Below are 72,089 nucleotides of genomic sequence, written 5' to 3'. Positions count from 1 at the left end.
GTGACAGGTCCTGGGGATGTTGGCACATGGGCCTGTAGACATTTAGTGGAAGTGGGACGTATTGCTTCCAGGGGGAGCTGGGGTCCAGCATCTCCCCATAGACACAAACAGACAAGCTCAGAGAGACTGAGAAAGAGGAAGAGACAGAGTCCTGCTCATCATGAGTCACAGCTGGTGCTGCATGTTGCTGCATGGTGCTGGGTCCCCCATCTTGCTCAACGCTGTCCTCTGGAACGGTTACGCAAGCACAGTGACAGATGGAAAGTGGAAACACTCAGTCTGCTGCCTCCTTCATCTGACTGGAGCTTGAGATAGGATAGAGAGATGGACAGAGACGTCTTATTTGTTTTGACAAACAAATCTATAAAAATAGATAAATTGCGGGCAGCTGTTGAATTTTTCTGTACATGTACAGAACATCAGACACACATGGCTGTGAGGACATGTGGTGTGGCTATGTGGGAGTGTGTGTGGTGCATGGTGTTCTCTCTAGTCCACAAACTCACCTTCTGTCTCTTAGAAGATGAATATGGTAAAATATTGATAAGTCAAGTGTGATGAAGGGAATTGTTTGAAAATAAAGTGTTGGATATGCTATTTTGGGACATACAGGCCTATGTAATGTTGTGTCCTGCTGTGTAACCTATTAAACTATGGTATACTGTCCAATGACAATACACTGTACTAAGGTTTTATATTATATTGTGCTGCCATATAATCTAGTGTAGTGGAGAGCTGCTATCTCTCGCTTCAGATTGACTTAACTGTTCAATAGATAACATTGATTGGCCTGAGAGCTAACAATTGCATTCACTCTCATCTGCGCTTCCCATCAATAGTTGTTTATAAGGCAAGGGTGGAAACCTGCAGGCCCTTAACAACTGGCCTTAAATACTCCTGTAACTCTGTGTATTATTTTGGATTTTATTTGGCTGGTATAGGGCATAGCCGCATTAACGAATGTTGAGCTGAGGTGGAGTGGACATTAATGTATTTGTATGGTAAAGAGGCATTTACTCACTGTGTTGTGTGTCCTATTCAAACTGCAAACTTCATTAGTCCTCCTTTACATCATCTGGTGCTTTTCATTCATTATTCATATAGCTACAGATAAAAAAGAATCTAATATTCATATAAACAAGCTTCCAAGAAAGAGACAGATAATATCATGAAGAATTGACTTATACCAAAACTACACATATTTTGATTGAATTTAACTATCTTATTAAAACATTAACCCTAGTGAATAACAACAAGAATAACATTTTCCTGAATCATTATAATAAGATTTTTTCAGAGTGATTGCAATTGCACTGGAATTGTTTATTTTTTTATTATTTCATTGATATTCTTTGCATGTTTTAGTGTTTTCTTGTTAATACTTGAGTTCTGTTTTGTATGATGTAACAACGTGAATTGTCGATCTGTATTATGAAAGAAGAAAGAAAAAATGGTGTGCAAAACTCTCAAAGGGTGGCTATTTTGAAGAATCTCAAATATAAAATATATTTTCATTTTTACTACGAGTCCATGTGGTATTTCATAGTTTTGATGTCTTCACTAAAATAAAAAAAATAAAGAAAAACCCTTGAATGAGTAGGTGTGTCCAAACTTTTGACTGGTTTGTTTGTTTGTCCAACCTTTATTTAACTAGGCAAATCAGTTAAGAACAAATTCTTATTTACAATGACGGCCTACACCGGCCAAACCCGGACGACGCTGGGCCAATTGTGCGCCGCCCTATGAGACTCCCAATCACGGCCAGTTGTGATACAGCCTGGTACTGTATATTAATCCATAAATCTAACCTATAATTAATCATGCTTACATTTAATTTTTTTAAAGTAGATTGGTAGGTCTATAACCGACAGTTCTATCTGAATTTGGTCAGGTCGCCAAAAAAGTTTTTTACCCTTATTTATTTACTACAAAAATGCTAATAACTGACACACAATCCAATGAAGGTATCTATAGAAAACCTACTCAAATCCTCTTCAGTGAATGAATTTAAAGGAAAAGCTGCCCAAATCCTCTTAACCAGGACCAAAGGAAACTATTGTGCTTGCCCTGGGAAGAAGACGGAGGAAAGGTAGCTACTGTGGAAGTGTAAGAGAGTTCATCAAAGTGAAAAGACATAAAGGCCCATCAAAGTAACAATTTGCACAGTAGCCAGATTAGGCTATAGCTCAGTGACAATGTCAATGATATATGAGTCCTCTATAATTCTACTGAGAGAAAATGGCTGCTGTTTAAATAGGGATGGCCTTCTCTTGGCCAAATAATCTCATTTAACAAAAGCTCTGGAGGTTTCACGGAGCGTGGATGGGTTGTGGCTGAGGAGCTCCCTAATTCAACCGAACTGAGAGAATTGGGCATTTGAGAATATGTGGAGAATGTGTGGCATTTCGATTTCCTATTAATCCCTGCAAAGGGAACTGAATATGAAAATTATACTTTCTTATTGACTTTTAAGTTGAGCTGTAAAGACTTTTCCCCAAATGGTATGAAATATGTAGAAAGTGAAGAATCTTAAGGTTAAAAAACCTGTGTTCTCTATGTTTACTGTGCTTTTCAGATATAGATGCAGCCAAGGATGCAATGTACTCTGTCCTTAAACTCATTGAGGTGAAACTTAACCTTGAGAACTTTAGCACATTATCACATTCAGCAGAAAGAGACAACCTACCACTCAAGTCCCTGTGCTTGGTCATATTGGACTAAAGGTTTCTGAAGGTCAACATTTAATGGATAGATGTACATAACTGTGAATGGAATCTGAGTCCTGTGTGCTTGTTGTTACCATCGGGATCATTGAACCTTCAGAAACCTTTTGACGAGCAAATAAATAAACACAGACAAACAAACGAAGAAGAATACTGCAGCACCTGGGATTATTTCCCAATATCTCATGTAAAAGAGGAGGGCATTAGAAGGAAATGTGCTGCCATTACGGGGTGATCTTGGTTTCATTCAATAAAGATAAGGAAGCGGAGGAAAATCATAAATACAGCAATGATATCGCAATGTAAAAATAAGGTTAGGGCCTTGTCAATGCACCCGTTTTCATCCCTCACCAAGCAAGGCTACAGTAATGAGATTCCATTCAGGAAAAATTAATAGATGAGGATGTACAGGGCCCGCTACCAAAACCTGCGGGCTCTCCTTCACTGCAGCCGAGGTGAGTAAAACATTTAAACGTGTTAACCCTCGCAAGGCTGCAGGCCCAGACGGCATTCCCAGCCGCGTCCTCAGAGCATGCGCAGACCAGCTGGCTGGTGTGTTTACGGACATATTCAATCAATCCTTATCCCAGTCTGCTGTTCCCACATGCTTCAAGAGGGCAACCATTGTTCCTGTTCCCAAGAAAGCTAAGGTAACTGAGCTAAACGACTACCGCCCCGTAGCACTCACTTCCGTCATCATGAAGTGCTTTGAGAGACTAGTCAAGGACCATATCACCTCCACCCTACCGGACACCCTAGACCCACTCCAATTTGCTTACCGACCCAATAGGTCCACAGACGACGCAATCGCAACCACACTGCACACTGCCCTAACCCATCTGGACAAGAGGAATACCTATGTGAGAATGCTGTTCATCGACTACAGCTCAGCATTTAACACCATAGTACCCTCCAAACTCGTCATCAAGCTCGAGACCCTGGGTCTCGACCCCGCCCTGTGCAACTGGGTCCTGGACTTCCTGACGGGCCGCCCCCAGGTGGTGAGGGTAGGTAACAACATCTCCACCCCGCTGATCCTCAACACTGGGGCCCCACAAGGGTGCGTTCTGAGCCCTCTCCTGTACTCCCTGTTCACCCACGACTGCGTGGCCATGCACGCCTCCAACTCAATCATCAAGTTTGCGGATGACACTACAGTGGTAGGCTTGATTACCAACAACGACGAGACGGCCTACAGGGAGGAGGTGAGGGCCCTCGGAGTGTGGTGTCAGGAAAATAACCTCACACTCAACGTCAACAAAACAAAGGAGATGATTGTGGACTTCAGGAAACAGCAGAGGGAGCACCCCCCTATCCACATCGACGGGTCAGTAGTGGAGAAGGTGGAAAGTTTTAAGTTCCTCGGTGTACACATCACGGACAAACTGAATTGGTCCACCCACACAGACAGCGTTGTGAAGAAGGCGCAGCAGCGCCTCTTCAACCTCAGGAGGCTGAAGAAATTCGGCTTGTCACTTAAAGCACTCACAAACTTCTACAGATGCACAATCGAGAGCATCCTGTCGGGCTGTATCACCACCTGGTACGGCAACTGCTCCGCCCACAACCGTAAGGCTCTCCAGAGGGTAGTGAGGTCTGCACAACGCATCACCGGGGGCAAACTACCTGCCCTCCAGGACACCTACACCACCCGATGTCACAGGAAGGCCATAAAGATCATCAAGGACAACAACCACCCAAGCCACTGCCTGTTCACCCCGCTATCATCCAGAAGGCGAGGTCAGTACAGGTGCATCAAAGCAGGGACCGAGAGACTGAAAAACAGCTTCTATCTCAAGGCCATCAGACTGTTAAACAGCCACCACTAACATTTAGCGGCCGCTGCCAACATACTGACTCAACTCCAGCCACTTTAATAATGGGAATTGATGGAAATTATGTAAAAATGTACCACTAGCCACTTTAAACAATGCCACTTAATATAATGTTTACATACCCTACATTACTCATCTCATATGTATATGTATATACTGTACTCTATATCATCTACTGCATCTTGCCATCTTTATGTAATACATGTATCACTAGCCACTTTAAACTATGCCACTTTATGTTTACATACCCTACATTACTCATCTCATATGTATATACTGTACTCTATACCATCTACTGCATCTTGCCTATGCCGTTCTGTACCATCACTCATTCATATATCTTTATGTACATATTCTTTATCCCTTTGCACTTGTTTGTATAAGGTAGTAGTTGTGGAATTGTTAGGTTAGATTACTTGTTGGTTATTACTGCATTGTCGGAACTAGAAGCACAAGCATTTCGCTACACTCGCATTAACATCTGCTAAACATGTGTATGTGACAAATAAAATTTGATTTGATTTGATTTGATTTACAGAAATATAATTAATGAGCATTAAACCTGGGACACAGGAAATCACATCACAAAGACACTGAGACACATAACAATAATGTGTTTTGATATCTAATCATAACCTTACACATCAACCACCTTTACATAAGCAAGACCAATACAAACACTATTTTCTTAATCCTTGTGGTGTCTAAATATACACTGATACATTCCATTTATTACAATAGCTTCCAATAGCTATTTATCCCACTTTCTAAACCTCACTCTGTACTGTTAATCTTCTGAACAGTAATCTGTGGTCTAAAATAAGAAGCCAGGCTTGATCCATGAGGTAATCAATTCAGACAGAGTGCTGCAGGACACAAGCTATATTTAGACTTCCTAAAATGGAGGAATTTTAAATACAAAAGACCCCTGCTTACCTGGTGCAGAGATGGCCAGAGACAAGGCGGGAACAATAGTGATTCTGTTAATGAGACAAAAAAAAGACAAAAACATTTATTATGACACTTGCAATCATATGCGAACCACAAGAAAAAACAACAGGCCTTACTATACACAACCTATGTTTTCTTTTTGTTCTTTCAATTTTTTTCTCACTTGATAGTGACATTCTAACGCTGAGTGAAGTAAAGCAATAGGAGAGCTTGACGGTTGTTCTTAAAAACAGATCATTTCACACCAAGAATCTCTGACCTACAGAATACTCCCACTACTCACGTTCTAAAGCTTCAGAAGATTGATCTCTGTAGCTCAGTTTGCAGAGCATGGTGCAGAGCACACCAGGACAGTGGGTTCAATTCTGAAGACCACCTATACATACAATATATGCATGAATGTCTGGGCTCTGCCACAGCCACACGAGGCTGAAGAAGTGGGACAGGCTCTACCTTTGGGGGTAGTCACGGAGTCAGCCTTTGAAGTGCGTATGTGGTTTCATTTCTATGTGCATGCGTTAACTTAAGGATCCAACACTTTTTTTCAATTTTCGCCTAAAATGACACCCAAATTTAGACATCCGCATACATAGGTTCGGTTTGCTCGTAGTAGAACAAGGCTAGGCGAAGTGAACGTCTGTGCTTGCATAATCCCTTTTTCTGTCTGTCCCTCTTGAGACGCCGTATCAACAACATTACACTTCCTCAACTGAAGAAATCTGCAATTCATTTTGACATTTTTGCTGAGGAGTTCTTAGTCACGCAATTTTACATGTAACTAAGATGTTTGGTGCAGTATTTCTCAAGTGAAAAAATGTACATGAAAACTAGTTGTCTGTCGTTGAATGACAAGAAACACTTCATTGATTGTTGACCAATCACTGACGAAGGGGCGTAGACTTCGGCTACCAAACTTCGACAAGCCACAAGAAATAAAATGGTGTCCTCGAACAGCCGGAAAAAAACAGGCCGAACGCTGCAACACACCAAAACGAACATCATAATATATGTTTAGGGATCTATTCAATCTGTAAAGCTGAAGTGTTACAGATTCCGCAATATAAATTTAAAGGTACTTTCCAATTGAGCTGACATATGCAGCGTTTATCATGAATGCAGTCTCCGCTAAAGCGGGGAGATTGCCTTTCAATTTCAATCACGCAGTAAAGAGGAACTTCCGCGATGCGGATTGAAAAGAGCCCTTAGCATGAAGAACGGAAGTAGAACGAGAGAGAAGGCGAGAAATCTGTCTACATATCCACACAGCCAAAACCCACCTGTGAACAAAAACACCTTCATAGAGAGATCCTGCTGTGATGTGATTCAGTTAGAAGTGATCCTCTTCCCAGGAACATCAAGGTAACAGGATGCCTCACACATACAGCAGGGAGAAAAACAAAGGCATCATAAAGGAAGAGCCTCGCCAGACCTCATGAGTTGGTGTGTGCACTCCAAAATTATGTCCTTCGGGTTCTTAAAAATGCTGCTGTTGTGGCGTGGATCCAAGGACTCAGGGGGAGAGGTAACCTGCTAGTTCCTATTAACATTTTCTCTTCATGTTAACTTAAAGCCGGAACCATGGGTGGGTCACCACTGGTGGAGTATGTGTGTGTGTGTGCGTGCGTGCGTGCATCCATGCGTGTGTGCGTGCGTGCGCGGGTTAGAGTGTGACGGCTCTATCTACTGGCAATTTCACATATTTCTATTTATAAACTCCGTTCAGAGAGCAAGAAGCCCCATTTCCTGCTGTTTCATTGTGGAGGAGAGAATAATGACTCTCCAGAGTGTCATCATCTCATAGACTTTCTCCAGAGAATTGCTCTCTTCCTCCTGTTTGAAGACAGGGAGATAGAGAGAAAGAAAATCAACAGTCCTTTTCACAAGAGAGTAGAATTGTTTATAGAGTGCACATATATCAACGAGCAGAATAAAGCCACTTGACGTAGGGCTCTATTCAATCAGATCCGCTATAGCCAACATCCACTTAGCGGTTGTTTTGGAGGTGTCGATGTCGAGTTAGATCTGTCAAATACACAAGCGGCTCCTGGCATAGCTAAAGCGGACATTGGCCATTGGCTGCACGGAGTCGCATTAAGAGAAATCCCATGCAACCTTGTTTACAAGTTTAAAACGCTGGAATGTGAGATGTAATCTACACCTTAATTAGGCTGATAGAAATCCTCATTTAATTTAATTTTTTTAAATATGAGGGTCATTATTTTTATTTCTATACTTTCTTGTTCTGAACTTCCAACATGAGTGGGATGGGTGTGGTTGCGTGACAATAACCAAGAACAGCTGCTCACTGATTTCACAGTTCCAACGCAGTTACACCTCGGACACCGCCAAAACATCAGCTATGCGGGTGTCGGCTATCCCCTGTTAACGCATGATCTGATTGAATCTAGGCCTTTATTGTACTAGCCATCACTCACCAGAGATGGAAAAAGTACCCAATTGTCATACTTGAGTAAAAGTAAAGATACCTTAATAGAAAATGACTCAAGTAAAAGTGAAAGTCACCCAGTAAATTACTACTTGAGTAAAAGTCTGAAAGTATTTGGTTTTAAATATACTTAAATATCAAAAGTAAATGTAATTGATAAAATATACTTAAGTATCAAAAGTAAAAGTATACACTACCGGTCAAAGGTTTGGGGTCACTTAGAAATGTCCTTGTTTTTTGAAAGAAAAGCTATTTTTTGTCCATTAAAATAACATCAAATTGATCAGAAATACAGTGTAGACATTGTTAATGTTGTAAATGACTATTGTAGCTGGAAATGGCAGATTCTACATTGGCGTCCAGAGGCCCATTATCAGCAACTATCCCTCCTGTGTTCCAATGGAACGTTGTGTTAGCTAATCCAAATTTATAATTTTAAAAAGCTAATTGATCATTAGAAAACCCTTTTGCAATTATGTTAGCACAACTGAAAACTGTTGCCCTGATTAAAGAAGAAATAAAACGGGCCTTATTTAGACTAGTTGAGTATCTGGAGCATCAGCATTTGTGGGTTCGATTACAGGCTCAAAATGGGCAGAAACAACTTTCTTCCGAAAATTGTCAGTCTATTCTTGTTCTGAGAAATGAAGGCTATTCCATGTGAGAAATTGCCAAGAAACTGAAGATCTTGTACAACGCTGTGTCCTACTCCCTTCACAGAACAGCGCAAACTGGCTCTAACCAGAATAAAAAGAGGAGTGGGGGGCCCCGGTGCACAACTGAGCAAGAGGACATGTACATTAGAGTGTCTAGTTTGAGAAACAGACGACTCACAAGTCCTCAACTGGCAGCTTCATTAAATAGTACCCGCAAAACACAAGTCTCAACGTCAACAGTGAAGAGACGACTCCAGGATGCTGGCCTTCTAGGCAGAGTTCCTCTGTCTGTGTTCTTTTGCCCATCTTAATCTTTTCTTTTTATTGGTCAGTCTGAGATATGGCTTTTTCTTTGCAACTCTGCACTCACTCTGTCAGTGAGTGAGTGCGTGCATGAGTGTAAGAGAGCAAGAGAGAGAGAGCACACCTCAAAGCAGAATAGCCAACACATAGAGACACTAGCCAGGGGGGAGAGAGCTAACGAAGGACGCCGATTCAATGTCATGCAAATGTATTGAGGGGGAACTCCTGTGGCTGACAGGACAGAAAAGGTCAGAGAACTAAACGTTGGGAGGCGAACAGGTCCAGTCAGGTCCGATGACCTTGGTCCATATCCAACTGAGAGATGGTCAACCTAATGAGGTTGGTGGAGTGACTGATTTGGAGGAGGAGGCAGTTTCCCCTTACACACTGACTGATATGAGGTCAGATTTGCGTTTCTGAGTAGGATGAAGTTGCACGCGATCAATGCCTTCATTACCACTGATTGATGAAAGGACTGGATAGGTTGACACCATGTTGCTTTCACCTATCATGTTTAGCTATATCAGTGAATGTGGAAGAAAGGACACAACGAAAGGAAAAAAGTTACAACTCTTTAGACAGAGATTCTACTTTAAAGAGAGGAGAGGAAGACACTGCATGTTTAAAAATAGGCTCTTGACTTAATCTCCCTGTAACTGTTTGAAATAACTGTGCCCAAACAACAACAGATGAATGTGGATGATTCTTTTCTTTAGATTACCTGCCTAGAAAAACATAATACAAGGCTGAAAGCTCCTAGTCTGGACTCTCCAGGCAGTATCTAATATGTGATATTGAGTGCAGCTACTGCATGTGGCAGTGAGATTAAAGGTCCTGAACTGTGAATTGGCTTGGTCAGCATCTGCGGCCAATAGAAAACAATAAAAACAACACATCATAGACCATCTCTTGGGACAAAATAATCAGCAGTTTGGCTACCAGTCTGTTGGTTTTTCAGAGCTCTAGGTCCTACTGTATTCAATCAAAAGCTGTCACTGGGTTTATGAGGTAAGACTAAAACTTATTTTTCATACACTAAGACTGTTACATTATAACACACCTTATCTCCTTACTCCCACCCACGCACCCATCCATCTCCCCACCCACCCAATCATTCCTGACAGACAGGATCAGATTGATGCCCTTTATCACACACAAATAAGAGAACAGAAGGAAACACTATGCCGCTGTTCCCACTGGACGCCATCACTCATCCCCAGCAGAGATTTATACACTCTTGTCATATAGCATTGGAGAGGGGGAGACATACACACAGAGGGACAGAGAATGGAGGAGTGAGAGATTGAAATGGAAAGGGAGTGTATATGTGGTGGGGGTGAAAAACAGATGTGTGAGAGGTGAAGAGGATGAGAAAAAAGAACTAGAACAAAGAACACCCTCTCTCTCTCCCAGCCACTAAGCTGCAGTTAGTACACCATGTATGTACAGTGAATGAGGTTGACTTTGACTGACGGGTATGAGTAGCCCACATGAAGGCTTCTCTGGGAACCCTGGCATACCCAGGCCCTCTGGAAAACCAAATGCCATCCCACATGGAGCTTAGTCTGCTGACTAGGGCACAACTCCATGATCCTCACAGAGCGCAGTGTGCCAAGGAACAGAACACAAGGCTGGTGACCATGCACGATTAGGATTACCCATGACACCAGGAGACAGGGAAATATTGTAGCCCCTCAGAGACAACCCAGCTGTTATGATGTAGCCAGCAGGAGTTTATCCTATTGGGAGATATCACTTCAAAAGACAGATGTGACACTGCTTCTCCACACCCTCAGATAAGGACAAGACAATGTTCCAAGGTGTCTGGGTTTATTTAGTTTAGTTGAATGCACCGGTAGACCAGCAGGGATAATGCACTCCACTGTCTACTTAATGGTGCTGTTCTTTGCTGAGTCGTTGGTTCAGACAGTTGAATAGAAGTGTCTGGGAGATATTTGTCTGCATTAAATGTGTTCACAGTCTGGGGTCGGGCCTGTTCCTTGTCAGCCTGCTACCAACTGATAAGAGTCAGTCTGGTAAGCTTTTTAGGCGTGACGAATAAGTCAATACATTGCATTTAATGTGAAAAGATATGCGTCATGGTATAGCTAGAGCATATAGCTAGGATTAGGGTTGATCCAAGATGTGGAGATGAAGCGAGGGTTAGAGTTGAGCTGGGAGCATGAAGCTACGGTTAGGGTTGAGGCTTAGGGGATGAGCCAGGATGTGGGCATGAAGCTAGAGTTAGGGCCTTAACCCCAGACAACCCCAATGTGTCCATCTTCCCACTACATGGCAGAAAGGCAGGCCTCAGTAGAAGCCTGACCTAGAGTTAATTTGCTTTGAGTGACATTGGCTGAATTTTGTGCTGGCGTTGGACGTGGGAACCCTTTTTGTCATTCGGGTCAATATCTCTGCGTCATCTAATTTTGATTGGACTGTGGCATCCAATCACAGTGCCAGCAGGCATTTGGTTTTTAATGAGGACCGTGATCTTAAGTCTGGAGTTATCGTTGTCCATAATTACTACCTTACCTGGCCGATGTGACTTCTTTTTGGGGAGGTTGGCCAAATTTGTATGCCTTCATTGTCATGATTATTTTATACTTCAAGGCTATCCATATCAGATGCGTCTTCTAGTACCTCCGGAGGTGCTCAGGAAAATCTAACCACAATCTGTTCACAATGTGTCTTTTGATTGTCTACACCTGTCGACAAATGGGCACAATCAAAATGTGGACAAGATCAGGACAACAGCCGCATGTTAGAACCATGTATAAACGGGCTAGAGGGAAGGAGGGCAGGAGAGGGGCGATTAGAGGAGAGAGGCGATTAGAGGAGAGAGAGACATGTCTCTGTCAGGGGTCTTTCACCAATTTATCCAGTGCAGCTTTTTTTTCCTTTTACTGCAAAGGCTTCAAAGCAGTGCCTTCGATGATGGGCGTTAGGGATTGTGTGTGCGTGCCAGCATCATTCTTTACAGGTATAAATTCAATGCGTCTGCCAGGGGTCTTTGTATGATTAAAGTCAGCTTTTGATATTTTTAACACTGACAAGCCAACCTATGATCAAGGCTAGAGGGGAACATTGCTAACTGAACCAAGGCTGTATGTAGAATAGGTAATTCAATGTTCAAACATGCAACTTTCCCTGAACAGAAAACACATGCGCATCATCAGGTATACTATAGGTATTTTACATGATACCCAAAGCATTTGTTCACCTTCATGTTGGTTGTGTTCAATCACCTTCACATAGAAATAAGACAATTCATGCATTTTACATCAATAGCTTTTTATGCTGGCAGCCACTGTCACATGTATGAAGCCATGAGAGACACACCCCTACCTTTAAAATATGGGAACATCTCCATAATTCATGTGTTGTTCTTGCCTTCCGTCTACCCATATTCTTATCCCAAGCTTGAACAGGTTTATGAAGGACAAATATAGAGTGTCCTTATATCAGGACCAGGCAGTCCAATCTTCAACTGCTAGCTCTGGAAAAATATCATGGTGTGTGTGTTTTTTGAAGCAGTAAGTAAACAATAACAGACCCTACATCGTTTTCATCTTCCTTCTCAACATTTAAAGAAACGTCCAGCAACAGAGTGGCTGCGGATCCGACTTTTCTGGGCCCATCTTCCTGACAGCTAAAGGTCCCGAAGCTTCTGCGCCCTACTTCTAGAAAACAGGCTACTCTGGCAAATGGTGCTTGTTTAATAAAGTTGCATCAAAGCTGAATAACAGAACCAAATACAATAGCATAGTATAATGACACTGCAAGACAAAAAAAACAACCTCATGAGATTTTAGGATGATTGTGAGAATGATCGCATTTCTCTCGTGGCCAAAACTCAACAGAGCATAACACTAGGCCAAATATGTGCTTTGATAGAAACAAAGCAAAAGGTACGGTACCGTTTTAACACCATCTGCTCTAAAATGTATTTACTGAACGTCATTCAAAAAACTGTGGACTGCTTCTAAACAACACTGTACAACTCAAGATCTAAATGCATAACTCCATGAAACCACGATCAAATGGTTGGTGTTCAGATGCTGAATGGACGTTTCACTGGTAAAACAAATACTTATCATTCACGATCGACAGGGAGAAATGTGAAGGGAGGGTCACCACAAAAATGTGTGAGTAAAGTAGAGGTAAAGAATTTCTAAGCAAACAGCTGGAGGCAGGGCTTTCTCCTATAGATCTCCATTTTTATGGAATGGTCTGCCTACCCATGTGAGAGACGCAGACTCGGTCTCAACCTTTAAGTCTTTACTGAAGACTTATCTCTTCAGTGGGTCATATGATTGAATGTAGTCTGGCCCAGGAGTGTGAAGGTGAAAGGAAAGGCTCTGGAGCAACGAACCGCCCTTGCTGTCTGCCTGGCCGGTTCCCCTCTCTCTACTGGGATTCTCTGCCTCTAACCCTATTACAGGGGCTGAGTCACTGGCTTACTGGTGCTCTTTCATGCCGTCCCTAGGAGGGGTGCGTCACTTGAGTGGGTTGAGTCACTGACGTGATCTTCCTGTCTGGGTTGGCACCCCCCCTTGGGTTGTGCCGTGGCAGAGATCTTTGTGGGCTATACTCAGCCTTCTCAGGATGGTAAGTTGGTGGTTGAAGATATCCCTCTAGTGGTATGGGGGCTGTGCTTTGGCAAAGTGGGTGGGGTTATATCCTTCCTGTTTGGCCCTGTCCGGGGGTATCATCGGATGGGGCCACAGTGTCTCCTGACCCCTCCTGTCTCAGCCTCCAGTATTTATGCTGCAGTAGTTTATGTGTCGGGGGGCTAGGGTCAGTTTGTTATATCTGGAGTACTTCTGTCTTATCCGGTGTCCTGTGTGAATTTAAGTATGCTCTCTCTAATTCTCTCTTTCTCTCTCTCGGAGGACCTGAGCCCTAGGACCATGCCTCAGGACTACCTGGCATGATGACTCCTTGCTGTCCCCAGTCCACCTGGCCGTGCTGCTGCCCCAGTTTCAACTGTTCTGCCTGCGGCTATGGAACCCTGACCTGTTCACCGGATGTGCTACCTGTCCCAGACCTGCTGTTTTCAACTCTCTAGAGACCATAGGAGCGGTAGAGATACTCTTAATGATCAGCTATGAAAAGCCAACTGACATTTACTCCTGAGGTGCTGACTTGCTGCACCCTCGACAACTACTGTGATTATTATTATTTGACCATGCTGGTCATTTATGAACATTTGAACATCTTGGCCATGTTCTGTTATAATCTCCACCCGGCACAGCCAGAAGAGGACTGGACACCCCTCATAGCCTGGTTCCTCTCTAGGTTTCTTCCTAGGTTTTGGCCTTTCTAGGGAGCTTTTCCTAGCCACCGTGCTTCTACACCTGCATTGCTTGCTGTTTGGGGTTTTAGGCTGGGATTTTGTACAGCACTTTGAGATATCAGCTGATGTACGAAGGGCTATATAAATACATTTGATTTGATTTGTAAAGAAACACTTGCGCAGAATGTGATTCAAATCTTCAGCTCTGGGGAAAAGGATCCGGGGGGGCGGTTACGTACTTAAAGCAATGCAAAATATCCTCTCCAGCAATCTAACTTCCATTACCTTGCGACCCACAAGACCTTATTACAGTACAGTGTATACCTACTCAGTCCACCCACACAGCGATAACCCACTGGGTCACAGCCTTTAGCTCCTGATATGCTGTGGCCCCTGGCTTCAAGGATGCTCAAGGCGAATGTATCCTTGAAGCGTGTCAAAACCAATGCCACAGTCCACATGCGCAATACAGAGACAGACGGTGCTGGCAACAGGAGGTAACCCTGCTCTGACACAATCCTGTTTCTAAACTTTTAACATAGTACGTATCCACACAGTGGACTAGGAGATGAGGAATTCCTCTGTTTTTGTTGTCATTTGTTGCCAAACAGCCATACAAGATGCAGACAACTTTCACATTGTAAGTACCGTACAAGTGCAACAAAACTAAAACAAACATTTCTTTTTTCTTCTTTTTACTCCCCAAGAGAAGCATAAATATTTTACAGAAGATAACAGCGGTCTCGTTATTTACAAGATATAATAAATGTCTTGACAACTCACAATAACTGTTTCTGTGTTCTGAGGGCTAGGGAGTAACAGAGATAGATAGGAATGGAGAGAGAGAGAGAGAGATATGGAGAGGACTTAATTACAATCTTTTAACAGTTTAGTTGAGAGGACACTGCACACACCCATTTGTGTTGTCATATGAAGTGAAAAAGGTTTTTCCCATGACAGTGGCAGACTACACATACACTGTAGCAGGCTCTTATAGGGGAGAGTGAGGAGAAGGAAGAGACAAATACACAAACATGCTGACAACCAGATAGGCAGTAGTTTCGATAACACACACAAAGAATAGAACTCTTACTACTTCAAAACGAGAGTACTAGAAAGCTTTTATCCAGCTATGCATTCAAAATTGCATGGAAATTAAATTAGTGACATAAGAGGTCCTCCTAACAGCAATGTACAAGCCCAAGTGTTATCCCCTAGCTTCTGATGAGCTAAATTCTGCATAGTGGCCAACTTCCCCATCTCATCTCCCATTCTCAGAAGCACTCAGTAAAAGCCTCTCCTGTAGGGGCAGATGGAAGAGATTTAAAGGGTGAGAGGACTATGACTGACAGCGACATAACTCTCTCTCTAGCCCAGTGATCCAGGAGAATGAAGCCTAAGGGGAATTAGCTGTACCTTTACAGACAGCACAAATTCTCCCAAAATGTACCGGTAAATAGATAGGTCTATCACCCTCTCAAAGAAAAGAGCAAGGTTGGGGGGGTTGTGCATTATGACTAGAGCTAGGCATTCTGGGAGCTGAAGGAGAGTGGTGGGGGAAGGAGGTAACTAGTAATCATTGTCTCTCCTTACGGAAAGAAAGTGAAAACAGAGCGAGTAATAATGGAATAATCTGAAGGAACGCCCCCGTGTATGATCTGAAAAGCATGTTAATGTGTTGCATTTGAACAGACAATACACACTAGCCATGGCATACATAACAAAACAGAGGGAGGAAAGTCAAGATTAGGAGAGCAAAAATTCCCACATTAGTGGTGTGTATGCACATGTGTATATTGGAGCCTTGCCACAGAGAGAGAATCAGAGCTAACAGAGAAGTTGGTGGGCCATGTTGTATTGGAGTATTCGCTCAGTAGTGAGAGGCTCTTCTTGCTGTTCGAGAGGCTGGGGGTGGGGTGTCGAGGTTCAGGGGGAGTGGCTTAGAGTGGCAGCTGGAAGGAGATGTCCACATGAGCCTCCTGAGCCAACGACACAATCTCAGAAAGCTTTACAACCTGAGAGTGAGACAGAGGATAGTTTAACACAAGCACAGAGCTAAACAGTAGCAGGGAACAATACGAGTTGACTCATTTCAAAACAAACAAAAAAACTAACAAAGCTAAAAAGGTTTTGATTGCGAGGGGCTGTAATTTCCATGAGGTGGTCATGCCAAGCTGCCACTGTGCTGGCTAACTGATGCTCATCTCTGGAGTAGATCACTCCAAAAACAAGGGAGAGAGATGGTGGGAGTCAGTGAGAGCCCTAAGCCAGACTAGAGGTTGAGGGAGAGTGAGGGGAGAGATAAGAGGAAGGGGGCCTCTGCTCTGATTCAATGTCACTGCTGTTAGCTCCGCCAGAAATCAAAGCTATAAAACTCAGGCTGTGTCACTTCAGCCAGGCAGGATGGCGATGAGCTGCATTTAAACTGTCACTATACCCTGACAGTTCCAATGGACACACACACTACCCTGTTGATGCCCCTTGTCTCAAACACACCCCATTACTCTGGACCCTCACAAACAAAGCTTGACATTCCTTAGTTTCCACATTCACACAGACCAACTGTACCAAACACACAACACCCAAGGTGCTTAGAGGGGCCGAAGGGGGTAGAGAAAGGGAGAGAGGTGTGTGTCTCACCATTCTAGCGGCCTCGTCCAGATCGTCACAGGCCAGGAGCTTCAGTGGGCTAGCAGCGATCAAAGCTTTGGCATCGTCCACTCTAGATCCTGAAACACAGCAGAGCAGCAGTCTCTCTTCAGCCTCTATCTTTTCCAAAGCTCTTTGGTTCTCTTTTATATAGCTTTTAATCTGCAATTTCATCATTTCAGTCCTATTATATTGTGGCAGGTATCCTAGCAGTTGAAAGCATTGGTCGCTGGTTTGAATCCCTGAGCCGACTAGGTAAAGAAAATCTGTCAATGTGGTCTTGAGCAAGGCACTTAACTCTAATTGCTCATGTAAGTCGCTGATAGCGTTTGTTATAAATGTGGTCTAGATTACATTTCATATTAGAGTAGGTGATCATCATTGATAAGGACATTTTGCAGAAAGTAGAAAGAGCCTCAATACATGCAAGGCATTGAACATTACATACGGTTCCCCAACTGGTTCTATTTCATCATAATAAATCATATAAAAGACTAAAAACAGGAAATCGGCTACAAGTGATTTTCATTTAGGAAATCTGTTCCTAAGTATTCCCTTGCATAATAAAGGAGATGTGATTGTATAAAAATGTAAGGAAGGTTAAATATTACATCTGTTAAGGCCTCTTGCAGTCCATTAACAGTCTACAAATTATTTGTAAATCATCCATTCAAGAACAATGAAAAAAATTCTAGTTGATGATCCCTGGGCTGCATGACTGGAAAAAATAGCTCAAGACGACATACAGTAAAATAGAAGTCTATGATTTGTTTGTGAAGGCAATCATTTTAGTCCAATTACATTTAGTTTAACTGAGTGACCGAGTTCTGTATAAATACACACAATCTATTTGAGTACATCTGGAATAAAGCTGGGACCTACAGGGTCCCACAGCACAGGTTGTGTGTGGAAGTAGTAGAAGAGCCAAATCCTGACAGGCAGCTTGCTCTTTGACCTTTAAAAAGGCCCCGCTCCAATGTTGCCCTGGTGTCACCCCTTCCTTCTCTCCCGGCCCACTGTGTGTGTGTGTGTGTCACTGGGTGACCCGTGACAAAATGTCAGTGCAGTAGCCGATGACTCCATGAGGGAGGTCAGTCTCACCTTGTAATCGTACCACAATGGGGATCTTCAGGTCCAAGTCTGTAACAGCCATGATGATGCCCTGAGCAATGATGTCACACCTCATGATGCCACCGAAGATGTTCACCAGGATGGCCTGCACCTGAGGACCACAAACAAAGATGTTGACCATGAAAACATGACTGAAGATATTGACCGTAGAAACAAGACAAAACCAACCAATCACAAAGCATGATCACAAATCCATAAAGGACCATTAACAACCAAAACCTAAACATCATATAGCATGAACAGAATCATAAGCATCAACATTACCCAAAAATCTACTACCAGAGAGCTTTTAACCATCTATCAAACCTCACACCTCAGGCTATGTAAACTAGCATGTGTACGCCCATAGGTGTTCCCTTAAGTCATCCCCCATTTAAAATCTCCCAGATAAATGTCACCCCATAGCTTCCACCAGTATTAAACCTCACCCCCAGAATGGGCCCTCCTACTGATATCCTACAGGTATCTCCAGACATGTCTGTCAAGACACACCTACTAGGGGATGCGTCTACTGAAAAGTTTCCTTATACATTTGAAGTCGGAAGTTTACATACACCTTAGCCAAATACATTTAAACTCCGTTTTTCACAATTCCTGACATTTAATCCTAGTAAGAATTCCCTGTTTTACATCAGTTAGGATTACCACTATTATAAGAATGTGAAATGTAAGAATAATATTAGAGACAATGATTTATTTCAGCTTTTATTTCTTTCATCACATTCCCAGTGGGTCAGACGTTTCCGTACACTCAATTCGTATTTGGTAGCACTGCCTTTAAATTTGTTTAACTTGGGTCAAATGTTTGGGTAGCCTTCCACAAGCTCCCCACAATAAGTTGGGTGAATTTTGGCCCATTCCTCCTGACAGAACTGGTGTAACGGAGTCAGATTTGTAGGCCTCCTTGCTCACACACACTTTTTCAGTTCTGCCCACAAATTGTCTCTAGGATTGAGGTCAGGGCTTTGTGAAGGCCACTCCAATTCCTTGACTTTGTTGTCCTTAAGCCATTTTGCCACAACTTTGGAAGTATGCTTGGGGTCATTTCCCATTTGGAAGACCCATTTGAGACCAAGCTTTAACTTTCTGACTGACGTCTTGAGATGTTGCTTCAATATATCCACATAATTTTCCCTCCTCATGATGCCATCTATTTTGTGAAGTACACCAGTCCCTCCTGCAGCAAAGCACCCCCACAACATGATGCTGCCACCCCCGTGCTTCACGGTTGGGATGGTGTTCTTTGGCTTGCAATCCTCCCCCTTTTTCCTCCAAACATAACGATGGTCATTATGGCCAAACAGTTCTATTTTTGTTTCATCAGACCAAAGGACATTTCTCCAAAAAGTACGATCTTTGTCTGCATGTGCAGTTGCAAACCGTAGTCTGGCTTTTTTATGGCGGTTTTGGAGCAGTGGCTTCTTCCTTGCTGAGCGGCCTTTCAGGTTATGTCGATATAGGACTTGTTTTACTGTGTATATAGATACTTTTGTACCTGTTTCCTCCAGCATCTTCACAAGGTCCTTTGCTGTTGTTCTGGGATTGATTTGCACTTTTCGCACCAAAGTACATTAATCTCTAGGAGATAGAACACGTCTCCTTCCTGAGTAGTATGACGGCTGCGTGGTCCCATAGTGTTTATACTTGCGTGCTATTGTTTGTACAGATGAACGTGGTACCTTCAGGCGTCTGGAAATTGCTCCCAAGGATGAACCAGACTTGTGGAGGTCTACAATTTTTTTCTGAGGTCTTGGCTGATTTCTTTTGATTTTCCCATGATGTCAAGCAAAGAGGCACTGAGTTTGAAGGTTGTCATTGAAATACATCCACAGGTACACCTCCAATTGACTCAAATGATGTCAATTAGCCAATCAGAAGCTTCTAAAGCCATGACATAATTTTCTGGAATTTTCCAAGCTGTTTAAAAGGCACAGTCAACTTAGTGTATTTAAACTTCTGACCCACTGGAATTGTGATACAGTGAATTATAAGTGAAATAATCTGTCTGTAAACAATTGTTGTAAAAATTACTTGTGTCATGCACAAAGTAGATGTCCTAACCGACTTGACAAAAGTATAGTTTGTTAACAAGAAATTTGTGGAGTGGTTGAAAAACGACTCCAACCTAAGTGTATGTAAACTTCCGACTTCAACTGTATAACCATGACCTTCCTGAAGGTCCAAACATCAAGAATTCGTAATTAATCCCTACCACTACCCCCATCAAAACATCATTAGTATAAGTTGCAGGCTGCTCATGATCCTGATACCCAGCCATCTCATTCCAGTTGGGGTCAGAAGTCAGGGTGAAGGCCTGTGGAATACGTGACATGTCTGTGCCTGCTTGTGCCACAGTGAATACCTACTGCAGCTTAATGGTTCTTCAATGACCACCAGAGATGAAAAATGCTAGTTACAGTGACAAGTGTCCCCCACTCTCAGTCCTTACCTTCCTGTCGGAGGTGATAAGTTTGAAGGCCTCCATCACCTGGTGGGCTGTAGCTCCGCCCCCCACATCCAGGAAGTTGGCGGGCGTGCCACCATGCAGCTTGATGATGTCCATGGTGGCCATGGCAAGACCAGCCCCGTTTACTGCACATGCACACAGTGTATAGAATGAATACACAAATAACAAAATATTTCTATCACTACTGTTACTACAGTGAACCAAAGCTAGGTGTGTGGTGCAGTGAACCAGTGGTGGCTGTGTTGTGGCACTCACCCAGACAGCCGATGGATCCGTCCAGTCCGATGTAGTTGAGGTCAGCCTTGGCTGCCTGTCGGTCCCTGGCATCCTCCTGGGTCCAGTCCTGCATGTCAAACACCTTCTTCTGGCGATACGCCGCGTTGGAGTCAAAGTTGATCTTGGCGTCCATGCACATCACTGTCATAGGAACACAAGAGAAAGAGGCTGAGCCAAAGATGGCTGACATCATCATTGGACGACAAAACCAATGACCCTGTAACTTCATTACGACACAGCCAGAGGCAGATATCCGTTTATACTTTGAGGGAACTTTTTGTTATGCCTGGTCCAAGGTGACATAGCTTTACTGTGTAACATTTGTTGGCTGTACTGTACATGTCAAGGATGAATCTGGGTTCAGTGGGTTGAGGTATAGATAAGATAGACAGACAACTACATGGCCATACAGTACATGCTCATCGAACATCTCATTCCAAAATCATGGACAATAATATGGAGTTGGTCCCCCCTTTTCTGCTATAACAGCTTCCCCTCTTCTGGGAAGGCTTTCCAATAGATGTTGGAACATTGCTACAGAGACTTGTTTCAATTCAGCCACAAGACCATTAGTAAAGTCGGGCACTGATGATTAGGCCCTCGCAGTCGGCGTTCCAATTCATCCCAAAGGCGTTCAATGGGGTTGAGGTCAGGGCTTTGTGCAGGCCAGTCAAGTTCTTCCACACCGATCTTAATAAACCATTTCTATATGGACGTCACTAAGTGCACGGGTGCATTGTCATGCTGAAACAGGAAAGTGCCTTCCCCAAACTGTTGCAACAAAGTTGGAAGCACAGAATTGTCTAGAATGGCATTGATTGCTGTAGCATTAAGAACTCCCTTCACTGGAACTAAGGGGCCTAGCCCGATCCAGCCCCAGACCATTATTCCTCCTCCACCAAACTTTACAGTTGACACTATGCATTGGGGCAGGTAGCGTTCTCCTGTCATGCGCCAAATCCAGATTAATCTGTTGGACTGCCAGTTGGTGAAGCGTGATTCATCACTCCAGAGAACGCGTTTCCACTGCTCCAGAGTCCAATGGCAGCGAGCTTTACACCATTCCAGCCAACGCTTGTTATTGCGCATGGTGATCTTAGGCTTGTGTGCGGCTGCTCGGCCATGGAAACCTATTTCATGAAGCTCCTGACAAAAAGTTATTGTGCTGACATTGCTTCCAGAGGCAGTTTGGAACTCGGTAGTGAGTGTCCCGTTCTGCGAGTTTGTGTGGCCTACCACTTTGCGGCAGAGCCGTTGTTGCTCCTAGATGTTTCCACTTCACAATAATAGCACTTACAGTTGACCGGGGCAGCTCTAGCAGGGCAGAAATTTTACAAACTGACTTGTTGGAAAGGTGGCATCCTATGATGGTGCCACATTGAAAGTCACTGAGCTCTTCAGTACGGGCCATTCTACTGCAAATGTTTGTCTATGGCATATCTGTGTGCTTGATTTTATACACCTGTCAGCAACAGGTGTCCCTGAAATAGCCAAAACCACTAATTTGAAGTGGTGTACACATACACTATATCACCAAAAGTATGGTTTACTGACGTAGTAGCGTCAAAGGGCCATCATTGGCAATTCCTGCTGTCAATCAACTCTTCTTGTAGGGTTGGTAAATTCAGTCCATAACCACAAAGTCCTTAGAAGTACATATAAGCACTTGAAAGCTTTTCACATTTCAAAGCTAAAATAGTGCCTCTTACTTGACCCTCATCAGCCACCATACTCTGTCATATATGGCTATGGTGATGACAGTTGGTTGTGCAATAACACCCTCTCATTCCTTCAGTACTATTGGGTTTAGCTGCCTAATTGGCCCATCACTTAAAAGTACTGCAATTCACACTGTGATTGTTCACTGGGAGTGCATTAGCAAGCATGATTGACAGTGAGTAATAGATCGACGGGAGAAGCCTCCAACCAAGATTTTAACACTGACTGGCAACGCTCTCACCCAGCACTTAACACTTGCGTGACAAACAACATCACTGGGAACGAAAAGCAAGTATGTGTGTGTACCCTGGCCAGAGGCGTCCTCCACCATGGGGTTGATCTCCAGCATGGAGGCATCGTACTTCATGAAGACGTTGTACAGCTTGATTATGTTAGCCGCTGCGTCGTCGATCAGAGCAGCAGGGAAGCCCATCTTCGTGGCAATCTGGAGAAAGAGAAAGCGGAGAGAGAAAATGTGAGAGACCGAAAAAATATATACTTTGGCAACACTAAGTAATGTATTCCCAGCTTGTAAAACAAGAATTCAATTGAAGGTGAGAGGACGTGAGGGAGAGGAGGAACAAAATACAATAAGAGGTAGAGTGAATTTGAGAGACAGGAGGTGTCAGTTCATGGAAACACTGCAGGCACATGTGACATGTAGTAAGTGAGATGGCATGTTGAATGAGCATCACAGACTGTATCAAGGTCAACCCTGACTTTGAAAGACATTGCGTGAGGGGATAACTAACATGATTCTGAGGCCTTTTGAGGCTTCTGGGGCCATTCTCTTGAGATAGAAACTCGAGACAGACCAAATATTAATATACAGTAAATGTTGCCACAAGTCATTTGTTTAAACGTGCTCCAAAATAGCTACAAATCAAGAGTTTGACACGCGCTTTGTCTTGTCTGACTAAGTATTTTTACAACCCGATCCCAACTGTACCGAAACAGCCTGTTCCATCTTGATTCCATCCATGATGTCGATTGGCTCCTTCACAATGGCGTCGGGATTCTCTGCCGCCACATCCTCAATGTTCACACCCCCCTGAGAGCTGCCAATCAACACGGGGCCCTGTTCAGAGGGAGGGTCCGATAGATTATTAGTACCAGTAATTTTACACCGTCATTGAGTGGCAAGTGGCAATCAAACTGAAACGGAGCAAATTAATAGAACATAATTCTCACAGCAATATCACAAATTTAACAAAAGATTGAATTGATCCATCGGTCATCAAGTTCTCAATGTACAAATGACCTCAACTAACCTGTATCCCCGCACATTGACTCGGTACCAGTACCCCTGTATATAGCCTCGTTATTGTTATTTTAATGTGTTACTTTTTATTATTTTTTACTTTAGTTTATTTGGTAAATATTTTCTTAACTCTTCTTGAACTGCACTGTTGGTTAAGGGTTTGTAAGTAAGCATTTCACAGTAAGGTCTACACTTGTTGTAGTCGGCACATGTGACAAATAAAGTTTGATTTGGAATGACAACTGGTATCTCTAACCTTTTGAGTGAAAAGACCAACTGCATACAGCAGGACAACCAAGTCCCATGGAGCACAAGCATTTCCAACATGTCCATACCCATGTCCTTTACCACTACACCATCTAGTGGTAACATCACCAACAACATTCTTAAATCAAGATTCACACAACTGACCAATCTGTCAAATCTGACGGTGTCACCTGTTGTCACCTGAGAGGCGTGGAGGGGCGGAGAATGGCCTCACCTGGAAGGATCTCTCCATGGTGATGGCAAAGTAGTACTCCCTACGGGGGTACCTGCGCTCACAGATGAACACCTGGTTACAGATACGGCCCTGCTCGCCTGTCTGCTTGGTGTACAGCTTACGGCCAATCATCTGAGAGGAGATGTCCCGGGCCTCCTCTGGCCTGTAAGAAAGGTGAAGAAGAATTGACATTGCCATGGTCAGACAGAGTAGAAATGGGTGCAGTTTGAAAGGAGATGTCTCTGACACTCACGAGTAAACAATCTTCACGCCTCCCTTCAGCCCTCCCTCGAATGTGCCTTTGCCTCGGCCTCCAGCCAACACCTGGGCCTTCACCACCAGATCCTTGGTGCCTGAGACACAGAGAGAGAGAGAGCGACAGTAACTGTTACAGATATGCCGGACATTCCACTTATACACAGAGATAATGTGTGTAACAAACTATACAAAACATTGTCAAACACTGTCTAACAACCATTTTAGCAGAAGCATGCACTCATAAGCCCCTAAATGACTAGACTGTTGCTGTCAAGTTAATCTGTATCCACCACCAAACAAACTGTGTTAGCAATGAGTACTTAGTGAATCGTTTAGTCCTACTCATTAGAAAAGTTTATGGTCATACGCACATCCTTAACTTAGGTGCTGGGCTAATAAAGAATACTAGTAAAGAACAAGAAGGCCCGTACACTGTTTATGCTCCCAATTCACCGCTTTGTTGACAATGTTTCCATGCGAAATGGATCTTCGTCAAGTCAAACAGACTTGTGCTCACATCCCAAAATATACACGTCACTATTCACCACTAAACACACTGGGTGTGGAAACATTTAAAATCAATAGTCAATCATAATTAATCAGAGTTACATATGGTCATAAAGGATTATATACAGTTGAAGTCAGAGGTTTACATACACCTTAACCAAATACATTTAAACTCAGTTTTTCACAATTACTGACATTTAATCATAGAAAAAAATTCCCTGTCTTACATCAGTTAGGATCACCACTTTATTTTAAGAATGTGAAATGTCGGAATAATATTAGAGACAATGATTTATTTCAGCTTGTATTTCTTTCATCACATTCCCAGTGGGTCAGAAGTTTACATACACTCAATTAGTATTTGGTAGCATTGCCTTTAAATTGTTTATCTTGGGTCAAACGTTTCAGGTAGCCTTCCACAAGCTCCCCACAATAAGTTGGGTGAATTGTGGCCCATTCCTCCTGACAGAGCTGGTGTAACTGAGTCAGGTTTGTCAGCCTCCCTTCTCATACACACTTTTTCAGTTCTGCCCACACATTTTCTATAGGATTGGAGGTCAGGGCTTTGTGATGGTCACTCCAATACCTTGACTTTGTTGTCCTTAAGCCATTTTGCCACAACTTTGGAAGTATGCTTGGGGTCATTGTCCATTTGGAAGACCCATTTGCGACCAAGCTTTAACTTCCTGACTGATGTCTTGAGATGTTGCTTTTGTTGTTGCTTTTGCTATTTTGTGAAGAGCACCAGTCGCTCCTGCAGCAAAGCACCCCCATAACATGATGCTGCCACCCCCGTTTTTCACGGTCGGAATGGTGTTCTTCGGTTTGCAATCCTCCCCCTTTTCCCTCCAAACATAACGATGGTCATTATGGCCAAACAGTTCTATTTTTGTTTCATCAGACCAGAGGACATTTCTCCAAAAAGTACGATCTTTGTCCCCATGTGCAGTTGCAAACCGTAGTCTGGCTTTTTTATGGCGGTTTTGGAGCAGTGGCTTCTTCCTTGCTGAGTGGCCTTTCAGGTTATGTCAATATAGGACTCGTTTTACTGTGGATATAGATACTTTTGTACCGGTCCTGTTGTTCTGGGTTTGATTTGCACTTTTCGCACCAAAGTACGTTCACATCTAGGAGACAGAACGTATCTCCTTCCTGAGCAGTATGACGGCTGCGTGGTCCCATGGTGATTATACTTGAGTACATGGTTTGTATAGATGAACGTGGTACCTTCAGGCGTTTGGAAATTGCTCCCAAGGATGAAACAGACTTGTGGAGGGCTACAATTTTTTTATGAGGTCTTGGCTGATTTCTTTTGATTTTCCCATGATGTCAAGCAAAGAAGCACTGAGTTTGAAGGTAGGCCTTGAAATACATCCACAGGTACACCTCCAATTGACTCAAATTATGTCAATTAGCCTATCAGAAGCTTTTAAAGCCATGATATTTTCTGGAATTTACCAAGCTGTTTAAAGGCACAGTCAACTTAGTGTATGTTAACTTCTGACCCACTGGAATTCTGATACAGTGAATTATAAGTGAAATAATCTGTCTGTAAACAATTGTTGGAAAAATGACTTGTGTCATGCACAAAGTAGATGTCCTAACCGGCTATAGTTTGTTAACAAGAAATGTGTGGAGTGGTTGAAAAACGAGTTTTAATGACTCCAACCTAAGTGTACATAAACTTCCGACTTCAACTGTACATCATGGTGCGAACTACGGGGGTGCAAGGGGGGGGGGGGGGGGGGCTCAGCTCCCCTGAAATAATGCTAATCTAACCATTCTCCTATTTGTTTAAAATGCAGTGGGAAATATGTTTTACAGTGGGAAATAGGAAAATCTCCCAATGAAACGAACACCCCCAGCTCTCTGTCATGGTTTAAACCATTTATTTCTGTGGCGGCACTGTCCATCCAGTAATGGGGGCGGCAGGTAGCCTGGTGGTTAGAGCGTTGGACTAGTAACCGAAAGGTTGCAAGATCGAATCCCCGAGCTGACAAGGTAAAAATCTGTCGTTCTGCCCCTGCACAAGGCAGTTAACCCACTGTTCCTAGGCCGTCAATGAAAATAAGAATTTGTTCTTAACTGACTTGCCTTGTTAAATAAAGGTCAAATAAATTTAAAAACGTTGAATTTCGGCCTCAGCTCCTTCATGCATAGATTTTCCTTTGAAGGCATACTTTCAAATTTGATAAAAATAGCCTTTATTCCAATGCATTCGATTTATCCGTTGATTTAACATTATTTGCTTTTGTCAGTCAGCTGTTTAGAGCGCTCATTGCTTTGTTTTTCAGGTCTACGCATTCTCCGTGACATCCGTGGCCAGAAGTAGTAGCATTTATTTAGCATCATTATTTTCTAGGCTACCGGCAGTGGTGTAGGCCTAGTGTAAGGTAAACGGCATTTACCCACCTTAAAAAAAAATGCACTTGAAAGTAATGGGAGCATGGCCTTTTTCACTGCAACCAGCAATCGGAGTTCACCCACATATTTATTTTAACACGTAAATGTCTACAGGTAGGCCTATTTGAAGTTCATGGTAATACACATTGTAGACTAGTTTAGTAAGTTGACCTTGTGTATTGGAACATTGCTGTGGGGACTTGCTTCCATTCAGCCACAACAGCATTAGTGTGGTCAGACACTGATGTTGGGCGATTGGGCCTGGCTCACAGTCAGCGTTCCAATTCATCCCAAAGGTGTTCGATGGGGTTGAGGTCAGGGCTCTGTGCAGGCCAGTCTAGTTCGTCCACACCGATCGACAAACCCTTTCCATATGGACCTCAACCCCAGATTCCTCATCCACCAAACTTTACAGTTGACACTATGCATTCGGGCAGGTAGCGTTCTCCTGTCATATGCCCAACCCAGATTTGTCCTTCAGACTTCATCACTCCAGAGAACGTGTTTCCACTGCTCCAGAGTCCAATGGAGCAGTGGAAAGCGAATAGCGCGTAAAAATCGTCTGTCCTCGGTTGCAACACTCACTACCGAGTTCCAAACTGTCTCTGGAAGCAACGTCAGCACAAGAACTGTTCGTCGGGAGCTTCATGAAATGGGTTTCCATGGCCGAGCAGCCGCACACAAGTCTAAGATAACCACGCGCAATGCCAAGTGTCGGCTGGAGTGGTGTAAATCTCACTTCCATTGGACTCTTGAGCAGTGGAAACGTGTTCTCTGGTGCTTCACCATCTGGCAGTCTGTAATGGGAATTTGAATGTTGGTGCTTTTCTTGTAACTAATTTGTGTGTCCTATTTATGTAAACCAATCTCTGTGTTCATGCAAGTGGCTGACTGTACAAATCCTCACTTATTAATAGCTGCAATTTGGCAGTACGCCGAGACGTTGTTTTGAGAACAAACGAAAGTTATCAGTTTCAAGGTCTCAGCTTAGAGAGGAGAAGCCTTGTGAGGTGTTGGTCTGTCACATATTATGAAACAGTATTGGTCGGTCACATGAATGAAACAAAACGGTAATGATTAATGAATTATGCTAAATCATGCAAAAATAACTTGTCTGTGTATAGTTCTACATAAGACAACTGCTGAGTCTGCCCAGGCAGAGCCCCTGATTGACATGTGTACTATGGTGCATTGAGTTGGTTGGAACCTCTCCAGCACGCTGACAAACAATGATTCATTTAAGACTGACTGAGTGTCTCTGTGTAAGAATTTTTTCACAACAAGTCGAACAGACGAATCTGGGTTTGGCGGATGCCAGGAGAACGCTTACTGCACCAATGCATAGTACCAACTGTAATGTTGGGTGGAGAAGGAACAATGGTCTGAGGCTGTTTTTCATGGTTTGGGCTATGCCCCTTAGTTCCAGTCACGGGAAATCCTAACGCTACAGCATACAATGACATTCTATACGATTCTGTGCTTCCAACTTTGTGGCAACAGTTTGGGGAAGGCCCTTTCCTGTTTCAGCATGACAATTCTCCCGTCCACAAAGCGAGATCGGTGTGGAAGAACTTGACTGGCCTGCACAGAGCCCTGACCTCAACCCCATTGAACACCTTTGGCATGAATTGGAACGCAGACTGTGAGCCAGGCCTAATCGCCCAACATCATTGCCCGACCTCACTAATGCTGTTGTGGCTTAATGGAAGCAAGTCCCCGCAGCAATGTTCAAATATCTAGTGGAAAGCCTTCCCAGAATAGCGAAGGCTATTATAGCAGCAAAGGGAGGACCAACTCCATATTAATGCCCATGATTTTGGAATGAGATGTTCAATGAGCAGTTGTCCACATACTTTTGGTCATGTAGTGTACCTCTGATTATGATTAAGCAGTGGTGTAAAATACTTTAAAGTGCTACTTTAGTAGTTTTTGGGGCATCTGTACTTTACTATTAATATTTTTTACAACTTTTACTTCACTACATTCCTAAAGACAATATTGTGCTTTTTACTCTACATTTTCCCTGACACCCAAAAGTACTCGTTACATTTTGAATGCTTAGCTGGACAGAAAATTGTCTAATTCACACACTTATCAAGAGAACATCCCTGGTCATCCCTACTGCCTCTGATCTGGCGGACTCACGAAACACACATCTGAGTGTTGGAGTGTACCCCTGGCTATCCGTAAATAAAAAAAATAAAAAAATGAATTGTGCCTACTTGTCTGCTTAATATTTGTAATTAGAAATGTTTAATACTTTAACTTTTGATACTTAAGTACATTTTTGTCATTACATTTACTTTTGATACTTAAGTATATTTAAAACCAAATACTTAGACTTTTACTCAAGTAGTATTTTACTGGGTGACTTTCACTTTTGCTTGAGTCATTTTCTATTATTATCTTTACTTTAAATGAAGTATGACAATTGGGTACTTTTTCCACCACCGTGATTGACTATGCGCAAAAGTGAATTGAAGTACATTTTTTCCACACCCACCATGTGTAATGTGCGTAATGGTCATGTGAGGTGAAATGTGTATATTTTGGATATGAGCACTCAGTGAACCATCCCTAGATATCGTTAGCAGTCATAGCTCGTAAGCTAAAAAATATACCAAAAAAAAGTATAAGTTGGGGACAGCCCTAAACTGCACTGTCTTATAGAGCTGTGACGATACCAGTATAGCAATATTTTTTTACATGGAAAAAATGAAAACACGAAGCAGACCAAACTCTTTGGTCCTTTAAAAACCTGCAGTACGTAAAATATTGTGTGCTACAGTTTTTGAAAATAAATGTGACCGTGGATGACAGACAACATTAGGGCTGTTTTCCTAAAGAAGTCAAATCCACTTTGTGTTTTGTTTCCATGCCACGACACTAACGAGTATTGCGATCCTGGTATCGTCCCGGCCTTACTGTCTTTTGAACTCTTATGAGGTATTATGAACTTCCAGTCATTCTATCGGAGCTCTCAGTATAGCACTACGATGATACTGGGGCATCCCTAGATTACAGTATACATCCCACTCTCTGACCATACCTGACTCAGTCAAACATCAAAGAAGATTGGTTAGTTAATGCATACAGACTCACTACTACCTGGTCTGACATAATATAGGCCTACTGTCAATTCAAAGTGTTTATCCCCAATTTACTCTACTGCAATTTATTTGCCCACATCCTATTAGGCTATAGATTACCAATCTCCTTGGCAACAGAGTAGGCCTCATCGGGTGAGCTGGCCACCTTGCCCTCGGGCACACAGACGCCAGCCTCTTTGAGCAGACCGATGCTCATGTACTCATGCAGGGAGAGGTTCCTCTGCTGCTGCAGGTGGGGGGACTGCTGCTGAGGCCCAAGCAGGCCAGAGGAACCACCCAGCACCTTGAGAGAGGGAGTAGAGTGAGAAGGGGATAGAGGAGAGAGAAAGTGATGTAGGGAGGAGGGTACATTAACACTAGTGAAGCAGTGAAATTACAGTACCTACTCATGTCAGGGGGAGTACATCGTCTGTGCAAGGACACTGAATGAGAATTGTTACATCCATACAAAAGAGGGCACACACAGATACACACAACACAAATGTGGAGTAACGTGTGTGTCAATAGTGGAAGTTTGCGGATATGAAAGAGGAATACATCAAACATGTCATTTGGGCGTCAATTGAATCGACACCAAAAACGTTTTTCGAATGTATAAAGGCCCACTAACTCTTATAAATCGGACAGTTAGCTAGCTGGCTATTGTAGCTAATCTATTTAGCTAAATCTCAGATGCCGACAGCCTCGATGTCGCATAGCCTCCATTCATCCCGTTCTGACGTCGGCGCTTTGGTGTTGGAGGTCACTGTGTTTAGAACTATGTGAGCGGAAAATCTCTTGTTAGCAAACGCAAATCCCTGAACCCCCAAAATGGCTCGTCTTTTAATACATTTAGTTGTTTATGAATACATTCATTTTGCCATCGCTAGCAAGTGAAAGTAACTAGCTAGATAGTGAGATAAACATGAGCAATGTCTAGGTAGCTAGCATAGCCAGTTTCCTAGCAGCCTCAATGGCGATGAGCTAATGTCAAATATGACCCTGTCTCTTTTTGGGGAATTTTGGACGTCGAAGATGGGGCAGCAAAAAAATAATCACAGCTACAGGCAGCCGGATTTCGTTCCCTTTTTTTCCAACGCACACTTACCTTGGATGCAGTGGTAAGTGTCGATCTGGCCCCAGAATTTCTCAGGCTAGCCGAAAATCGGCCACAAATCAGGGACGCCGCCATGTTTCCTTCCCTGAAGCAAACGATAAATTGGGCGCATGCGTAGTAAACCAAGTGCCCCTTACACAGGGTTGGTGCACATCCCATGGTCTTTACAATTTGAAGACAAGGCTATAAATAAATACATATGGTCAAGTCAACTCAACTCCACATTGCGCATACTTACAACTATACAATGTCCTGTCAAATGGTATCAAGGATATCAGCACCACACAAAGTATTTACTCAAAAGTTGTATTTATTTACAAGCCTGAAAAAAACTACAATATATACAGCCTTATTTACACATGGAGCAACAAGTCAGTCAATTAATATGCAGTTTTTCAACATAAAGAATATAAGGTGTGCTTGATGAATCTTGCCTGAAATAAGCAGTTTTTACTTTTGAAAAAAAACAAAAAAGTTAACTCGGGTAAGTGCACCAACAATTCCAAAATTCACTCCTGGTGACATGTTTTCAGCAATAGCAGAGATGATAAGGAGCACTTGGGTTCGAATCAGCAACAACATTTTTATTTTTATGAAATACTGTTATATTCTTTCCTACACAAAGGTACATGTACTTTTCAACACTATTCCCCATTGCCAGCCTAAAAAAACAGCAAAGAAACAAATAAAGGGGAACCTGATAGACAACGAAAGGAATATGTCTGTTATCAGTCACGTAGTACCAGACATTTCCCTGGGGTGTATTCCTTAGTCGGATTCCATTGCACAACATTTTGTCTGTTGCAAAACATTTTGCAAAATGTCAATAGAAACATTTGTTTTCATTGCAAACCGTTTTCCATTACCGAATCTGACTAATGAATACACCCCTGAACTGATACAGTGGACTTGAGAGCTGGTGATATTACATTGGGGATCACAGATAGTGTTGTGCAAATGTCTCATCAACAAGCCGGTAATAGAGAGGGTCAGAGAAAAACAAGACCGTGAGATGAGTATCTCTCAATATTCTCTGGATTCTATGTAGTTGTTTGCTATATCGGATAGCTAACCCTGTATCAACTGATGCTTATCGTAAATGTTATGGGTGTGATGGATAGCTGGATAGCTGGCTCTACGAGGTACTGGGTGTGTCCAATTCCCAAATCAGAGTCAGATATACACACACAGATGGGCAGACAGAGACAGACACACACACTTAGTCCGAGTCGCTGCTGCTGCTAGATGAGTCTGTAGACATGGCCTCCACGTCGTCCTCGTTCTCCTTGTTGTGGCCGGGGGGCTCCAGCCCAAAGTCATTGCCATGGTGAGGGGGGAGCATGCCCACTGAGACATCTGATGATTGCCAGGGGTACTGGGGGGTGAGCACATCTGATGAAGGGAGGGAAGAAAGAGTAATTAAACAATGATAGGGTTAGTATTACAGTATATTTCACAGAAACATATCAAAACACACAGATCCTAGGAGAAGACAAAAACAGTTGATTCCATTTGTCGAAAGGAGGAACCACACAAACCGAAAGCATACCTGGCAATCTCCCAGCTGCCAGTGCATCTCCAGGGAGGTGTCCATTCACACCATTGGTTGGCAGGTTGCTCATGTGACCCAACAATCCACTGCGCATCTCCAGGTCAGTGGGGTAAGGTCTACGCGGATCACCTTTTATAAGGAATATGCCATGAAGTTGATTGAAGAGTAATTACAGCAGTATTGTGAATGCAAGTGATGGCTATGACAGAGACTGAGGTTCAAATATTCCCCATCAGTACTGAGAAGAATTTCTAGTCTGGAGAGAAGGAACATGCAAGGGAAGGAGGATCTGGCGGGGGGTGGGGGTTGAAAAATAGAGGGCATCGAAGACCGCATAACAGAAGCTCAAATAGGCAGAAACAGGACATACCTGGTACCCAGTTGAGAGGGGCACAGACTGCATTGCTGGCACTGATCCTGTGGGCATATTTGATGATCTCTTCTGAGGAGATGCTCCCTGAAAGACAACAGTACTTTTAGTTTCATGTATTATCTTTGGTAGTATTTATCATAAAGTTCTCCGGCTATTCAGATGAATGCTGTGAAAATCAGGCTCACCTTTTTTGGCCTTATCAATAGATTTCAGTTTCTCCTTTGCTTGGTATACAGCAGTCGCCTAGAAGAGAGGTTTGGGTAAAAAGGTTAGGTTGAATCAAAGTCAGAAACAAAGTGCTGTTTTGTTCCAATTGCATGTTATTAAAATGTGACCCATTTTATAGTCTATTTAGGATTTCTCATTTGTCCTCAGCTCTGCTGTACTCACCAGTATATGTTCAGCCTCCTTCAGCTGTTTCTGGAGCTGCTGGATGTCGCAGTCTCTCTTCTCCACCTCCTTCTCCAGGACCTGCATCTCCTGGTGCACCTTGCCCTGCTCATGGGCCACCCTCATCAGCTCCTGGAACTCTTTGTCTCTCTGTACCAGCAGCTCCAGGATCTGCCCACAGCAAAACACATCCATTTAGACTTCTGACATCTATTGCATGCACATTGCAATGTATAGACTACTATTGAGTCAGAGTTGTATGGAGAAAAGGCAGACTCAAAAACCTATTTCACAATACATGTAAATAAGAACTACATTTTAGTGGTATAGTGTACATTTAATTCTGTGAATATTGTAGACATTGCTACATAAAAAAAAAGTATAGACGAGTTAGTTGACATCACGAAAACAATGCGCACGCTTCAATGGGGCAGAAGTCTGTGTGCTGTTGTGATTCTGGATGGCCAGATAGCTAGCAACAATGACAAGAAGTAGCCATGTGGGGAATCATAAGTGGCTTGTTTCAGCTAGTTTCATCCTGTTCTTGATACCATGTCTTGTTTTGACTGATGTCACATCTATGTTAATATGGCTAAAATTCATTAGCTAACCCACAACTGTAACAATGTATTTCAGAGACAACAAGTGCTTATTGTGCAAATGTATTTGTTTTCAATAAACATTGAAGATGAAATATAGTTTACATGTTGTCAACAATCTTAGCCAACCTTGTCTTTTTTTCTAAACAACCAACCTGTCTATATAGCGAACACATTGTACAGTTTTATGTTGAATCAGATGCCTGTTACTAGCCCTTGATCCTGACTCTCAGTTCCATTACATTACACATAAGAGTCATGACGGCATCTGATTGGGGGAGTTTAAGACCCCCAACGCTCGGTCTGAACATTAACATGCATCGCTTGCGATACGGTTTTGAAAGCATAATGTGTTTCATATCAGCGAGGAATACATTTTTTCACTCCAAAAATTTTAGGGGGTTCGCACCGGCTGAAAGTTGACTGCATTCGATTTGGAACTGGGCTGCCTCCTGGCATGAGCCAGGTGCTCCGTTCAAAGCCCAGGGCAATGTCGGCTTAAAACAAAAGTGACGTAATTAAGCACGTGTAGTACAAAGTAAGATTGTGTTTTCACATGCAAAAGTGATTGTTTTTGATAAAAAATGCTTTAATCTGCATTCCCAATGAAAACGAATTAGAAAATAAACATTTGTTTTATGGAACAGATATGACAGAGCAGTGCAGATTACTGTTCAATTTGACAAGGGGGCGCCCCCCCTCCCAAATGTACACTACATGGCTAAAAGTACGTGGACACATTCCATCGAACATCCTATTACAAAATCATGGGCATTAACATGGAGTTGGTCCCCCCCTGTGCTGCTATAACAGCCTCAACTCTTCTGGGAAGGCTTTCCATTAAATGTTGGAACATTGCTGTGGGGATTTGCTTCCATTCAGCCAAAAGAGCATTAGTGAGGTCTGACTCTGTTGGACGATTAGGCCTGGCTCGCAGTCGGCGTTCCAATTCATCCCAAAGGCGTTCAATGGGGTTGAGGTCAGGGCTCTGTGCAGGCCAGTCAAGTTCTTCCACACCGATCTCAACAGACCATTTCTGTATGGACCTTGCTTGTGCACGGGGGCATTGTCATGCTTAAACAGGAATGGGCCTTCCCCAAACTGTTGCCACAAAGTTGGAAGCACATAATAGTCTAGAATGTCATTGTATGCTGTAGCGTTAAGATTTCCCTTCACTGGAACTAAGGGGCCTAGCCCGAACCATGAAAAACAGCCCCAGACCATTATTCCTCCTCCAGAATGTACAGTTGGCACTATGCATTAGGGCAGGTAGCGTTCTCCTGGCAGCCGCCAAACCCAGATTCATTCGTCGGACTGCCAGATGGTGAAGCGTGATTCATCACTCCAGAGAAAGCGTTTCCACTGCTCAAGAGTCCAATAGCGGCGAGCTTTACACCAATCTAGCAGATGCTTGGCATTGAGCATCTTAGGCCTGTGTGTGGCTGATCAACCATGGAAACTCATTTCATGAAGCTCCCGACAAACAGTTCTTGTGGTGATGTTGCGTCCAGAGGCAGTTTGGAACTTGCTAGTGAGTGTTGCAACCGAGGACAGACGATTTTACACGCTAAAGCACTCAGCGGTCCCATTCTGTGAGCTTGTGTGGCCTACCACATCGAGGCTGAGCCGTTGTTGCTCATAGACGTTTCCACTTCACAATAAAAGCACTTACAGTTGACCAGGGCAGAAATTTGACAGACTGACTTGTTGGAAAGGTGGCATCCTATGACGGTGCCACATTGAAAGTCACTGAGCTCTTCAGTAAGGCCATTCTACTTCCAATGTTTGTCTATGGAGATAGCATGGCTGTGTGCTCGGTTGTATACACCTGTCAGCAATGGGTGTGGCTGAAATAGCCGAATCCACTAATTTGAAGGGGTGTCCACATTAGAGGTCGACCGATTATGATTTTTCTACGCCGATACCGATTATTGGAGGACCAAAAAAGCCGATACCGATTAATCGGACAATTTTTTTCATTTATTTGTAATAATGACAATTACAACAATACTGAATGAACACTTATTTTAACTTAATATAATACATCAATAAAATCAATTTAGCCTCAAATAAATAATGAAACATGTTCAATTTGGTTTAAATAATGCAAAAACAAAGTGTTGGAGAAGAAAGTAAAAGTGCAATATGTGCCATGTAAGAAAGCTAACGTTTAAGTTCCTTGCTCAGAACATGAGAACATATGAAAGCTGGTGGTTCCTTTTAACATGAGTCTTCAATATTCCCAGGTAAGAAGTTTTAGGTTGTAGTTATTATAGGAATTATAGGACTATTTATCTCTGTACGATTTGTATTTCATATACCTTTGACTATTGGATGTTCTTATAGGCACTTTAGTATTGTCAGTGTAACAGTATAGCTTCCATCCCTCTCCTCGCCGCTACCTGGGCTCGAACCAGGAACACATCGACAACAGCCACCCTCGAAGCAGCGTTACCCATGCAGAGCAAGGGGAACAACTACTCCAAGTCTCAGAGCGAGTGACGTTTGAAACGCTACTAGCGCGCACCCCGCTAACTAGCTAGCCATTTCACATCGGTTACACCAGCCTAATCTCGGGAGTTGATAGGCTTGAAGTCATAAACAGCGCAATGCTTGAAGCATTGCGAAGAGCTGCTGGCAAAACGCACGAAAGTGCTGTTTGAATGAATGCTTACGAGCCTGCTGGTGCCTACCATCGCTCAGTCAGACTGCTCTATCAAATCATAGACTTAATTATAACATAATAACACACAGAAATACGAGCCTTACTATGGTCAAATCCGGAAACTATCATTTTGAAAACAAAACGTTGATTCTTTCAGTGAAATACGGAACCGTTCCGTATTTTATCTAACGGGTGGCATCCATAAGTCTAAATATTCCGGTTACATTGCACAACCTTCAATGTTATGTCATAATTACGTAAAATTCTGGCAAATTAGTTCGCAATGAGCCAGGCGGCCCAGACTGTTGCATATACCCTGACTCTGCGTGCAATGAACGCAAGAGAAGTGACACAATTTCACCTGGTTAATATTGCCTGCTAACCAGGATTTCCTTTAGCTAAATATGCAGGTTTAAAAATATATACTGCTGATTTTAAGAAGGGCATTGATGCAACGACAGTCCTTTTTCGCGAATGCGCACTGCATCGATTATATGCAACGCAGGACACGCTAGATAAACTAGTAATATCATCAACCATGTGTAGTTATAACTAGTGATTATGATTGATTGATTGTTTTTTATAAGATAAGTTTAATGCTAGCTAGCAATTTACCTTGGCTGCTTACTGCATTCGCGTAACAGGCGGGCTCCTCGTGAGACAGGTGGTTAGAGCGTTGGACTAGTTAACCGTAAGGTTGCAAGATTGAATCCCTGAGCTGACAAGGTAAACATCTGTGGTTCTGCCCCTGAACAAGGCAGTTAACCCACCGTTCCTAGGCCGTCATTGAAAATAAGAATGTGTTCTTAACTGACTTGCCTAGTTAAATAAAGGTGTAAAAAAATATATTTATTTTTATTTATTTTTTAAATCGGCAAAATCGACGTCCAAAATTACCGATTGTTATGAAAACTTGTAATCGGCCCTAATTAATCGGCCATTCCGATTAATCGGTCGACCTCTAGTCCACATACTTTTTGACATGTAGTGTGTTTGAGAGACAACAAGTACCCATTGTGCAAATGTATTTATGTTTTCAATAAACATTGGAGACTAAATATAGTTTACATGTTGTCAATCTAAGCCAAATTTGTCTGTTATGCCCCGTAGTTGCACACGTGTCGGTTTTGTTGCTAAACAACCAACCTGTCTATATATTTAACACATTATGCAGTTTTATGCTAAATCAGATGCCTGTTACAAGCCCTTGAAGTGACCGGGCATTGCCCAGTGTACCCTGGGCCAGATTAATCAAACCCCCTCGGTGTTAGTGCTTTTTTACAGAAAACAGACAGAAGACAGAGTGAACAATCTGTGCTAATTAGACATCTGCGTCTACGAACGTGTGTAAACTGGAAGACACGTGTTGTTACTGAAAAATACTGTTAAAACAGTGTACAGTAAGTGTGTATTTTGCATTTGTGAAATAGTTCTTACGTGATATGAAAGTAAAGGGATTTATGTTTCTAGAACCGTACCAAAATTGATTCACGTTTAGATTATTTGGCTGTTTTGGTTTCCAAAGCCAATTTGCCTTTAAACAGAATATCTAAGGTCCTACGGAGTAACGTTAAGCTCCTTTAGTCCATTATTGGGTTAGCCTGTTACCTGAGTGTCCTCGCCTCCTTGAGGGAGTTTTTGGCTCCTTGACAGTGCAAGCATCTCTATCAATTCCCTGAAATATGAGTAATATTGGGTTTAGTTTCTATGCATGATAATGGAGAGAAAAGAGAACTTCTCAGTTTGAAAGACAATACTTGACAGAGAAAATGACCAGATAATAAATTACTGCCAATCAGTTACTTGAACATTGCGTTTGCAAAGATGAGTTAATATAGTCCTCCTGACCATCCATTCGGACCTGGTCTCAGAGCATTTCTTATTATTCTGTACGTATCTCAGATATATGGTTACATAAGACAGATGGTTACTTAAGGTAAAAATGAAAGGTGGGGGATTGTCGGCCGTAATACGCAAATGTCTAGCAACCGAAATGAGAGTTTGAATCTCATCACGGGCAACTTTAGCCTTTTAGCACCTTTTCAACTTCATACTACTTTAACTACTTAGCATGTTTACTAACCCTTCCCATAACCCAGCTAGCATTAGCCACCTAGCTAGAATTTGTAACATATATGTTTTGCAAATTCCGAACATATTGTACATTTCTCAAATTCGTAAAATATTGTACATCTTGCAAATTTGTTATGTACATTTTGCAAATTCATAAAATAATACGAATTGTAGTTTGTAACATATTCATAAATGGGTGATGGACATCCACACATTAATACATAACATAAGAAACATATACAATATAGAGCGTTTCGAATTTACTTACAGAATAATCCAACATACTCTGAGACCAGGTTGTCAATTCAATAAATCCAACCCATTTATAAATGCCTACGTTTCTGGGACCGGTTTCCCACAAGCATCTTAAGGCTAAATTAATCTTAGAATCCTAAACTGAATTTAGCCTTAAAATGTTACTATGGTTCTAAAATGAACTTAGTCTTAAAATTATTTTGGGAAACCGGACCCTGTTCTGAGTGTACAACCACAGATAGAATATTGAGACAGATATTTCACTGGATGTATAAATTTGAAGCATCCGCTTGGCGTTTCCCCTCACCTCCAAATATGGTAGTGAGAGGAAGCCCAATGGCGGGCAGTGGGAGAAGATGGAACGAGATAGATTTTGGCCGAAGTCGATTAATCATTTGATCTCAATACAGTTCTCTGTTCTCAAAACTAGAATCTGTTATAAATAGAGTGGACCAAGGTTTGTAGACTTTACCCTTTGCAAAAGTTTTTGTTTGTTTGGTTGTTTTTTTAATCTAGTTGTTTAAGAGTTATTGCACACGCGTAACTCACAGTAGGCGTTCCCTAACGGAAATATGCAGATGACGCTAGAATGCGCCAATAGGATCTCACTAACTCGTGCTGGCTCTTGACCCTTCCTTACCTATTATGCCCACTAATGGCTCATTTGTTCCCATTGGAAACGACATGCTGTGCTCTCTTGGTTTAGTTATAAAAATCTTTGGTTCTACTCAGGTCGCTAACAATACACTCAGAACAAGAAACGTAGGCAAAGGCATTTTTGAATTAGCGACAAACTAGATCATTTGAATGGCTGTTAAGATAACAATTATTAAAGGGTGAGAAAATAATAATTTCGTACCTGGATAACACCTCTAAATCGTCCAGTACCAATAATAACCGCTCTTTTGTAGATTTGTCAGCCACCGCCATGGTTGTTGCCACGCCACTGCGCAGGACAGGAAATTGAGCTAATATTTTGTTGTCTGGAAAGAAAGCTTGCTAGCGACGGTTCTCGCCCTCTGTTGGTCATTAAATCAAAAAGAGAAAGAGGCGGAGCCACATCTAGCTATACTAAATACTGAAGAAAAGTAGAGAAGAGTCTGTCTGCTATTGCGTTTGAGTTAAGCAGTACGAGTTGTGTTAAACTACGACGTCTGATTTTGGAGTTGTTACAGCAAGATACCAAACAATTTCGACGTGATAAACACAGTCGTTCTCTTTTTTTCGAAATCAAATAAAGTGTGCATTTCACGATGGTGAAGGTTTCTTTTAATTCGGCCCTCGGGCAGAAGGAAGTGAAAAAGGACTGCGAAACCCTCATTCCCGAGGACAAGGTGAGTCGCTAAATACTGTAGTAATTTTTACAGAAAATTGTATAGCTATACGTACTGTCAGCAATCCATATATATGTTTTTTGACTCACTGAATAATGTTCACTCTATCAGTGATATAGAATCTAAACAGTGTGATGAGCCCATCAAAGTTGAAGAGATTATAGAGTATATCAAACATCTAAAGAACAATAAATCACCAGGTTTTGATGGAATTAAATCAGAATTTTACTAATTATTTTCTGAACAAGTTGCTCCCTTCCTATTTGAAGTCTTTTTAGAGAGTATTAAAAACAATATTCTCCCTCCTACAATGAGTCAGGGGTTAATAACACTGATACCCAAGCCTAAAAAATAAGTGCTGCTTAACGATAACTGGCATCCAATTTGTCTTCTTAATAATGACTATAAGATATTAGCCTTACTACTTGCAAAAACAATTAAAGATGTCCTGGATGCAATCATTGATGAAACAGTCTGGCTTTATGAGGAACCGATATATTTCTAACAATGTCAGACTAATATTAGACATACTTGACTACTAATAACCGAGGATAGCTTCATATTATTTTTAGATTTTTATAAAGCATTTGACACAGTAGAGAATCAGTTCCTCTTCCACTCCCTTGAGAAATGTGGCTTTGGGGATTTTTTTCTGTAAGGCTATTAAGACTCTCTATGCAAATGGTAACAGCTCTATCAAATTGAAATATGGCTCCTCACCTAGATTTGAGTTAAAGAGAGGAATTAGGCAATGTTGTCCTATCTCGCCATACCTGTTTTTATTAATCACCCAACTTCTTACAATTTTTTAAAATAATAGTCCTGTACAAGGTATTTCCATAGCTGGTAAAGAAATTATTATAAGCCAGCTGGCTGATGATACTACACTTTTTCTGAAAGATGCTAACCAAATTCCCATATCGATCAATGTGATACAATCCTTTTCCAAAGCGTCTGGTCTATACCTTAACACTAATAAATGTGAACTGATGGCTGTCAAAGATTGTGTGACACCTTCATATTATGGTATTCCAGTAAAAATACTTACATATTTAGGCATAACCATTACAAAGGATCAGAAGTCTAGAGGCTTACTAAATTTTAACCCCCTTATTAAAAAAAACCAGAAGTAGCTAAATCAATGGCTACAGAGGGACTTGCCTTTAAAAGGAAGTCCTAATAACCAAGGCTGAAGGTATCTCTAGTAGAGGTCGACCGATTATGATTTTTCAATGCCGATACCGATTATTGGAGGACAAAAAAAGCCGATACCGATTAATCGTCCGATTTATTTAAAAAAAAATATATATATATCATACACACACACAATTTTGTAATAATGACAATTGCAACAATACTGAATGAACAATGAACACTTTTATTTTAACTTAATATAATACACAAATACACACACGCACACAGCTCTGAAGTGATAATGATACTGAAGAGTCTGCTTAGGAGACAAATACTCTCAACTGTTTGAATAAAAATAGAGTTTAAGTTACCTGTGATGAATGTTGAAAACAAAAACTTTAATTTCTATATGCAGGAAATCCTATTTTAATAATGGGCATGGTAAGAATTGACAACCAAAGTGCGAGTCATAATTCCCATGACACCTTTTAGCAAAATCTGAAAAGCGGTTCCTTCATTTATTCCATAGGATATTTTTAGATTCACTTAAAATAAGGTCTGTGTTTCGTGTAGGCTTACATCACCGTGCCAATTTTATAACTGTGTAGATATCCATAGGACAAGGTAACTCTGATCAATATTGGCTAAATATAAGCGAATATACATTTTTTTGTAGAGTGGATTCATGAAAATATGTTGACAAACGTTACCTTATCCTAGTGAGATTTACACGGGTATCAAAACGTCGAGGCGGTTTAAGCCTGCACGAAACACAGACCTTATTTGAAGTAGATCAAGACATTTTCTATGGAAGACATGAACGGTAAAATAACGAAGGAACCCCTTTCAAATTCAGCCGCAAGTTATTACAGGAATTATAACACGTCGACTATTTCGCTCTAAACCATATACCTTTGACTAATCCGGAAACTATCACCTCGAAAACAAAACGTTTATTCCGTTCCGTATTTTATCTAACGGGTGGCATCCATGAGTCTAAATATTCCTGTTACATTGCACAACCTTCAATGTTGTCATAATTACGTAAAATTCTGGCAAATTAGTTCGCAAAGAGCCAGGCGGCCCAAACTGTTGCATATACCCTGACTCTGTGTGCAATGAACGCAAGAGAAATGACACAATTTCACCTGGTTAATATTGCCTGCTAACCTGGATTTCTTTTAGCTAAATATGCAGGTTTAAAAATATATACTTGTGTATTGATTTTAAGAAAGGCATTGATGTTTATGGTTAAGTACACATTGGAGCAATGACAGTCATTGATTGATTGTTTTTTATAAGATAAGTTTAATGCTAGCTAGCAACTTACCTTAGCTTACTGCATTCGCGTAACAGGCAGGCTCCTCGTGGAGTGCAATGTAATCAGGTGTTAGAGCATTGGACTAGTTAACTGTAAGGTTGCAAGATTGGATCCCCCGAGCAGAACGTTCCTAGGCCGCCATTGAAAATAAGAATGTGTTCTTAACTGACTTGCCTAGTTAAATAAAGATTAAATAAAGAAAAAAAAATCGTCAAACCGGCGCCCAAAAATACCGATTTCCGATTGTTATGAAAACTTGAAATCGGCCCCGATTAATCGGCCATTCCGATTAATCGGTCGACCTCTAATCTCTAGACTAACATATGACGCTCTATCTTTATATCTTGACAGTAAAATAAGCAAGGAGATAGACCAGATGCTTTTCAACATTCTGTGGAGAAACCGTACCCATTACATTAGGAAAACTGTTGTAATGAACACTTATGAGAATGGTGGGCTGAATTTTCTGGACTTTACTACCTTAAATAATACTTTTAAGATCAATTGGATAAAACAATTCCTAAGAAGACCCACTTCTATGTGGAATTTTATTCCTCATTCCTTATTCCTCTTCTCTACTTTTGGTGGCCTTAACTTCATGTTGGTTTGCAATTATAATATTGACAAAGTTCCAGTGAAACGTTCTGCTTTTCATCGGCAGGTTTTCTTGTCATGGTCCTTAATTTATAAGCATAATTATTCTCCACACAGATATTATATATGGAATAATCGGGATATATTGTATAAAAATACTTATTTGTTTTTAGAATATTGGTTCCGAAATAATAATCCTATTGGTGAGCCAACTGGTAAATGCAGAGAGTCTTTTACTCAGTTATAAGGAATTCTTATCACTTTTCCAAGGTCCCTGTAGCACCTTAAGATTTTGCAATTGTTTTAGATGCCATTTCCTCAGGTGTTGCTTTATTATTCAGGAACGTGTCAAGACCTGACCCTCAGAGCCTACCTTCCGTTGACCCTGTTGACTCATCAGTAGGAAAGATTTGTTTCTCTTTTGGTCCATTCAACAACAGAGCGATACGAACCTTGTTTCAGCAGGATGTTGTATCTATACCTTATGTCATGCCTTATTGGAATGTATTTATTGATAATATCTGTTGGGAAAAAGTTTGGAATTTGCCACACACATACCTTTACACGCTTTTTACATTGTATCACACATTTAAAAATATAATGAAAGTGGCCATTTTTGGGCCCTTTTTAGACCTATACATGCTGTTTGTAAGACTATGATCCTTTCACTATACATGGTACAGACAACATCTTGGTGTCATTATACTCCTTATAGTGTGCTCTAAAATATGGAGTATTTGTATATTCTGAATATAAAATGTTCACATTAATTTATTCAACATTAAATATTATTATAAATGTCTCAAAAGTACCCTTTTTGATTTAGCTTATTTTTAGATGTATGGTTTGGCACAATATACTCTTTAAACTAGTGCTGTTCCCCCCCAAACATTTTGTATTGGTCTACCGAGAGTCGTTCTGTTCTTTCGACCAATCGATTGGTCTAACTGTTTAAACTTATTTTTCCATATAAAGACACCCTATGTTTGAATAAAATCAACTACATATGCATTGAGCTTGTCTGATGCTTTAAGCACACTATTTGATTAAATAATTAAGACACAAATAACTTAAGAGCCCGATGGGCACACTGTTAAAAAAATAAATAATAATGACAGCGAGTGCCTTTGTGACTGGCGCACGTTGTCTCGCTCTCCTCCCTACTGCAGAGAAAAGGCACCACAGCACAGCAAGTGTTAATTGCGCTCTCTGTGCTGAAGCTGCAACATTTCAAATCCCTAATTTGTTTAGGAAAACCATTCCCTCAACCCTTGCTCTCTTTACATGTGACCAATAGGGCCTGACCTATAGCCTATCATAATCACATCAATAAATTGGTTATAACAAACTCCAAACACAGTAATGTCGACAGCAAAATGGATGCGGAGGACATGAAAGCAACTTGGAACGGGTGAATGTTTACTGGTTGCTCAGGAGGGAAAGGTGAAGTCAGATCTATGGAAGACATTTTACTTAGTTGTAGAAACTACTGGAGATCAAGATAAAGGAGGGTATAGCAGTAAGTGTTGTGAGTTATGTTGCTGTTGGATTACAATAGTATTTTGTTTCTGGCCATTTGGTACAGTTTAGACAACACAAATATGTGTACCAGAGAGGCTGTTCTAAAGGAAAAAAATTATAATCTATAAAGCCTTTATTATAGCAGTCTAAAAACAGTTGCATGCATTCAAAGTAGAGCTATCGACCGATTAATCGGAACGGCCGATTTCAAGTTTTCATAACAATCGGAAATCGGTATTTTTGGGCGCCATTTTTTATTATATACACTGCTCAAAAAAATAAAGGGAACACTTAAACAACACAATGTAACTCCAAGTCAATCACACTTCTGTGAAATCAAACTGTCCACTTAGGAAGCAACACTGATTGACAATAAATTTCACATGCTGTTGTGCAAATGGAATAGACAAAAGGTGGAAATTATAGGCAATTAGCAAGACACCCCCAATAAAGGAGTGGTTCTGCAGGTGGTGACCACAGACCACTTCTCAGTTCCTATGCTTCCTGGCTGATGTTTTGGTCACTTTTGAATGCTGGCGGTGCTTTCACTCTAGTGGTAGCATGAGACGGAGTCTACAACCCACACAAGTGGCTCAGGTAGTGCAGCTCATCCAGGATGGCACATCAATGCGAGCTGTGGCAAGAAGGTTTGCTGTGTCTGTCAGCGTAGTGTCCAGAGCATGGAGGCGCTACCAGGAGACAGGCCAGTACATCAGGAGACGTGGAGGAGGCCGTAGGAGGGCAACAACCCAGCAGCAGGACCGCTACCTCTGCCTTTGTGCAAGGAGGAGCACTGCCAGAGCCCTGCAAAATGACCTCCAGCAGGCCACAAATGTGCATATCTTTATATATCTTTTCATGTGACAACACTGAAGAAATGACACTTTGCTACAATGTAAGGTAGTGAGTGTACAGCTTGTATAACAGTGTAAATTTGCTGTCCCCTCAAAATAACTCAACACACGGCCATTAATGTCTAAACCGCTGGCAACAAAAGTGAGTACACCCCTAAGTGAAAATGTCCAAATTGGGCCCAATTAGCCATTTCCCTCCCCGGTGTCATGTGACTCGTTAGTGTTACAGGGTCTCAGGTGTGAATGGGGAGCAGGTGTGTTGAATTTGGTATCATCGCTCTCACACTCCCTCATACTGACTGGTCACTGGAAGTTCAACATGGCACCTCATGGCAAAGAACTCTCTGAGGATCTGGAAAAAAGAATTGTTGCTCTACATAAAGATGGCCTGGGCTATAAGAAGATTGCCAAGACCCTGAAATTGAGCTGCAGCACGGTGGCCAAGACCATACAGCGGTTTAACTGGACAGGTTCCACTCAGAACAGGCCTCGCCATGGTCGACCAAAGAAGTTGAGTGCACGTGCTCAGCGTCATATCCAGAGGTTGTCTTTGGGAAATAGACGTATGAGTGCTGCCAGCATTGCTGCAGAGGTTGAAGGGGTGGGGGGTCAGTCTGTCAGTGCTCAGACCATACGCCGTACACTGCATCAAATTGGTCTGCATGGCTGTCGTCCCAGAAGGAAGCCTCTTCTAAAGATGATGCACAAGAAAGCCCGCAAACAGTTTGCTGAAGACAAGCAGACTAAGGACATGGATTACTGGAACCATGTCCTGTGGTCTGATGAGACCAAGATAAACTTATTTGGTTCAGATGGTGTCAAGCGTGTGTGGCGGCAACCAGGTGAGGAGTAGAAAGACAAGTGTGTCTTGCCTACAGTCAAGCATGGTGGTGGGAGTGTCATGGTCTGGGGCTGCATGAGTGCTGCCGGCACTGGGGAGCTACAGTTCATTGAGGGAACCATGAATGCCAACATGTACTGTGACATACTGAAGCAGAGCATGATCCCCTCCCTTCGGAGACTGGGCCGCAGGGCAGTATTCCAACATGATAACGACCCCAAACACACCTCCAAGACGACCACTGCCTTGCTAAAGAAGCTGAGGGTAAAGGTGATGGATTGGCCAAGCATGTCTCCAGACCTAAACCCTATTGAGCATCTGTGGGGCATCCTCAAACGGAAGGTGGAGGCGTGCAAGGTCTCTAACATCCACCAGCTCCGTGATGTCGTCATGGAGGAGTGGAAGAGGACTCCAGTGGAAACCTGTGAAGCTCTGGTGAACTCCATGCCCAGGAGGGTTAAGGCAGTGCTGGAAAATGATGGTGGCCGCACAAAATATTGACACTTTGGGCCCAATTTGGACATTTTCACTTAGGGGTGTACTCACTTTTGTTGCCAGCGGTTTAGACATTAATGGCTGTGTGAGTTATTTTGAGGGGACAGCAAATTTACACTGTTATACAAGCTGTACACTCACTACTTTACATTGTAGCAAAGTGTCATTTCTTCAGTGTTGTCACATGAAAAGATATACTCAAATATTTACAAAAATGTGAGGGGTGTACTCACTTTTGTGATCTACTGTATATATAAAAAATAAAAAAATGATTAATCGGTATCGGCTTTTTTTGTCCTCCAATAATCGGTATCGGCGTTGAAAAATCATAATCGGTCGACCTCTAATTCAAAGCTCCCTTGTTTAATTTTAAAACTAAAATGCTTGATTGCATTTCAAAGCATGAATGTCTCGTATGCTCTGATGCATGAACAAATTAATGATTGATTTGATGCAGTAGCCTATATATTGAAATAAGTTACGGTATTAAGACTAAACAGGACATGCTCTTAGGCCTACAGCTAGGTGGTGGTTATACAAGGATACTATACAAAGCCTACTAATGATAACGACATTATTATAATAATGATCATTGTAATAATAACAATGAAATCAAGAAAAAGGAGAGTATAGGAGCGAGAGCTGCATGCATATTATGTGACAAACAGGTGCTGTTAGATTCATTTTTTATGCCTGTTTGGAACAGTGTAAACAACACTAAATAAATGATACCTAATAGCAGTCTGTTCTAACGGGAAAAAAAATTGTAAAGCCTTTATTACAGCATAGCAAAGATTAAAAACCGCCAAATCTGTGAAATTGCTTTACCCAACATTTTGCCGTTGCATGAGGCTTGGTGCTCACGGAATCAGTAGGCTATTAAACAAACACTCAAACAGCCAACAGAAGCAATATCTAGCTTATTTCTGTAGATATATATATACAGTACCAGTCAAAAGTTGACACAGCTACTCATTGCAGGGTTTTTCTTTATTTTTACTATTTTCTACGTTGTAGAATGAGTGAATACCTCAACTATGAAGTAACACATGGAATCATGTAGTAACCAAAAAAGTGTTAAACAAATATGAGATTCTTCAAAGTAGCCACCCTTTGCCTTGATGACAGCTTTGCACACTCTTGGTGTTCTCTCAACCAGCTTCACCTGGAATGCTTTTCCAACAGTCTTGAAGAAGTTCCCACATATGCTGAGCACTTGTTAGCTGTTCCCTTTACTGCTGTCCAACTCATCCCAAACCATCTCACTAGGGTTGAGATCGGGGGATTGTGGAGGCCAGGTCATCTGATGCAGCACTCTCCATCACTCTCCTTCTTGGTCAAATAGCCCTTACACAGCCTGGAGTTTGGTTTTGGGTCATTGTCCTGTTGAAAAAACAACATCCTAAATGACCCCCAGCCTTTAGATGTGAACTGAACAATGCACTTGAGATGCATTTTAAAGGCTATGGATGCGAAAGTGAACTTATTTCCAAACGTTTAGGTCAGTTGTATGCTGCTTTGCAATCTATCAACAGCAAGGGTTCCATTAGAGGCGCAATATATTTTACTGATGCATTTGGCAATATTCAATTAATACGCACAAAACATATGAACAAAAGCATTCGCTATGAAAGTTGATATGTAGGCCCTTCATATATTGGCTATGCACAGCACTTTGATCAATTTATCCAATCAGTTATTGTTTTCTTGCTCAAACCGTGAGCAACACCTGTCAAACCCAGACATTTCTCTCAAAACACAGGGATGTTGATGCTGCTGCCTCCGCGGCATTGTTCTCAATCCCTAAATTTTGCTATTATGCACATAGCAACATATTAATAGTTTTCATGTTGAATATATGGATGTGAAATTGTATTTCAGAATGTAGCGATACTCCATATTTTAGAGCCCACTATTAGGAGTATAATGACACCAAGGTGTTGTCTGTATCGTGTATGGTTGGTTGTGTTACAAAAAAAGCATATCAAACAACCTTCCAATGAAGGTTCTATGTGATAATTGCCAGAACAGTCTAATACCACAAAACAAAAAAATCAGCCCATGCTGGCATTGAATCACCCTATACAGTATGTTTGCTCCTTTGAACTTTTTGGGGTAGTTTAGGGGACAGTTATCTTGTTTTTATTTGGGGTAGTCAGTGTTTTCTTGCTGGCCAAATGTTCACTCGGATGAGTTTAGAGACAAAGCAAGATGACCAAAGTAGCCTACTCTTGGGCCCAATAGGCAGCATGCATTCAGGTTAGCTAGGCAGGCATAGGCTTCAAATGCATTTCAGGGGAATTCTTCACCTGAGACTTACCCCACACCAGTGTGTTGCCAGTGTCTATGTTAATGTAAGCTCTAGTGTTCTTTTTCGGGAACTGTGTTTCCATCAGAAGTGTGATACAGGACTTTGGGCGAGCAGAATCAACAACCTCTGCATCAAGACAAGGTGTTTTACCAATGTTCAGTTAGCCATTCATTGTATTGTAGAAGCCAGATGAAACGAACCGGTGGCCAGGCCGTGGCACCAAGTCGGAGCAGGTCCACCGATGCCGTGAGACTGGAGACGGTCCATGGAAGTGGAAACTCAAAAGTTTGAGCCTTTTTTAGTAAAACACTGGGATAAGTCTCAGGTAAAAATGCTCCATAAAATGGAGGGTGTTTTTACACCACTTCCCTGCTGGCAGGATGCCGCTCGCCTGGCTAGGGAAGCCGTCTAAGGGAATGTGTAGGTCAGTAGCTCATCAGATGGAGTGAGAGACGGACAGTGTCAGTTGGCTCTGTTCACACTCTGCCTGATTTAACAGGTTTCATTTAATTTCACATTTATTTAACCAGGTAGGCCAGTTGAGAACAAGTTCTCATTTACAGGGGCAGAGTGATTGGCAGCCGGCACAGTGCAGCTGCGAGGGTGTGTCCTATGTGCTGTCAAGGGTTCGACCAAGAGCAAGCCTGAGTCTGCTCTGCAACCACTTGATAGTTCAATAATATTATGTAAGTATAGGCCAACTTCATAATGACATACACCCCTTAACAACACAGAGGCACCCCTAGAATGTGGTATTGTTATTTGCCTTAACCTTTGTCAGGTTAAACCTATTAGTGTGGGTAAGATATGACCAAAAGACGGCCAGTTATAGAAACAGTAGATCTAGCTAAACGTATGTTGTTTTTCCAAGTTGCCTACTAGCCACTTTATAAACAAGATGGCTGCCCAGAGAGTTGACATTAGGAAGTCAAGAGACTTGGTTGTCAGCAGATCCCCCTATGTAGTTTGCATGGCCTCGACTAGGCAACTTTCAAGGGCATGTCTGTCTGGTCGGCTTGTTTGAATACGGAAGCAGATCTGATATCGAGTTAGCACCTCAGTCTTTTCCTGTCAGCTGAACACATCAGCTACTTACTGAGCTAGTTGTTATTAGACAACCTTGGCAACACGTTGGTACATAAATGCATAAACTGTTGCATGTAAATCATGGATGGAGCATGCAAATGTACAATAGAATGAAAGTTCAAACTGACTGTTTTGAATGTGTCATTAGCAGTCTCTATAGATGGGAGGGAAATGGCTTGTTGTATGGAAGTGAATGCAAAGTAGGAGCGACGAATATTCACCAGTGCATAGACTTGGCCTAGTCAGTCCCCCCCATGATTTTTCAGGGATTTTTGTGTGATATTTGCATGCAAAAATGCTTGATTTTGCTGTGGTAATTCTGACATTTTTCATGGCAATTGGTCGCAAAAATGCGCTGAGCGAAAACCTTCGTGGTGCTTGATTGAACCATATTATGCGGTACATGTGCAGTGATTGGTTGAAATTACAAGCCCACCTTTTGATGGGTCAGTTTTATGCTATAATATTGCAATGATTTGACCGTTTTATGCAGAAATAGTGTGTGAATGGTCAAATTTGCTAGCCCTAAAGTGGTTAGAAAGGTTCGTAAATAAGACGTGCTGGCCATAAGTTCACTGAGCATTACTGAGGATATATTCTGGGCATGTTGGGGTGGAAAAGGAAGAAGATAAGGATTTAGTTGCCTGTGCAATGTGAGCTCTTCCTCGGTCACAGTAAAACACTACCTGTCTCCGAGCTACTGAAATTCTACCTCTTTTCAGGGTGTTACATTCCTGAACTTTAGAATTAAGATGTTCTGTCAGTGCGAAAGTAGAAGGGGAAGTATTTTCTCTCCTTGTTAGGTAATTTAAAAAGAGGCATACTATAGAAAACAAATTGTACTCATCTCCCGTTTGTGATTATTATTTTTGAGGTTGTAAATGCAGCGATAATACAGCATGGCTTGATTTATGAAGACGGTCAGTACCACTGAATTAGTCTAGGCCAGGTAGTTTGCATACTGGAAACCTGGCCACACCTGCTGTATGCTTGTTATCTGTGGCATCAGCAGGTTGGGGAGCATGTGGAAACTTGCAGGAACCCATAGCTGAGGGACAGACAGTCCTCGGAACAGAGGTAGAGGCTGGAAGAAGACGTTGAGCCAAGGGAGAGCAGGCTCTGACGCAACCTATTTTGTTTTCTTACAAGAGGAAGCATAAGCAGCTGAGTTCACCCTCAAGGCCCTAGGGAGAAATAACATAGAAACACATAGCCCCCAACTTATGTAGCATAGCAAATGGCGCCCTCTATACCATGTGAAACCACAATGATTACATAGTCAAAGGCGATGCATACGTGTTTGTCTGTAGTGGCTTTTCCAAAGAGAGAAAGACGAGGACACGCACAACAACAATTTGAAGCACATAAAGACACAGCAAGCCTCAGAAACACACAGTTCATGTGGCGTTTCATTGTACCATAGGCAGAAATGGCATTTATCTGAGAGGGAGCACAAGTGTTCGTGTGTAGTGGTTTCCTTGGTGTGACTGGACACACAGACAAAGCATTGATCGTCACCCTAGCGTGACTGAGCGATGTGATTGCAGCCCCAGATGTAGGCCTAGAGCCAGTGGTCTGAGGGGGCTTAGCAGAGCAGAAGACCATCTCTGTCTGAGGGGAGAGTAAACATGCTTAAAGTATAGGACAATATTAGGCTACATAAAGTACAGCACATCCAGTATTTTTAAAGGTCCAATGCAGCTGTTTTTATCTCAATATCAAATCATTTCTGGGTGACAATTAAGTACCTTACTGTGATTGTTTTTAAAATGGTATAAATGAAATAAAAATAGTTTCCTAGCTATGAGCAATTTCTCAAGCATGAATTTTGATAGGACTGTCTGGGAGGGGTAACTGAAAACTTGCTGTTATTGGGCTGGCTTGGTTAGACGTTGTGAGGCCGGATGTACGTATTGCCAAATTCTCTAAAATGATGTTGGAGGCAGCTTGTGGTAGAGAAGTGAACATTCAATCCTCTGGCAACAGCTCTGGTGGACATTCCTGCAGTCACCATGCCAATTGCATGCTCCCTCAACTTGAGACATCTGTGGCATTATGTTGTGTGACAACTACACATTTTAGTGGCCTTTTGTCCCCAGCACAAGGTGCACCTGTGTAATGATCGTGCTGTTATGCCTGATATGCCACACCTGTCAGGTGCATGGATTATCTTGGCAAAGGAGAAATGTTCATTAATAGAGATGTAAAATAATTTCTGCACAAAATGTGAGAGAAATGTTTTTTGTCCATGTGGAACATTTATGGGATCTTTTATTTCAGCTCATGAAACATGGTACCAACAGTTGCGTTCATATTTTTGTTCAGTGTATTTCAAATGTTTGACTGCACTGGGCCTTTAAAACACTTGACTAGGTTTTCTGCAGTGTACACTAATCTATGCTCCCATATTGTCTATTTCAGGGACAGAAGTATGTTTCTTGATAACATTTACGCTGATGTCCAGTATCTGCATACAGCTTCTGGATGTGCGTATGTTCTTCCCTTTCTTCCTGCAGAAATGGGGAAACCAACATAGTCAGAGCAGAAGAACACAAAAGGAAGAGGAAGTGAATTGGAACAGACTGGAGGAACAAAACTGAGGCCAAGTTTAATTTTAGTGGAGCAGCCTTATACTATCAAAGTTCAACATGAGAAAAAAACCTGAGGTTAATGTGCGGTTGTGGGATGAAAGTAAACTTTAATAAAGCCTCTGACTCCAAACCGATTGTAACCAAACCGTTCATGGCTTTGGGCACATACAGACTCAGTTACAAAACCATTCATGATGGGGATTTTTTTTTCTCACTGGGTGTAATGGTGTGAGGTAGGCCCAACACAGCATTTGAATCAGACGTTGTCATTGGCAGAGATTCTTGTTGCTAATGAAGCAGAAGTTCCTGTTTTAGTGCATTATATTACCCTATTTACTCTTACAGTAAGTCAAAGCCTATCCCTGGAAACTCCCCTTCGGTCAGCAAAGGCAAAACCACCCTGGCATTTTGATCTCATGGGGAAGAGATTAGAAGTTAAACCAGCCAGAAAGCCTCAAATATTCCCTTTTTGCCCTCTCTAGGAAATCACTTGCAGCCAAGGCTTCCGAACAGAGTGGATATAATGGGATATACGTTAGTGTTCCTCTCCCCCTTGCTCCCTCTTGGTTTTTGCTATTAGCCTACTCCCCTGTGTTTCTCCCTCCTAGTATCTCTTTTTATTGCTTTGGGTCTCCCTGGAAACGCCACCCTGCTGCTCCGAGATTTGTGTTGACATTAACTTGATTGAGGTCAGGCTAGCTCTTACTACTTGGGAAGGGCGAATTGCTTGCTTCTCATTGTGCTATAGCTTTTCTGCTGAAGTTTGGTTGAGAATGTGGGCTCTTCCTGTCACACTATTGTTTGGACCCAGAAACGCTTACTCATGCAGTCATACTCCTCAACTGTACAGATGGGCTCAACAACAATAATGTTCTCAGTCAGAAAACTTGTTTCTTCGGAGGCCAGCTCTAGAACTTCCTCTTGTTGAAATGTAGAGAAATTTTCCGTCAGGGCATTACTGAAGAATGTTGAGACTTAATGATTTTCCGCCAATGCCCATACTCATTACCTTGGTCAGCTAGACCAGGGGTCGACCCATGTCTAGAAAGTCCCTTCACAAGGGGATACGAAGGTGGTGGAGGGTTTTTAAAGAAGAGACCTTATCGTGAAATCCCGTGTTTGTGATTTGATAAACACTGTGTCGTTTGTCTACATGACTCACTCCCTCAGTCAACCTCAAACAGCTCAATCTATGGCTGTTGATCAGAGCACTTAGCTGTTCATTATAGCCAGCAGGGCCTTTGGGTGGTTTGCAGTCCTCCTTAGATCTTTGACCCATCTGAAATTCCCTAATAAAGATCAGGAAGTTTGGGAGTGTCTGGGGTGAGTCAAGTGCTAGTGTTTTAGTTCACAAGTGTTTTTTTTTTTTTTATAGAGCTAAGACCAGCTGTATTACACCAAGATCCAAGGATCAAACCCATCTCCTGGCCTTAGTCTATGATATCACAAATTGACTACAATAATATGTCAAGGCATTAGGAATATACACTGTAGATGGTCTACTCTCCCCACCCTCTGTTTTCTCTATGTTCTCCTACTCTACCTACCTTTCTATCTCTTTGTCTCCCTCTCTTGCTGTGCTGATGCTGATTTGCATCATCACTCGCCCTACTCTGTGCCTCTTTGGGGAGAATGAAGCCCTCTTCATCCGTTCCTTAAACACAGCCTTTGTTTTTTCTCCGCTCGCCATGCAGCCCCCCTGCCAATGTGCTGCACCCCCTCTGAACAAACCCTACCTCTTTTTGTTGTTTTGAACCAGGAGTGTTGCCAAAACTCTCATATCTAGTGTGGCTGTGCCCATCCCTCCTACACTGCCTTGAACACGGGTGAGGTGGAAAAGGAAAGTGAGAGAAATGAATGGAGAGCGAGGGCAGAGAAAGGAGAGGTTAGAGATGGGCAGAAGTGAGAAGTGTTTCAAGAGAGCAAGATGAGGGATTGAGTGACTTAGAAACCTGTAAATACAGTATGTGTGTGTGTCTGTCTGCCTCACATTCTGCCTCTTCCCTCTGTTTCTTCAGGATCCGGAGGTGGCTCTGCCAGTGCGTCAGCAGTCCAAGGCCTGGTGCTGGTGCGTGTGCCTGGGCTTGGCCCTGATGCTGTCTGGCGTGGTTGTGGGAGGGGCCTACCTTTACAGGTACTACATTCTGGAGGTGAGACTGGACCACTCTGACCCCTGTGTTTATCTAGGGGTTATTGAATACTGTAACTGGCAGGATTGGAATGTTGTATTTATTGTATTTGAATACATGACATGTTTTTTATTTGACATGGCAAAAGATACATTCTGCTAGAAGGGCAGAGCTCCATGCAGTGAAAAGTGGGAATATAAATGTTTTCTGTGTCCTCCCGTCCACCAGGAGGGCAGAGTGTTTGTGTGTGGGGTGAAGTACCGTGAGGAGGACATTGTGAAGTACCATGAGGAGACAATGATGATCCAGGAGGAGGAGGATGTGGAGCTGGACCTGCCCTCCAGCTTCAAGATGATCCAGGAGAACATCCGCATACTGGCGGACCAGGATGTGGCTCTCATCAACGTACCCGTGCCCGAGTTCGAAGACGGCGACCCCGCCGACATCGTCCACGACTTCCACAGGGTAAGACTTGACTGAATTGAAAACTTCAACCCTGCTGTTTTTTGCTAACCCCTGTTTGTTTCTGTGGGGATAACAATCCACAGACCATGGATTGTTTGTGTTCAGTGGCATTTCTTAAGGTTGTTATCTTAGTCTGTTCTATTGGCGGTTCTCCACAGAGACTGACTGCCTACCTGGACCTGTTCCTGAACAAGTGCTATGTCATCCCCCTCAACACTTCCATCGTCATGCCTCCCAATGACTTCCTGGAGCTTTTGGTCAACATCAAGGTAACAGGAACTGCTTTATGAACCATGTTACAATAATGATAGTAATACATTCGATTTCTTACGCACTAGTCTGGGCACCCAATGTAACCTTATACTGTTTTTACAATGTTGTAAGAGAGACTGACATTAAATGTTTTTGAAATGAACCACTTAATATCTCATGATGTTAATGATAGGATGTGTTAGTCGATGTTTTATTCCTCTTTCTTCCCCAGGCTGGTGCCTACATGCCCCAGTCCTACCTGGTCCATGAGGAGATGGTGGTGACAGAGCGCCTGGACAACGTGGAACAACTGGGATTCTTCATCAACAACCTCTGCCAGGGCAAGGACACCTATAAGCTTCAGCGCAGAGACAGGATCCTGGGTCAGTACACACCTGCATAAATACACACACACACCATACATCACACCTTGCGCACGCTTCATAGCTCTTAGTGAAGAACTATGCTAACGTGCCCAAAGGAAATAGGCTTCTCTTACATTCAGCCCTTTTTAGCTTGAGATCATGACTGACTGGTCTCTAAGCACGCAGTTAGACCTCCCATACCTAACACACTACTCACACACACGTCCGCGTACAAGTATTCGCACGCGCACACACGTCTAACAAAACTACCACATGGGCATTGCAACATACTTTTGTATATATAGTGTATGTGGACACCCCGGATTCTGCTATTTCAGCCACACCCGTTGCTGACAGGTGTATAAAATCAAGCACACCGCCATGCAATCTCCATTGACAAACATTGGCAGTAGAATGGCCTTACTGAAGAGCTCAGTGACTTTCAATGTGGCACTGTCATAGGATGCCACCTTTCCAACAAGTCAGTTAGTCAAATTTCTGCCCTGTTAGAGCTGCCCTAGTCTATTGTGAAGTGGAACCGTTTAGGAGCAACAACGGCTCAGCCAGGAAGTGGTAGGCCACACAAGCTCACAGAACGGGACCGCCAAGTGCTGGAGCATGTAAAAATCATCTGTCCTCGGTTGCAACACTCACTACCGAGTTCCAAACTGCCTCTGGAAGCAACGTTGGAACAAGAACTGTTCGTCGGGAGCTTCATGAAATGGGTTTCTATGACCGAGCAGCTGCACACAAGCCTAAGATCCCTATGCGGAATGCCAAGTATTGGCTAGAGTGGTGTAAAGTTCGCCACCATTGGACTCTGGAGCAGTGGAAATGCGTTCTCTAGAGTGATGAATCACGCTTCACCATCTGGCAGTCCGACGGATGAATCTGGGTTTGGCAGATGCCAGGAGAACGCTACCTGCCCGGATGCATAGTGCCAACTGTAAAGTTTGGTGGAAGAGGTGGAATAATGGTGTGGGGCTGTTTTTCATGGTTCGGGCTAGGCCTCTTAGTTCCAGTGAAGGGATATCTTAACGCTACAGAATACAATTATGTTCTAGACGATTCTGTGCTTCCAACTTTGTGGCAACAGTTTGGGGATCGCTCTTTCCTGTTTCAGCATGACAATGCCCCCGTGCACAAGGCAATGTCCATACAGAAATGGTTTGTCGAGATTGGTATGGAAGAACTTGACTGGCCTGCACAGAGCCCTGACCTCAACCCCATTGAACACATTTGGGCTAGATTGGAACGCTGACTGCAAGCCAGGCCTAATCCCCCCAACATCAGTGCCCGACTTCACTAATGCTCTTGTAGATGAATGGAAGCAAGTCCCCGCAGCAATGTCACAACATCTAGTGGAAAGCCTTCCCTGAAGAGTGGAGGCTGTTATAGCAGCAAAGAGTGGACCAACTCCATATTAAAGCCCATGATTTTGGAATGAGATGTTCAATGAGCAGGTGTCCACACACTACATGACAAAGTATATATGACTCATATCTTTCCAAAATAATGTTCTCCCAATGAGTCTGAGCCTGTATGAAAAACCAAACACCATATTGTGGCATCTCATACAGGTTTTTATTAGGCGTAGATCAGCATTTTAACCTTTCCATCTCCCACATTACAGGTATGCAGAAGCGTGAAGCTCTCAACTGCCACAAGATCCGTCACTTTGAGAGCAAATTTGTGGTGGAGACCTTGATCTGTGAGCCCTAGTGACGTCGCCGTGGGCAAAGTGTGACATCGTCTCTGTACAACCTCTTAATTTCACTGGGAGCGCAGTTGGAGATTTGCAATCCTCACTTTCTGGTTTAAATGTTCCCATTTTGTTATTCTACATCAGGTAGTTGTGTGTGTGATCATTTTTATGTGAAATGGGGCAATTTTGTCTCTGCTTAAAATCTGTCAATCAGTTCCGTGTTTTTTTTCTTCATTATACAGGGATGCAATTATTCGATAGAGGGTTTCTATTTTTTGGAGGATATATTCAACGGCGGGACTGCTAGCTTTTCAAAAATGTAAACCTCACTGATGATTTTAAGATCTATGTTAAGATTACTTAAGTAATCAAACTGGGATTAAGGGGCTTGAAGCAGATCATGTATGGCATAGTCAGACTTTCTGAAACCGAGTCTAATTTGTATTTTTGAATACAGAAACAAATGTGCAAAGGCATAGCAAATGTATCATTTTGTACCACTGAACCTGGTTTAGAAGGGACTAGTCCAGGGTGTTTTATAGATTTTACATTTTCTGTTGAAACTGTTAAGATTTCTTAACTGGAAAACATCTTAAAATAAGTGTGGATAAATGTTTTTCTTTCATCTAGCTTTAAGAATAAATAAATATCAAGATAGTTGTCAACAAAGGAAAACACACTTTTTTTTATTTTGGAATCAAAATATTTAGTTTAAGTTCTTTGTTTTTTTTCGATAACTCCATCTATATTACTAATTTGTATATAACCTCTGTAAAGATATGACCAACACCACAATAAATCTTAAACCAGTACTACAGACCTCCATGGCATAGCCAGTGTGTTTGTGTCAAGAACATATCAAATAAGTCTGAGTGCTTTTCTTAAATACACATTTGTCTGCTAACTTGGCGCCATCCGTTTGTCTTTTTTTAATGTAACGTTTTATTTAACTAGGCAAGTCGGTTAAGAACAAATTCTTATTTCCAATGACGGCCTAGAAACAGTTGGTTAACTGCCTTGTTCAGGGGCCGAACGACAGAGTTTTACCTTGTCAGCTCGGGGATTCAATCTAGCAACCTTTCAGTTACTGGCCCAACACTCTAACCACTAGGCTACCTGCAGCCCTTTTCCTGTGAGCCACTCTTTTGAATGGAGTCATTAGTACATGTTGACTGTATGCGCTGTCTCATTTGCTTATGTTTGCTCCCATAGCAATATGTGTCTCCTCTGATAGCTAAATGTGGTGACGGATCAGTTGACAAAGTATGACTATAAGCCCTGTTAAATGATCGTAGTGGAACGCTGCAGAGGTGGGACCAAATCACAAGTAAGTCTTAGCACTCAAGTCCCAAGTCAAGATAGGCAAGTCCGAGTCAATTATCAAGTCCTAAACGTTGAGTTTCGAGTACTAAACAAGTCATAATGTGCTCTTCACCAAATGTAATACCATTTCATATTTAAGAGTAATAGTATATTACATTTATGCAAATCATGAATGCTTTGACAAATATATATTTATTACTTTCCAAATAAACTTTATATTTCCATGGAAAATACATGGGTAGCCATGAGAAAGACACATCAATATGACAACAAAAACTAAATATTGTAGTGCTCTCTCCAGATATACTCTACACACCTAAAACAGTCCTGCCATAAAAGTTAATCATTTATTAAAAGGTACATCAAAACAACTGATACTGAACTTCAAGTAGGCTTACAATTTGAACACTGGCCTGAATGTCTGAGAAAACAATCCAGATCCCAAAGATGGGAGATGAAACCTGAACATGGAGACTGTGTAATGCATAAACAGTCATTTTTTCTCTTATCTCAGGGCCCTATGATACATTGCATTTGCAAAAGACCAAATGTGATAAAAGTCTAAGTCATATGTGCACAATGAGGCCGCAGTATGATGCCACCATGGCTGAAGACACGCTCCACTGGAGCACGAGGCAGGCACTGCCAAGACCCTGATGGCCACTCGGGACAGTGAAGGAAGAGCCTTCCTGTTCATTGCCCAGAACAAGAGGGCATTCTGTCCTTTGCATATGTCAAAGTACTGCTGGAGTGGTCCCAACAGCTTTCTTCTGCCTCTTACAGTATGCTGCAAACAGCCCTTCTTCTTGTCCAAAACGATGGTCCTCTCGCTCTTCCTCATTAACAAGAGGCACAGCTTGCTCAGTCCCTGTAGCATCTTGCAGAATCAGTTCTGGCAAAACATGTAAAAGCATAGCAGAAACAAAAAGGCCGGTATTGGTGATGTGGGTTACACTGAAAAAGTATTATTGTTGCAGTCAATTGGATTAAATTATGAGAAAAAGTTACTTCAAACTCAATATTTACCTTTCACTCTTTGTGCCACCTACTCGTTGACCAGCACATGGTGCTCCGCCCACATCAGAGAAAAATCCAGATCCAAGGCAGCTGCTTTGAGGTAGACTGGATCTGAAAAGGGGGCAGTTATTCCATCTTGTGTCCTGGCCATTTTCACATTGAAGATTCCAAGAAATCTTTTGTTCAGGGATGCCTGGAGACTTCTGACCAGGCCACTCAGGAAATGGACTCGAGGCTTCCGCTGCTCCAAGTGGTGAAATCAAGGACATGACCGAGGGAACAACAGAACTGATTGTGACTATCTTCTCCCCGTGTCATATCTGTTGCTTCTCCAAATGGCATCAGGATGTCCACCAACTCCTTCAACTTATTCCACTCCCGTACTGTGAACAACAACTCCTTGTGCCCAACAACTCCTTGTGCCCAGCCTTTTCTAGAACATGACTGATCTTTAGATGGTCACATTGGATAACTGCCTTCACTTGTCTCAGTGTTGAGTTCCATGTTGTGTTGACAGCAGCAGGGATGCCTCTTTCCCCAAATTCAGCATCAAACACCTCTTTGAATGTTGTGCTTGTACGCAGCAGTGAGCTGATTTTTGATAACTTTGAAAGAGAAGGAGTCATCACTTTGTTTCTTTCAAGCCATCTCCCACCACCAGCTGGAGAGTGTGGGCAAAACACTGCAAGCGCTGTTTTTTTGCAATAGCAGCATCCACTGTTTGCTGGTCTTCCAGGGTTAGGTCATTCCAGAGCTCTGGGTCGTCAAGGTGATCTTCGTCATGTACTTCATCTTCTTGTTCAATGGGGAAGCACACCGTGGATGCTTTTCTCATGTTGGCAGCATTGTCACTAATGATATAGTGCAATTTATTTTTAATGCTGTACTCACCACATATGGCCTCAAACTGCTCACAGATTCTCTCGGCCGTGTGTGGGCCTTTGAAGCGGTCACAGGCCAAGAGATTGGACTTGATCTGTATCCTCTCGCCATCTTTCTCCATACAGTGCACAGTGACACCAAGGAACCCCCTCATCTTTCGGTCGGACCAAATGTCCACTGTGACTGAAACATGGTCTGTGTTGCTCAACTGAGTTTTCAGTTTTGAACGTCTCTCTGTAGCGAGGTTCTCTACTTTTGATGTCAATGTTCTTTTTTATTTTATTTCAGCAGAGCAGTTCGACTTAAGCAAAGCAGTTCGACACATACAAAAGCACAGAGTTACACATGGAATAAACAAACATACAATCAATAATACAGTAGAAAAATCTATATACAGCATGTGCAAATGAGGTAGGATAAGAGAGGTAAGGCAATAAATAGGCCATGGTGGCGAAGTAATTACAATATAGCAATTAAACACTGGAATGGTAGAATGTGCAGAAGTTGAATGTGCAAGTAGAGATACTGGGGTGCAAAGGAGCAAGATAAATAAATAAATACAGTATGGGGGTGAGGTAGATTGGATGGGCTATTTACAGATGAGCTATGTACAGGTGCAGTGATCTCTGAGCTGCTCTGACAGCTGGTGCTTAAAGCTAGTGAGGGAAGTAAGAGTCTCCAGCTTTAGTGATTTTGCAGTTCATTCCAGTCATTGGCGGCAGAGAACTGGAAGGAGATGCGGCCGAAGGAAGAAATGGCTTTGGGGGTGACCAGTGAAATATACCTGCTGAAGCGTGTGCTACGGGTGGGTGCTGCTATGGTGACCAGTGAGCTGAGATAAGGCGGGGCTTTACCTAGCAGAGACTTGTAGACGACCTGGAGCCAGTGGGTTTGGCGACGAGTATGAAGCAAGGGCCAGCCAACGAGAGCGTACAACGAGAGTGTTCTACGACACACTGGGCTGTACTTACTGTCAACCACTGACAGAAAGTGACGAAAACTCTTGTTTTCCATAATAGACAGAGGCAAGTTGCAATTGATAACCAGGTCGGACAGTATTGCATTGTTGATAGCTTTCTGCTGTGTATGATTAATCCTGTACTGCCCTACACGGGTCTCCATTAACTGTGAGATTGGAGACTGTTGTGGTTCACTTGTGACACTTTTGTTCATCTGGTATTGTTCAAATCTGTAAGCATATAAAAAAAATATTGAGCGAGGCAGTAGCACAATCTTGCCTGGTCTCAATCTTGGGTGCAATGATCACGTTCCCGCACTGGCTGACTGCGTGAAGGCTCATTGATTTAATGTTATGTTAGCCTATCAATCAATCAAGTTTATTTTATATAGCCCTTCGTACATCAGCTAATATCTCGAAGTGCTGTACAGAAACCCAGCCTAAAACCCCAAACAGCTAGTAATGCAGGTGTAGAAGCACAGTGGCTAGGAAAAACTCCCTAGAAAGGCCAAAACCTAGGAAGAAACCTAGAGAGGAACCAGGCTATGAGGGGTGGCCAGTCCTCTTCTGGCTGTGCCGGGTGGAGATTATAACAGAACTATGCCAAGATGTTCAAAAATGTTCATAAGTGACAAGCATGGTCAAATAATAATCATGAATAATTTTCAGTTGGCTTTTCATAGCCGATCATTAAGAGTTGAAAAACAACAGGTCTGGGACAGGTGGCGGTTCCATAACCGCAGGCAGAACAGTTGAAACTGGAATAGCAGCAAGGCCAGGCGGACTGGGGACAGCAAGGAGTCATCATGCCCGGTAGTCCCGACGTATGGTCCTAGGGCTCAGGTCCTCCGAGAGAAAGAAAGAGAGAAGGAGAAAATTAGAGAGAGCCAAGATTTTCAAAATGTTCATAAATGACAAGCATGGTCAAATAATAATCAGGAATAAATCTCAGTTGGCTTTTCATAGCCGATCATTAAGAGTTGAAAACCGCAGGTCTGGGACAGGTAGGGGTTCCGTAACCGCAGGCAGAACAGTTGAAACTGGAATAGCAGCAAGGCCAGGCGGACTGGGGACAGCAAGGAGTCATCATGCCCGGTAGTCCTGACGTATGGTCCTAGGGCTCAGGTTCTCAGAGAGAGAGAAAGAAAGAGAGAACGAGAGAATTAGAGAGAGCATACTTAAATTCACACAGGACACTGGATAAGACAGGAGAAGTACTCCAGGTATAACCAACTGACCCTAGCCCCCCGACACATAAACTACTGCAGCATAAATACTGGAGGCTGAGACAGGAGCGGTCAGGAGACACTGTGGCCCCATCCGAAGATACCCCCGGACAGGGCCAAACAGGAAGGATATAACCCCACCCACTTTGCCAAAGCACAGCCCCCGCACCACTAGAGGGATATCTTCAACCACCAACTTACAATCCGGAGACAAGGCCGAGTATAGCCCACAAAGATCTCCACCACAGCACAAACCAAGGGGGGGCGCCAACCCAGACAGGAAGATCACGTCAGTAACTCAACCCACTCAAGTGACGCACCCCTCCTAGGGACGGCATGAAAGAGCACCAGTAAGCCAGTGACTCAGCCCCTGTAATAGGGTTAGAGGCAGAGAATCCCAGTGGAGAGAGGGGAACCGGCCAGGCAGAGACAGCAAGGGCGGTTCGTTGCTCCAGAGCCTTTCCGTTCACCTTCACACTCCTGGGCCAGACTACACTCAATCATATGACCTACTGAAGAGATAAGTCTTCAGTAAAGACTTAAAGGTTGAGACCGAGTCTGCGTCTCTCACATGGGTAGGCAGACTGTTCCATAAAAATGGAGATCTATAGGAGAAAGGACCTGCCTCCCGCTGTTTACTTAGAAATTCTAGGGACAATTAGGAGGCCTGCGTCTTGTGACCGTAGCGTACGTATTGGTATGTACGGCAGGACCAACTCGGAAAGATAGGTAGGAGCAAGCCCATGTAACGCTTTATAGGTTAACAGTAAAACCTTGAAATCAGCCCTTGCCTTAACAGGAAGCCAGTGTAGGGAAGCTAGCACTGGAGTAATATGATCAAATTTCTTGGTTCTAGTCAGGATTCTAGCAGCCGTATTTAGCACTAACTGGAGTTTATTTAGTGCTTTATCCGGGTAGCCGGAAAGTAGAGCATTGCAGTAGTCTAACCTAGAAGTAACAAATGCATGGATTAATTTTTCTGCATCATTTTTGGACAGAAAATGTCTGATTTTTGCAATGTTACGTAGATGGAAAAAAGCTGTCCTTGAAACAGTCTTGATATGTTCGTCAAAAGAGAGATCAGGGTCAAGAGTAACGCCGAGGTCCTTCACAGTTTTATTTGAAACGACTTTACAACCATCAAGATGAATTGTCAGATTTAACAGAAGATCTCTTTGTTTCTTGGGACCTAGAACAAGCATCTCTGTTTTGTCCGAGTTTAAAAGTAGAAAGTTTTCAGCCATCCACTTCCTTATGTCTGAAACACAGGCTTCTAGCGAGGGCAATTTTGGGGCTTCACCATGTTTCATTGAAATGTAGAGCTGTGTGTCATCCGCATAGCAGTGAAAGTTAACATTATGTTTTCGAATAACATCCCCAAGAGGTAAAATATATAGTGAAAACAATAGTGGTCCTAAAACGGAACCTTGAGGAACACCGAAATGTACAGTTGATTTGTCAGAGGACAAACCATTCACAGAGACAAACTGATATCTTTCCGACAGGTAAGATCTAAACCAGGCCAGAACTTGTCCGTGTAGACCAATTTGGGTTTCCAGTCTCTTCAAAAGAATGTGGTGATCGATGGTGTCAAAGGCAGCACTAAGGTCTAGTAGCACGAGGACAGATGCAGAGCCTCGGTCTGACACCATTAAAAGGTCATTTACCACCTTCACAAGTGCAGTCTCAGTGCTATGATGGGGTCTAAAACCAGACTGAAGCATTTCGTATACATTGTTTGTCTTCAGAAAGGCAGTGAGTTGCTGCGCAACAGCTTTTTCTAAAATTTTTGAGAGGAATGGAAGATTCGATATAGGCCGATAGTTTTTTATATTTTCCGGGTCAAGGTTTGGCTTTTTCAAGAGAGGCTTTATCACTGCCACTTTTAGTGAGTTTGGTACACATCCGGTGGATAGAGAGCTGTTTATTATGTTCAACATAGGAGGGCCAAGCACAGGAAGCAGCTCTTTCAGTAGTTTAGTAGGAATAGGATCCAGTATGCAGCTTGAAGGTTTAGAGGCCATGATCATTTTCATCATTGTGTCAAGAGATATAGTACTAAAACACTTAAGTGTCTCTCCCGATCCCAGGCCCTGGCAGTGCTGTGCAGATCCAGGACAGCTAAGCCCTGGAGGAATACGCAGATTCAAAGAGGAGTCCGTAATTTGCTTTCTAATGGTCATGATCTTTTCCTCAAAGAAGTTCATGAATTTATTACTGCTGAAGTGAAAGCCATCCTCTCTTGGGGAATGCTGCTTTTTAGTTAGCTTTGCAACAGTATCAAAAAGAAATTTTGGATTGTTCTTATTTTCCTCGATTAAGTTGGAAAAGTAGGATGATCGAGCAGCAGTGAGGGCTCTTCGGTACTGCACGGTACTGTCTTTCCAAGCTAGTCGGAAGACTTCCAGTTTGGTGTGGCGCCATTTCCGTTCCAATTTCCTGGAAGCTTGCTTCAAAGCTCGGGTATTTTCTGTATACCAGGGAGCTAGTTTCTTATGACAAATGTTTTTCGTTTTTAGGGGTGCAACTGCATCTAGGGTATTGCGCAAGGTTAAATTCAGTTCCTCAGTTAAGTGGTTAACTGATTTTTGTCCTCTGACGTCCTTGGGTAGGCAGAAGGAGTCTGGAAGGGCATCAAGGAATTTTTGTGTTGTCTGAGAATTTATAGCACGACTTTTGATGCTCCTTGGTTGGGGTCTGAGCAGATTATTTGTTGCGATTGCAAACGTAATAAAATGGTGGTCCGATAGTCCAGGATTATGTGGAAAAACATTAAGATCTACAACATTTATTCCATGGGACAAAACTAGGTCCAGAGTATGACTGTGGCAGTGAGTAGGTCCAGAGACATGTTGGACAAAACCCACTGAGTCGATGATGGCTCCGAAAGACTTTTGGAGTGGGTCTGTGGACTTCTCCATATGAATATTAAAAAAATATTAAAAATTAGAATATGATCTGCTATGACTACAAGGTCTGATAGGAATTCAGGGAACTCAGAGAGGAACGCTGTATATGGCCCAGGAGGCCTGTAAACAGTAGCTATAAAAAGTGATTGAGTAGGCTGCATAGATTTCATGACTAGAAGCTCAAAAGACGAAAACGTCATTTTTTTTTTTTTGTAAATTGAAATTTGCTATCGTAAATGTTAGCAACACCTCCGCCTTTGCGGGATGCACGGGGGATATGGTCACTAGTGTAACCAGGAGGTGAGGCCTCATTTAACACAGTAAATTCATCAGGCTTAAGCCATGTTTCAGTCAGGCCAATCACATCAAGATTATGATCAGTGATTAGTTCATTGACTATGACTGCCTTTGAAGTGAGGGATCTAACATTAAGTAACCCTATTTTGAGATGTGAGGTATCACGATCTCTTTCAATAATGGCAGGAATGGAGGAGGTCTTTATCCTAATAAGATTGCTAAGGCGAACACCGCCATGTTTAGTTTTGCCCAACCTAGGTCGAGGCACAGACACAGTCTCAATGGGGATGGCTGAGCTGACTACACTGACTGTGATATTGGCAGACTCCACTAAGCTGGCAGGTTGGCTAACAGCCTGCTGCCTGGCCTGCACCCTATTTCATTGTGGAGCTAGAGGAGTTAGAGCCCTATCTATGTTGGTAGATAAGATGAGAGCACCCCTCCAGCTAGGATGGAGTCCGTCACTCCTCAGCAGGTCAGGCTTGGTCCTGTTTGTGGGTGAGTCCCAGAAAGAGGGCCAATTATCTACAAATTCTATCTTTTGGGAGGGGCAGAAAACAGTTTTCAACCAGCGATTGAGTGCTGAGACTCTGCTGTAGAGCTCGTCACTCCCCCTAACTGGGAGGGGGCCAGAGACAATTACTCGATGCCGACACATCTTTCTAGCTGATTTACACGCTGAAGCTATGTTGCACTTGGTGACCTCTGACTGTTTCATCCTAACATCGTTGGTGCCGACGTGGATAACAATATCTCTATACTCTCTACACTCGCCAGATTTAGCTTTAGCCAGCACCATCTTTAGATTAGCCTTAACGTCGGTAGCCCTGCCCCCTGGTAAACAGTGTATGATCGCTGGGTGATTCGTTTTAAGTCTAATACTGCGGGTAATGGAGTCGCCAATGACTAGGGTTTTCAATTTGTCAGAGCTAATGGTTGGAGCCTTCGGCGTCTCAGACCCCGTAGCGGGAGGAGTAGAGACAAGAGAAGACTCAGCCTCAGACTCCGACTCGCTACATAATGGGGAGAACCGGTTGAAAGTTTCTGTCGGCTGAATGAGCACACCAGTTGAGCATTCCTACAGCATTTCCCTCCAGAAGCCATGAGAAAGTTGTACGGCTGCGGGGACTGTGCGGGGGGGTTTATACTAACGTTACTATCTGTACTTACTGGTGGCACAGACGCTGTTTCTTCCTTTCCTACACTGAAATTACCCTTGCCTAACGATTGCGTCTGAAGCTGGGCTTGTAGCACAGCTATCCTCGCCGTAAGGCGATCGTTCTCCTGTATATTATGAGTACAGCGACTGCAATTAGAAGACATCATGTTAATGTTACTACTTAGCTTCGGCTGTTGAAGGTGCTGACGAACCATGTCCAGATAAAGCGTCCGGAGTGAAAAAGTTGAATGAGGGAAAAAAGTTGCGATGGAAAAACTAAAAATATAAACGGTAATTAAAAAGAAAAAAAAACAAAACGTAAAGTTGTCGGCTAGCAAAGTAAAGTTGGCAGCAAAACGCACAGCAACAAAACGCACAGCAACACGTCTGCAAATTCAACAGGAAGTGACGCTAGTATAGCCTACATGCTATACTAGCAAAGTTATATATAGCTGTCGGCTATATTAGCCACGACTTACCGTTCTTTGTGCAGCTTCAAATGTCGAACAAAGTTGGAAGTTGTTGCGCCTCCGTCTGTCATTTTCTTCCCGCATGTTTTGCAAGTTGCAATCTGTTTTTTGTTGACTACAGCGTAGTCTGTATATCCGAAAATAATATTTTGGAGTATCATCTTTCCAAGGGCTCCGTCTGAATTCACCTGCCGACGTTCCTCTGCATAGCCACGCGCAACTATTTCTCCGCTGGCACAATTTGATTGGCTGCTGTCCGATTCAAACTTTAATCCGTTAAATGAAGAGTTGAAGTGCTGCACACTTTTTTAAATAGGATAATTTTTTATATTTGCGCTTGGAGAGGGTATCAAGTCAGGTCGAGTCATATGGCTCAAGTCCAAGTCAAGTCACGAGTCATTGGTGTTAAAGTCGAGTTGCAAGTCATCATATTTGTGACTCGAGTCCACACCTCTGGAAATCTGTCTAATTAAGATCCTGATGAGTTGGAGCTTGCAGAAGGGTGTCATGGGAGAGACGCCAGGTGTTTTTTGCTGGTTCACCTCCACAGTCAGGGATGAGGGGCCAATGTGTTTTTCTACAGAGTACATAATGTACATGCTTTTAGTATGTTTGGTGAATAACCAATCCTCCTTACTTTCATTTCTCTGACTGAAATTCTGGGACTCATCTCGAACATCCCTGTTTATTTATTCATATGGATCACATCAAAATAGATTGAAGTTCAGAATATCTAAAAGACCACATCAGTATGACTAATTTTTGTTATGAAAGGCACAGTACAGGTTAGAATATGAAGTGTGTTTGCATTGTGGGAACATTGCTCCCAGTTAGAAGAGGAATCTGTGAAGCGCATATACACAGATGGCTAGCCATCCACTGACCCTGTGGGAGAGCTCTTGGCACCACACAGAGATGCTGGTAATGCAGGGGATTACATGTTGTTAAATAGTGTAATGAGTCTGATTATTTGTAAAGAGTCACTGATCCCTCATGGAGGCCTTATGGCTAGCTGGTGCACATCCTTCTGCCTTTCTGCTCCCAGGCCTGGGCTATAGGCTTTAACTTACATTGACATTAGTTGGTCATGCTGCGCTTTATCCACTGACGTCTGGCGCACACACACTGGCTTGCATTTAAACTTTGGGTGTGATATTGGCTAATCTTGTAACAGCAATATTGATCCCTAAGTCTTGAATAAGCCTCAATTCAGCTAAAATACCAATACATTCACAGATTTCACAACACACTGTTTGCCCTCAGGCCCCTACTCCACCACTACCACATATCTACAGTACTAAATCAATGTGTATGTATAGTGTGTGTGCATGCATGTGTCTGCCAATGTTTGTGTTGCTTCACAGTCTCCGCTGATCTATAAGGTGTATTTTTCTGTTTTTTTTTTCAATCTAATTTTACTGCTTGCGTCAGTTACTTGATGTACTGTGACCGTTGACCTCTGCTCAAGTAGAGGTCCAGATGTCCAGTTTCCACATCCTGGTCGCTGAATTCCGAGCCAGCTAAATCCCCACATAACAACTCAGGCAGGCTGCAGTGAGGAAAGTGTTGCTGTTCGAGGGGAGCTGGAAGTTGGTGGTTAAGTACGTGTCAACTGAGGCCATCGATCGACCATCAGAGACAGTAAGGACCATCTAATTCAGAGTCAACTCCTGCACAGTAAAAGTTCCTCCTGTTCTGTCAACATGACAACCGCCTTGGAAGAACTACAGGAAGAGGTAGTAGGAGAATTGCACACCCTGACTAAAGACAAGTTACTAGAGATATGTAATTTCCTTGACATATCAGGCGAACAGAGAAGAGATGTTCAAGACAGATCCCGCATATCATTGATGACTCACATTATGATGTTCCTTGAAAGAGAGGAAGTTGCAGAGTTAGAAGATGGCGGCATGTCGGAATTGTTGCTACTTAAAGACACAATGACAGAGATGATAAGTGGCATAGATAACAAAACAGGGCAAACTGACCATGATATTGAAACAGCCGGAACACATCACAGAATAGAGGAACTGAGAACTGTAACCCCACAACAAGGGGTGGGAACTGAGCAGATTACTGCAGCCAAAGCCAGTGATTCTCTGCGTCAGCCCCAACCCCATGCCAATCTTCAGGGGAGCGTGCCGCTCTCACCCAATGCACAGCCCAGCTCATACCGGCGCAAAGAGTTAAACATTTCTGGTCAGATAGGTGAACCGGGCCAGAAAGATAAACTGATTTTTTCCAGCCTTGCCCATCAGATCGAGAGTGGACTTAACAGAGGCTATCCTGAGGTAGAAATAGTAGACGCAGTAGTCAGGGCTATTTCTCCAGGCTCACAGCTACGCAGCTACTTGGAAGGTAAACCCCAGCTAACTCTTCCCACACTTAGATGTATCCTGCGTTCCCACTTCCAAGAGAAGAGTGCAACAGAGCTTTACAAACAGCTAGCTTCAGAAGCACAGCATAGCAAGGAGACCCCTCAAAGCTTCCTGATGCGCGTCTTAGATTTGAGGCAAAAAGTACTGTTTGCATCCCAGGAGTCAGAATCAGGGCTTAAGTATGACCCTGCTCTAGTCCAGCGCATGTGTTTACACACAGTCCTTACAGGTCTCCAGAGTGACAGTATCAGGATAGACATGCAGCCTCTCCTGCTAGATAGCGAAACATCAGATGAGGTTTTGCTAGAGAAGCTTAACATTGCTTGTGCTAATGAGATAGAAAGACGAAACAAAAAGCGGTTTAATGCCCCACAGCCTGCTACAACTGTAAGTGTAGACCAGTTAGAAGATACGCCATCCGCAAAGTGTCTTGTGAAGGAAGCCAAAGCTAAGATACCCGCAGAACTGTTAACAGAGTTAGCTGAACTTAAGACAGGTGTAGCTTCTCTAAAAGGTCTCAGTGCAGAGATTGCTCAGATTAAGGAGACATTACAGCAGCCTATGTTTCAGTCACCGCCTTGTGCCTATGCCCCACCTCCAGTTAGGAGGCCAGATTGGGACCCCCAGCCACCTGTTTCCCAGCAGCAGTATTACAGCAACTACAGTCAGTCCCAAGCACCTGACCCTGTGCAGCATCAATATGCACCTAACCGGTATGCCAACCGCTCTGCTCAAGCTCCAAGGAGGTGTTTTGCCTGCCAGCAGGCCAGAACAGATGCACGCTGCACACACTGCTTCCGATGTGGGAGTGGAGAACATTTTCAAGCTGGATGTAAAATCAGGGGAGTCAGACCATCAAGGGAGGCCCCTTTAAACGGGCAAGGGTTACCGCTGAGGGACGAGTGTTAACCGTAGCTACCAAAAAGTCCCAGAAATGTGCAAATTGTGCCAGAGAAGATTCATTTGAGAACCTGAAACAATGTTCATCATGTAA

The 72,089-nt window shown here is 42.7% G+C and overlaps 3 protein-coding genes across 3 annotated transcripts; 1 reads left to right on the top strand and 2 right to left on the bottom strand.

Moving 5' to 3' along the window:
• Positions 1 to 14,891: 14,891 nt before the first annotated feature.
• LOC120058381 (succinate--CoA ligase [ADP-forming] subunit beta, mitochondrial) lies at positions 14,892 to 31,669 on the bottom strand. Its single transcript, XM_039007004.1, has 11 exons — positions 31,563 to 31,669; positions 30,575 to 30,758; positions 24,451 to 24,550; positions 24,198 to 24,360; positions 23,405 to 23,533; positions 22,762 to 22,900; positions 20,716 to 20,877; positions 20,443 to 20,585; positions 17,964 to 18,084; positions 16,854 to 16,942; positions 14,892 to 16,228 (listed from the first exon to the last, which is right to left on the bottom strand). Exons 1-11 carry the CDS (start codon positions 31,644 to 31,646, stop codon positions 16,154 to 16,156), a joined length of 1,389 nt encoding a protein of 462 aa, XP_038862932.1. The 5' UTR covers positions 31,647 to 31,669; the 3' UTR covers positions 14,892 to 16,153.
• Positions 31,670 to 31,863: 194 nt separating this feature from the next.
• Positions 31,864 to 40,442, bottom strand: med4 (mediator complex subunit 4). The gene is made up of 7 exons (XM_039007003.1): positions 40,338 to 40,442; positions 38,759 to 38,825; positions 33,887 to 34,057; positions 33,682 to 33,739; positions 33,494 to 33,580; positions 33,121 to 33,252; positions 31,864 to 32,963 (listed from the first exon to the last, which is right to left on the bottom strand). The coding sequence occupies exons 1-7, from the start codon at positions 40,406 to 40,408 to the stop codon at positions 32,791 to 32,793; spliced, it is 759 nt and encodes a 252-aa protein (XP_038862931.1). The 5' UTR covers positions 40,409 to 40,442; the 3' UTR covers positions 31,864 to 32,790.
• A 95-nt stretch (positions 40,443 to 40,537) lies between these two features.
• LOC120058379 (integral membrane protein 2B-like) lies at positions 40,538 to 59,299 on the top strand. Its single transcript, XM_039007002.1, has 6 exons — positions 40,538 to 40,812; positions 55,579 to 55,710; positions 55,918 to 56,154; positions 56,313 to 56,423; positions 56,639 to 56,789; positions 58,405 to 59,299. Exons 1-6 carry the CDS (start codon positions 40,732 to 40,734, stop codon positions 58,491 to 58,493), a joined length of 801 nt encoding a protein of 266 aa, XP_038862930.1. The 5' UTR covers positions 40,538 to 40,731; the 3' UTR covers positions 58,494 to 59,299.
• The last annotated feature ends 12,790 nt before the right edge of the window (positions 59,300 to 72,089 follow it).

The sequence above is a fragment of the Salvelinus namaycush genome, chromosome 13, assembly GCF_016432855.1.
Source record: "Salvelinus namaycush isolate Seneca chromosome 13, SaNama_1.0, whole genome shotgun sequence".
In the NCBI taxonomy this organism is placed as follows: Eukaryota; Metazoa; Chordata; class Actinopteri; order Salmoniformes; family Salmonidae; genus Salvelinus; species Salvelinus namaycush.
The sequence above is the reverse complement of the archived record's forward strand: the minus strand, read 5'-3'. Positions and strand labels throughout refer to the sequence as shown.

What these genes read in the sequence shown, in the direction of transcription:
- LOC120058381 (XM_039007004.1), bottom strand. Translation starts at nt 31,646, where the DNA reads ATGGCGGCGTCCCTGATTTGTGGCCGATTTTCGGCTAGCCTGAGAAAT. An exon ending in CTCTGTTGCCAAGGAGATTG is followed by an intron (nt 24,551 to 30,574) that starts GTAATCTATAGC and finishes TCTGTGTCTCAG; the next exon opens with GCACCAAGGATCTGGTGGTG. An exon ending in TGGACGAGGCCGCTAGAATG is followed by an intron (nt 16,229 to 16,853) that starts GTGAGACACACA and finishes TCTCACTCTCAG; the next exon opens with GTTGTAAAGCTTTCTGAGAT.
- med4 (XM_039007003.1), bottom strand. Translation starts at nt 40,408, where the DNA reads ATGGCGGTGGCTGACAAATCTACAAAAGAGCGGTTATTATTGGTACTG. An exon ending in GATTTAGAGGTGTTATCCAG is followed by an intron (nt 38,826 to 40,337) that starts GTACGAAATTAT and finishes CTCATATTTCAG; the next exon opens with GGAATTGATAGAGATGCTTG. An exon ending in AGGAGGCTGAACATATACTG is followed by an intron (nt 33,740 to 33,886) that starts GTGAGTACAGCA and finishes CCTCTCTTCTAG; the next exon opens with GCGACTGCTGTATACCAAGC.
- LOC120058379 (XM_039007002.1), top strand. Translation starts at nt 40,732, where the DNA reads ATGGTGAAGGTTTCTTTTAATTCGGCCCTCGGGCAGAAGGAAGTGAAA. An exon ending in CCCTCATTCCCGAGGACAAG is followed by an intron (nt 40,813 to 55,578) that starts GTGAGTCGCTAA and finishes CTGTTTCTTCAG; the next exon opens with GATCCGGAGGTGGCTCTGCC. An exon ending in ACAGGTACTACATTCTGGAG is followed by an intron (nt 55,711 to 55,917) that starts GTGAGACTGGAC and finishes CCCGTCCACCAG; the next exon opens with GAGGGCAGAGTGTTTGTGTG.